Below are 72,089 nucleotides of genomic sequence, written 5' to 3'. Positions count from 1 at the left end.
CAGACAGAATTCAGAAAAGGCGATCCGATCAGGTCGGGTCAGGTCGGGTTCTGAAACCTCCGATGGGGGGGGGGGGGGGGGGAGATTTCAGAACCCGCTATAGCAGGCTCGAGGAGGTTCGACTGCAGTATAAATGCAAGGGGGGTTCGAGAAGCCGCATTTTGGCCGACCCGGAGGTAATTGCTGAAGGTCATCACCTGCTTACAAAAACAACCCAGCCATCTCGACCAATCCCTGCTGCAGAAAGCCTTTCAACTTGCACACTGTCACTCAAAAGCCAGCGCCATAAATCAGAGGGGAGGAGAAGGTTGGGCCTGCTAGGGCCTGCTAGGGTCTGCTTTTGGCGAGCAGTATAAACAGACAAGAGGCTGCTTTTTCAGAGTGGGCTTTCAAACCGCCTCAAGGAGGCTCTGAAACCCGCTAGCAGTATAAACGGGGTATATGATGAGTATGATACTTGATAGACCTAACCGCATGCAGCGCAGCGCGACCCCAATACATACGTAAAGTACACTACAGTGCCCCGCGCCGCACCGCGGTTATGATAGACCATAAGATGGCATGTAACTGCCACCAGCAGCCCCATACGCATACGCTATGGTTCTAACTCTCTGTTAGATCCCCAACTAGCCTGACCAGACCGCTAGTGTTTACATTGTATACGACCGTCGTGTAGTTAATCCCCTACGCAAGATTACCAGCGCAGCCTAACCGCACCACCAGCGACCCCAACCCGTACCGAGTTACATTGCCCCGCGCCGCCAGGATTATTGCCAGCCCAATGTATGTAAATGACATAAATGCAGGCATTTAGACCTCTAGACCTAGTCTTATTAAATGAATGTCCGAGTAAAAATAATATCAAAATTAATGTAGTGCTAGTGGACTTGCCAATTTGCTTGCGAATGTCTAAATTTAGTGATTACATCTGACATTAACTCTTAATGTGCCAGGCCCAAAACCCCTAACGTGCCAGAGGTTTTTACCTAACGCCAGAACGTTTGGAAACTGGACTGACAGCGAAATTTAAAACTGCCATATCTCTGAAACTATTGACTGTTTTGAATTGAGTTCTACACAACATATATCAAGAAATGTTTGCTCTTTCGTGTCATGCAGTCAGTTTGCCACAATATCTATCTGAATCTGAAATTTTGCAGAAATATTTGATACATCAAAAAAATCATTAGAAATTTTTGTGTAGTATGGAATAAAAAGTCAGTCGTGTTTTTTCTTCAATGGAACACTCCCTGGACTCTGTGAGAAAGTTTTAGAGCAACATCTCCTCTTTCAAATGATAACAAACTTGCCTTCTAGAATTGTATGATTCCAAAGATACTAGCTGTTTATTTTGTCCTAGCAATTTCTCTTTCTGCCTCAGTAATCCATTCCCAAATCTGAGTCCTTTAGTCCCAGATCCTGTATTTGAAACTAAAGTAATTGTCCCGGGCCCTGGAATAGTGTCTTTTGTCCACCTGAGAAGGAAGAACCTGCTAATCCTCCTTTTGTCTAAGCGGACCGCAGGCGGGCGTACTCTATTGAAATCGGTAGGCCTTTGTCCGCGCGCAATTCCTATGCTAGCGTGGGGACTATTAGTGACGTTCACTTGACCGACGAACGAAAGCTGACCCTCTTTGAGGGACAAAATCAAAGCAGCTTCCCGCAGGACAGCGTCCAAGCGGAACAATGCGAATAGAACCGCATAGACAATACACGCAGAGTCAATAGCATACACACGCGTGGTTTATCTATGAGAGTTTCGATCCATACACATCTCGCAGAGGGTGCGCCCGCTGCGGATTTTCCCGATGTGAAAAAAATACATCTAGCTGAAAAATTGTGTATTTACTCAAAATTTTCCAATGTAAGCATGCTCATATTTTTAGAGGAAAGGATGGCTATGCTAATCAGCTACCAGTACATATCATTGGCAGTTGCTTGGTGTAACACATTACGGTACCACAAGAACCTAAATGATCAATGCTTTTCTCGCTGTTCTTAGTCGCCGATCGGCGACCATGGCACGTCAGGACTAAGGTCGCCGTTCGGCGACCATGGCACGTTAAGAGATAATTTGTGGCAATGCAGTGAATATTGATTGTGACAGTGATGATGCTACTGAACATGATATCAAATCTCAGACCATGGCATGTTTTACTTGATTAGAGAGCACTTGACCCAATCGGTGTCCCACCCATCTGGCATTGCCATTCAGTCCTGTAGCCATTCACCACATTGGGTTTTCTTTCTTCATCTATCAAAAGGGAAAAGAGATTGACCCACTACCTATCTTGTATTTGTATTGTGATGTAGACCATATGTAATATAGTCTTATCCCTACCTGTAATTGTAACACACATAAAGCCATAGAACCGTTCAGTGTTACTGTGTTTATTGAAGGGATGGTAAATTTACAGTACTGGTAGAGGTGAGAATTGGGCTTTGAACTTTTTACAATATACAACAAACAAAAAATGTTTGTAAAATAGTACGGAGCGTACCCTTCTAAGAGGAATTCAAAGTCTATTTGATGAAAATCGGTTTTGGAATGGCTGAGACATCCAAAAATACAGTAAAACAAAGCAATCGTAATAAAAGCTGGGTCCCTCATTTTATTAGAATTGTTCTGTTTTGGGTATCTCAGCCATTTCAAAACCAGTTTTCATCAAATAAATGTTGAATTCCTTTTGGAATTACATGCTCTGCCATATTTCATAAGAGATTTCTCATAATCTCACCCCAAAATGTTAAGAAACCAGGGGTTAGGTCTCAACCAAAACTATACGATCCCTACAGATTGTATGTAAACTTTAACCATTCTTTGTACTTATTGTAATGAATAAAAACCAAATGTGACTAGAGATGTAGAGTTTTGTTTCTATTGGCAATAGTTCCTTTTTGGGTCTGAATACCCCACCTCGTGCCAAATGTGTGTGCAAGCATGCATCCATGCATAAGCCAACAAGAGTAGGATTGACTAGTGTAGAGTGACCAGTAAAATTGTGATGACAGTCCCAAAGGAACTTTTTCCGAGTTTTGTGAGTTGTATCAATTTTGGAGTGCCTCGGGATTATATCAACTTAAGATTTTGTTATTCACCAGTTTCCATTGGTCATGGAAACTTAATGTTGCACAATAAGATTCTTGTTGGTTCAAAAGCACACAAGATTAAATGTGATGACTAGATGAGGAAGTGTAGCTTTGACAGAGCACTGCGTATTAAAGTCATGACTGAGTGTCTAGCTCATTTTCATGATTTGTTTAATGAGTTAAAAAATGTAAGTGCTTGCATGTTCTTGTTTCCTCTCGATGTTTAAAAGTTATTGTCTGTTTTTATTTAGTTTACTTTCTTTTGCCTTTTTTTTTTAATTATTCAGTGCTTGCCACAGATCCATTCCATGTCTTCCAGATCACCGTCTCAGCTGAGGAGGATGAGACGGGGGAGGAAAATGAGGAGGAAAAAGGTGAGGATGCTGAGTTTCTCAAATTCAAAAGAACACCAATGACATAGAAAAATGACCTGATACTGCAATGGTGTCTATTGCTCTCTGAAAAGACTGTGTGTTTGTGCATTTGTGATGAACTTCAATTTATTGATCATTGATGTAACAGCAATGTTGTTAATTGTTGTGAGCAAGTTACTGTACATTGACATTCAGTCTATGTCATTTCTCTTGTTTTATAATGCTGTCTTCTCAGAAATAATCAGTTTTCTGAATGTATGATCTAGCTATATGAGTGACACTGTGCCACAAAACCAACAAAAAGTCGCCAGATATGGGTTCTGAAATATACTTACGCAGACTTTAGGCTTTAAAATTATATTGTATGTACATGCACATGTGTATAACTCAATTCAAATGGACTCTCCTAACCTATCTAAATTTTGGAAAGAAGATACACACTCTGGAAAAGTGTGAACTGAGGAAAAAGGGCTCTGGAGTATAGGGTCTATTCAACACTTGATCTGAAATACCAAGCTGTGCTCTGTGGAATGAATGGGACGAAAAAGGATGTAAAACTCCACAGCAGCCGTACAACAATGAAGGGAATATTAGACTATTAAAGCTGAAATTGAGCAGGTTGTAAACCAACTTTCAAAGCAATAGTAATATTCTTTCAAAAGTTACTGGAGTTGAAAGTACAAAAATGAAAAAGGGGTCTTTTTAAAGACATACCTTATTACACTATTCCACATTAAAAGTGTTCTAGAAAAACTGTGCACTATAAACACAATTTTCCAGTTGTTTTATGATCCCAAACTTCAAAATAATGTAAAAGAAGAATTGCTCTTTCAATATGAAAAAACTTGAGATCGACTAGGTTGACCTTTTCACCTATTTTGAGTCCTTGCATATAATCAGGGTACATGTTTGTCACTTTTGGTGTGTGTTTTTTTCATGCAGGGTCACGTATAGTCTAGATATATCCAGGAAATTTAAGGTGATTTGCTTTTTTCCTGTTTACAGGAAAAGTCTTTCTATTGTTCTGGATATCTGCTTGTGTGAGAGTTGCTTAAGATTCCTGTGTGATCAGAAGATTAAATCATCAAACTTGTTGGTAGAGTTTGGTCATTGTCGAGTCAGGCACCTCTGGAGCAAGCAGCTAGAAGCTCATAAATTGCAAATTTACTGGTTCTAAAGGGAACTCTCCACCAGTTTCTTGAAAAAGTTTGTTTGTTTTTCTGTACACCAGCCAATGCTTACCATACAATGTATGCAGAGCATTCAACATTTTATGATATATTGGATCTCCATGCTGTCTGCTGGATTCGGGGACACAAGGCAGACAGAATACAAAGCAAAATTTATGTCATAACTAGACAGATAGTAGCATAGTTACATACCAACATTTTTCCCTTGATCTGCTATTTTCTCCACTAGAGAACTCTCGATTCATTAAATTTAGATTCTGATTTGAAGAATTTTAATGTTAAAACTCAACACTAGGAATGTTGAATGTTTGTCCTTCCAGGCCAACTGTCCGTCACGCTGTGCTTCACATACACACCAACATACCCCGAGGAGGCACCCGTCTTTGAGGTGACCTTCAACGATGATGTTGCACAGGAGTATGAAGACAAAATCAGGGAGCTGGTTGAAGCCCAGGTGATGACAACAATGAAGTTTTCATCAGTTTTCAGCTTTCTGGAATTGTTGTTAAGGCATTGAGCTCTTTAAGATTTTTGGGGTGGGGCGGGGTTAGAATAGAAGGGAACAAAATCTGCCCAAACCCTAGTTGTATGCTTTATGCTGGAAGTCACTCTGTATTTGTTCCAGATGAATTTCACAAATTTCATATTTGATTTCAGTGTATCATCTGTCTCCAGTTTAAGTTGCATTTCCACTGTATATAACCCAGTCTTCATGGGAACTGTGTTTCATGTGCATGGTACATGTATACTCTTTTGACAGGAGAAGTATATTAATTTTCAGGAAGATAGGGTTTTCTTCATCAGTAATACAGCATAGTGATTATAATTCCCCTCTGTCAATGCATGTAATGATTCAAGGATATTTGAAGAATGAACAATATTTTGTATATGTTGTAAACTAAGACAGATAGATTAAAAAAATTGTGATTATGTGAAATATGAATAATTGTTTTGCATGTGTCACAAAAGACTGATCAAAGAAAATATAAATAGTGTATAATGATAATAAGCTGCATCTACTATTAATAGTACTAATGAATATGTATTGTAAATGTTGTTATTTTCATGTGATTATTAGTTCTTTTTACGCTTAGTGGCTCAAAATCATATCTGTAGGTTCTTGAACTCTTGCTGCTCAATATTGCCAAAACATTCAAAGATTAAAAATGTGCAGAGAAAATTTGAAGATATTTTTTGCGGATATTAGAATTTGCACTAGCTAGAAGTGGCGCAAAATATGTGAAAATTAATACATGTATACTGCAAAAATTTCAGAATTTATAGTAATCAAGACATATATTGCACATTGATATAATCTAAATATATATTCGGCATAGATGCAATCAAAGCATAATATTCCACATACGTTGTAGATGTAATCAGAACATACAGTATATCACACAAACATATGTGTAATCAAAACATATATCGTATTCTCCGTGTCATTGACTTGAGGCAGATCGAGGAGAATCTGGGAATGGCCATGATCTTTGCCATCGTGTCAGCAGCCCAAGAGTTCCTGAACGAAAGGATAGATGACCTCAAGGCTGCCCGGGAGGACCGGAGGAAGAGACTGGAAGAGGAGAAGAGGAAAGAGGAGGAAGAAGCAGTGAGTAGATTCACAGTCTGAAAGTACATCTTAACCCTGTCAGGACCTATTTTTTCAAGTGGTACAGTGCACTCCTGTTATAACAAACACGGTTATAACGAAATTCTGTTACAACGAAGTAAAAATTCAGGCCGCAACATTATTCACTCTTTGTATCTTTACTGTTTATTTGTTCGGTCATAACGAAATTTCGATATAGCGAAAGAAAACTGTGGGTCCAGAAGACTTCTTTATATCGGGAGTCCACTGTATTGACATTTGATGCACTAAAGTTGTCAATGGTGATGACTGATTTAAATGCAAAGAGTCACACCGCCCTCAGTGTTCACCTATCTGCAGCAGCAGCCACTTGCATCCATTCACCAGTCAAAAACCACACTCGGATTTTCCCCATGCACATAAACTCCACTGTACTTCTGATTCTTCGAATTGCTTTTACTTGTAGTTTGCAGGTAGCGGAATCTGTTGCTGAAACAAACAAGTTTGCCCTAGAGAAAAAGAAATGGAAAAAAAAAATAAAATTGTGTTAGCAAGATTCTTTATCCTGACAGAATTTCTGTGTTCATGCAATACAACATGGTGCAAGTCCTAAAAATGCCTCAAAATCATTCTTTCACAAAGCACTTTTGTGTTTCTGTTGCTTCATTACTAGTGAATGATTATTTCTTTAAATCTAGAAGAGACAAAGAGGTTATTCATGAAGCCTGCTGTAGTGAAGTTTGCTCATAAAATACTTGAACATTTTGCACGCATGAAATGAATACACTTGTATTATGAGTTGACTTTGTTGATTTTGTGGGTAGAGTGTGTACATTGATTCCTTGCCCCGTGTATAATGTACAACATTCACAGTGACATATGCTTACATGCACATGTGTATGCGTGCACATGCACACAGAATTATGAGAGGGGATCGTATTATGTAACAGTTGTATATATGTTTTTTCATATGTTTTTGATTTTATATTCCATTTGTATAATGTGTTACGTGATATTCTAACTTTTGTACCTAATGCAGGGCTCCCTTGTAAAGCAGGCCTTTGTGGCTCTTAACCCTAACCAGGCCGGGCTTTTTTGGGTGTTCTGTGGCCGGGGAGGGGTTGATTCAACCCCCCCCCCCCCCCCCCCCCCCCCGAGATCTTTTTGCCGTCGCTCGCGCAATCACCATGAAAATTGGCACATACATTACCTGTGGCGTAATCTACCAAACTATTTTTTAAAAAAAAATGGAAATTTTCATCATAATAATTAATTATGTTAATATATGCATAAAATCATACTTTTTGCTCTAAATCAAGAATTAAAGCTCCTAGAATCCTAATTTTTGGTGATAACACTCTTTGTAGCATTCCTAACAATGTACATGAAAAAAAAATCTGGTATCAAAATCAATTTCTTATGTATTTTATTCTATGAATTTCTTATGTATTTCTATGTTTTTTCGACCTTTTGTTTTATCTTTTTTTTTTCTCAAAATTTATGACAGAACCTATTTCAAGCATGATTAAGCTAAAATCAATTAGTTTCAGCCTATGAAAGTGAAAATAATAATATCTTTATGAATAAGAAGAGAAAACTCCATTTGCAAAGACTTTATACACAAAATCACGTTTTTGAGCCATTTTCGGTCTGACAGGCATGTATAAAAGGTCGCGCAGTGTCGTAACGGTATGCGCGATTTTTGCGAAAATGGTGTCAAAAGATGCGCAAGACTTGAAAGTAAAAAGTCAGTGAACGGCGCGGTCAAAAAAATTTCGCGCGGCGGAGAAGTCGCGAAAAATGTCGAGGGGGGGTTGATTCAACCCCCCCCCCCCCCGGCCTTTTTAGGGTTAATAGGACAATCCTGCTTTGAAAGAAGAAGACATGAATATATAAAGAAATAAAGAAATATTCAACTCCTGCCGTGAATATCTCTTGCAGGAGAAGATACTGAAAGGAACTCTGGTGACGATTGAAAGCTTCCTGGCGTGGAAGGAAAAGTTCGACCAGGAACAGATGGAAAAGAAAGCAAAACATCAGTCCAGTGCAGAAAGCCAAGGAGGCAAACTCACAGGTGGGTTGGATGTGATGATCCAGACAAACATTTTTCCTTTTCCTAGATATTTATCGATTTCATTCAGATCATGCATAAATTAACCCATTATTGGTATAAAAAAATTAAAATAGACAAAACACAATTAAAAAACAAAACATAAATCAATTTTCAATATAAGCTGCAATAATCTTCAACATCGATAACAGTCAACTCAAATCAATTATAAGTCAGCCCCACTGGTCAATGTTAACGAGAATTTACTACTGCAATCATACATGTATTCTCGTATGTTGGGTCATATAAATCATAGTCCACTTGTAAAGAAATGTGCACATATAAAAAGATACGTCGTACATGTACTAGTCAAGAATGGAATCGTTCATACAAGGTGCAAAATTTCCTGAGGTTATGAAGAAATTTTGATCTGACAGAAAACTGCTACTGTAAAAGTGGAAATTTTTGCAGTCTTGAAATTTATGCGCATTTCGCGCAACCAGAAGCTAGCGCGAAAATAAAAGCACACAAATATTTTTGCATGCCATATGTTCTAGTAGTTGATGTCTTGATTCAGTGGAAGTAAAAACACGCGAAACTCTTCTTACCCGACCGAGTGTGAAAAAGTAGTCATGCGACAATATCCACTTTTACAGTAGTCCTCAGGATGTCATTGTAGTGGGAGTCGCCTGTACAAATGTTTTACTCGTGAATAGTCAATATTCTTGATCGTGATCATCACTCCATGTCGATTTACGACAATGTCGATTTACGACATTCATCACTTCATCACATCTTTATTTGTTTGTCTTTTACTCCTGTTTCTCATTTGCAGGAAGAGAACTATTCTTCCAGAATGCAAACCTAGATACATCAGATATGGACCTTCTAGATGAGAGTAAGTTGACAGAACATCTCATTCAAGATTAAATACTGGATGCCAAAAGGAAACAGTTCTTTGAGCAGTCTTGTATTGGTTTGTGTAATTTCAATCTTGAAAACATGTTCAAAATGCTGATTTGACTGTATTCGAGAATTAGAAATGAGAATGTAACAGTGTGAGTGTGTAAGGGTAATTTTTGCCATTGCAGCATTCATTATATTACTACTTTTGCTGCAAGTATTGCTGTTTTGTCATGTTTCATGGTACTGTATTTCTATGCAAAGACCTTTTTATAGACGTCCTCTCAAATGCCATTTCTGTTTTGACCACTAGGTGACCGGGTGGAGGTGGACGAGTCACTTTTCCAGGACATGGATGACCTGGAATTAGAAGACGATGAAGACTGACCATATGTAAAGGGACAGTATTATTGTTAATATCACTATGACCTTTGGACTCTGAAGAAAAGAAGAGAATGGTATGCATGCATGCATATCTTATTGAATGCAATACCAGTATGATTAGCCGATGTGCCGTCAGAAGTTCGGAAGAGGAGACGATTGTTTCATCCGTGAAAGCACTTTACTGTATCCTGACTTGCTGGAATCAAGGAAACACATCAGATTTTTTGCTTTTGTTTCATTTTAGCTTTGATCGTTTATCATGCAGTCACATGTTATGCATACTCCTACTACACAACATTTTCTCATTGCCGATGGCAGAACTTTTGAGAAGTTTGCTAGAGGTTTGCCCTAAATGATGCATGTAATTTTTAGTGCAGAAATGCCATTTTGAACACATCTGGTTTGTTCATTATAATCCCATGCAAGGAGGGATAAGAAATGTAATGAATGAAACAAACTGAAGTCTTAAGAGCGAAACCTCTTTGTTCAAGAAAACAATCTGCCCCAAAATCATATAGGTATGATGTTGCTTTATTAGGAGAAACTTTCATTTTGAAAAAAAAAGAAAGAAGAAAAGAATATCTTTTCAATATATCATCCCACATATCTAACACTTCAAAAGTTCTTTTGCATCTTCAAAATTGCCCTTGCAGAATTCATAAAGGAACATACATTGTAACAATGTATGTTCCTTTATGAATTCTGCTAGGGCAATAAGTAGTTCTTGAAGTACATAAACAGCCTGGACAAGCCAATGAATGAATATTATCATAAATCTCAGTTTCTTATCATCATCATGAAGGCAAGCCAGGTATGTTTTGTTTTGTTTTATTTTTTGTATTTTGTATGTGAAGCTCTGGCAATGACATAATAATATTACAAGTGCCAAGCTAAGCATGGAAAGGAGTTTCTCTTGCTTTTCTATGAAAGCACAGCTGTTCTATGTGAATATATCTTGACATAAAAGACATGAAAGCTATGTGTGATCTCCAATGTCATTTCACAGTCAAAATGAAGGAAGATACATCTTTATTGAAGAGCCTACAATAATGTATTCTTTATAGATATAACACCAGCTTTTAGCAGTAGGCACCCAGTAATCATGACCTTTGGACCATCCGCTGGGATGTAAAGATACATGTATGACAGACTGCAGTTCAACTGCCATGTCAGTGACAATAACATAATAATGAGTTTGTTACAGATTTGTCTCAATTCTGTGATGTTTTTGTTCTCTGAAAATCTGTTCTTTGCAGAGTGTGCTTACACTCTAATATGTCGACAATAAGACAAAAGTGTGAATGTTGCAGAGTGTTCATATATTATTTATTTTTTGTTCATTTATTCATTTTAAACGATTTCTTCTGGTGCTGAATTGGTACAAGTGAGGCCTAGATCTGAGTTATATTACAAGTACAGTACATTTGTATTAGGTACATTTGACCAGACATCACATTTTCACTTGAGAACTTTCAGACATCAAAGCCGAGGAGACTGTGGAAAATAAAGTAATGTAGATGAAGCCTTAGAAATTTAGTATTCCTTCAGATATCAGAAGTTTGCTATCTTAACCAATGTTCTGTCAGATTTTGTCAGTTGATGAATATCCTGTGTTAATTTCAGATTCTTAGAATGTTTTGGTGTGGTGAAATGTAAAACTTTATGAATCATGTCACAACTATGTTTTAAAATTTACCTATTATGCTCTATCAGAACACAGAGTCGGAAGAATGTAAAAGTTGATGTAAAACGTTGATCAGCAACTGAATGTTTCATGACTTTGCCTGGCTTTTGTGTAGATGGGTCACAAACGAGAATTTGCATTGCCAACTTGGATTACTGTATAAAGGAGCAAGAAAGGTGTTTTTTTTTTTTTTTGGGGGGGGGGGGGTCTCACTACCATCCTAAAAATATTCTGTCTCACATGTCCGTATGAAACAAAACACATCAAAAATACTGTAACAAAGTTTCAAAGACAAGGTACAATAAAATGATGTAGAGTGTCACAAGTTTACTTGCTGCATTAATGCATACTATTACTAGATATGGCTTTGTAAAGACTGGAATTCAGCATTGAAGTGAATGAATGTTATGCATCTCAAAATCATGTGAAGTACTCTTTTAACTTGAGGTTTTCTCTACATGTAATGTGACCATGATAGCGGTACTGGCCAGATTAAGTCCTGACTCCAGTCCAGCTATCACTGAGGTCTCTTCCCCTTATGTGTATTATCAGTGTAAAGTGAGAAAAATGTTCATGCAAGGAAAGGTTTTAGTGCCATTTTGCTTCTCAAACATCATTGTGGAGAGAGAGAGAAAACTGTACAGCAAATATATGACAAGGAGGTTGCTAGTCTGAGCATTTTTTGAACTGTCAGAACGTCTTCTTGTTCACCAAGTAAATGTGCTGCTTTACAGAAGTTTGCAAGGGTTACTAGATTCCCCCCACCCCTTTTTTATACCCCCGCCAAACGAAGTTTGAAGGGGGTATATAGGAATCATCGGACGGTCGGGCGGTCGGGCGGTCGGGCGGTCGGGCGGTCGGGCGGTCGGTCCGTTGCAAATCTTGCGTCGCGAACTACTTCCTCAGTTTTCAACCGATTCCCATAAAACTTGGCACAGATGTGTGCCTTGGGTTGTAGATGTGCAAGACGTATTTTTTGACAGTACCCAAAAGTATGTTGCCATGGTAACGGCATATTATGGGCAAAAATGGGTACAAATCTTGCGTCGCGAACTCCTCCCACAGTTTTTGATCAATTTTTATGAAATTAGGTACAGATGTTCATCTGAATATGTTAATGTGCAAGACACATATTTCCGCAGTGGCAAAAAGTGCGTTGCCATGGTAACGGCATGTTATTGGTAAGATATAGGGCAAAATGCTTCATGGCAAAACTGCTTCATCAGTGTTCTTCCAATTCTCATGGAATTCATATTGAATGTTTGTCTTAGGATATAGGTCAGCATGACACATTTCTTGACAGTGACAAAAAGTATGTTGCCATGGTAACAGCTCACATATTATGAGCCAAAATGATGGAAAATTTTGTGTTGCAAACTACTTCCTCAGTTTTTGCCCAATTTCCATGAAACTTGGTACAGATGTGTGCCTTTGGTTGTAGATGTGCAAGACGCATTTTTTGACAGTACCCAAAAGTACGTTGCCATGGTAACGGCATATTAATGGCAGAAGATCAAGGAAAGATCTTGCGAATTTAACTACTTCCTCAGTTTTGTGACCAAAGCTTATGAAATGTGGCACACACCTTGATCTTGGTGGGAAGATGTGGAAGACATATTTTTCGGACGTGTTGGAAGCTGCGTTGCCATGGTAACGGCATATAAATGGCAGAAGATCAAGGAAAGATCTTGCGGATTGAACTACTTCCTCTGTATTCGACTGAAGCTCATGAAATGTGGCACACACATTGGTCTTGGTGGGAAGATGTGCAAGACATATTTTTTGGACATGTCGGAAGCTGCGTTGCCATGGTAACGGCATATTAATGGCGGAAGATCAAGGAAAGATCTTGTGGATTGAACTACTTCCTCAGTTTTTGACAAAAGCTTATGAAATGTGGCACACACAATAGTCTTGGTGGGAAGATGTGCAAGACATATTTTTCGGACGTGTCGGAAGCTGCGTTGCCATGGTAACGGCATTTAAATGGCAGAAGATCAAGGAAAGATCATTCCTTGGGTAAGTCTGTCGTCACGGGGCGGGGGTATTAATGACCTTCAGTAATATTTTTTTTCTTGCAAATGACCCAGAAATGGTATTTCCCTCAGATCTGTTGCACTTTCAGAGTGTGTTCCTGTCATTGGTCATTGAGATACAGCTACCATGATGTGGCCCTGCATCACAAAAACCCATAAAATGTCCAGTTGGCCACAAAATACATGTCTCTCTCACACCTCCCTGCTTTGATCAAACTCTGCTGATTTGGGGTTTGGGATATTTTTTGACTGAGTTACCTTTGCTTCTGCAATGTACATTCATCAAAAACTCAGAATTAAGTGCAAGAATTAAGTATTTGTGGGTTTGTTTTTCTTGTTTAGCATTTTCTTTTTTTTCTGTTGTAAGTTACTTTTCTCCATTTTCATCAAATACAATGGGTGAATATATGCATGGAAAGCAGTGAGAAACTAAAATTAACTGTGAGAACAGTCAGCAATTCTGTTAATACTGTGATATGATCATGAATGAAATGTTGCTAATATGTGTTCTGAATTAAGGTCAATTTTATACTCCTTCACAGCAGTTACCATAGAGCTTAAATCCCCTCCTTATTCCACACACCATAATGGGAGACTTGATTGACTAGACCTTTAACATTCAAAGTTCTTTTCTCTGTAGCTTTCCTGTGATGCAGGGTCACATGTGGATAGGCCAACACATACTTTGGAGGTTGCTACATTTGAACAATTTGATGGTGAGCAGTCCTTTGGGGTTAAGTGAACCATGTCATACTATTAATCATATAATATACAGGTACCTACATTTCATAATTCTTGATGCTGTATAAGTCACATATAATACTCCATGGGGAGGTGTAATGTGGATATTTGTTTTCAGTACAAATACAACAGTTATATTTACCAATGAAATCAGCTGGATTCAGAGTTGCATTATAATCAAGTCTTGTTGTTGTTGTTGTTGTTGTTGTTGTTGTTGTTGTTGTTGTTGTTAATATTCAGATAACCTTGTTGAACAAGCACTTGTAAATGAAGGTCTTTGAAAGCTAGCCAAACATTCATTAAACAAAAGTTATTAAGTTACTGAGTTTCTGCATTATGGATTCTGATATGCCACGATGTGACCAATGTTTGCATCTGTTCAATGCACAGAAGAAAAAAAATAATGAACTTCCTACACCAAAGGAAGCAGATCAATACTTTGGAGTTAGTGTAGTATGCATAAAAGAAAAGGAGACTTACGTGGCAGAAAGAAAGAAAGAATTAAGAAAGAAAAAAAAAGAAAGAAAGAAAGAAAGAATGAATGTTGAATTCATTCATTCATTCATTCATTCATTCATTCATTCATTCATTCATTCATTCATTAAGCAATCAATCAATTAATTAATCAAGTATTCAATGAAAGAAAGAAAGAAATAGAGAGAGGGGGAAGAGGGAGAGAATAAACAGATCGGAAGAACAAAGAAAAATGAAAATTGCACAGATATTTCGTGAGAAGGCCAGTTTGATGGACACTGTGACCAGCCAGTAACCAGCGGGTATGTAGCGCCACCTCGTGATGACATTATTACAGGCACACCCACACACCTGTTGTGGGGTACTGGTATCACTGGTATACTGCACAGAGTTTTACCCCATGTCTTGGAGTGAACGGTGCAGACAGCTACAGGCGGAGGTAGGCTTTTCGCCAACAGCTGTAAATCGAGTGACCTTCGCCGTAATTTTTTTCGTAACGTGCAAGAAAAAGACGCTGAAGGCATGAAATGATAGAAGATAAAGTCGAAATAATTGTGTTGCAGTGCTGATAGTCTTGTCGGGGTCCTGGTAAGCATGAAATCGAGTTTTCATGGCATGTCTGTTAATGCGTGCAGTACGCCTTTGGCTTTTTGGTATTAAACGTCAATTTACTGCCATTCGTTATGTTCTGAATTCACTCGAATTTACACTGCATAACTGCACTGCTGTATTAAATACTGACACTGAAGTCTCGATGCATATTGTGCAATATGTAAAGTGTTTGTTTGCAAAAACCGATGAGTCCATATTTGCCAAATAGAGATATTTGCGATTAAAGGTCAAGAAAAAAAAGAGGATAATAAGAAAATTTTTGCTTCTTTTGACCATAACTTCAAAAATCTACCTTTATATGTAAGTGACCAATATATCATTTAAAAGGTATTATTTTGTACTTTATGACAGAGACCGTACTTCAAAATCTTCAAAAATGGACATCGGTTTTTGCGAACAAACTCTTCATATGTTTGTTAATAAAAAAATGTGCAATGTGTGTGTGTGTTTTAATCACTGACAACTATACTAAGTGTCTAATTTATAGAGAGGTGAGAGACTGTGCGAGGGCGAAGAGAAATGGCAAAAGCTCACAAAGGAAGTCTTCCCCTTATCCCAAGAGGTACGGTACCCCAAGATGCAAGATGTTGGCCAAGGCAAAAGACTGCAATGGATTAACGATACACAGCCCAGTCACTGTAAAAATAAAATAGCGACAGGGCTGTACCAGGGTGGTGCACAAAAGCGAACATGGGGATCGCGTTGAGTTTTGATACTTGACATAATTTTTGTCTCCTCAAACTTATTTAATACAATCTTCATTAATTTGACTTATTTCTATGTTAGCGATATTGACATGCACAATTCACAACTTACCGAAAATGAAGATTATATGCAGCACGTGCAAATGGTACATCGTCATTCACTGATGGCCATTTTGAATAATTAATCGGGAGTTCACGCGATCAGAGCTGCACTTGCACCACAAAGTGCAGCTCCAATTACTGGGTATTATGGTCACATATCATGTCTCATATTTTAGGAAAACAGCAGAACCCGGATTGACTTTTCATTCTTGTCTAACAAACATTCAAATTCATTCATTCATTCACATTCATCACAAAACCAACAAAAAATGGCACGCACTGATTTTGTGTGAGGACTGAAAATACATGTACCGGTAGGTGAAATGGGTCAACCTAGCCGATCTTGACTTTTTCATATTTTCTGAAAGAGTGAGTCTTCTACATAATGCTAAAATTTGGGATCATAAAATAAAGAGGAAAATGATAGCAAATTTACTTGAAACTTTTTTTTTTCAGTAGTGTGATTAGGTGTGTCTTTAGAGTCCTCTTTTTATTTCTTGAAACACCTGTGCACACTCCTCACTTTCAACTCTAATAATTTTTGAAATGATGATGCTACTGCTTTGAAAGTTTTCATTAATCATTGCTGGCCATGCATAAAGCCTGCTCAGTTTCAGCTTAATTTGATAATCCCTTCATTGTTGTTGCTCCGGTGGTTTACATCCTATCTTTTTCCCATTTATTGCACAGCTAGCACAGCTTGTCTATGTACTTCAGAGCCTCTTTTCTCAGTTCACACTTTTCCAGAGTGTGGTCTTTCTTTCCAATATTTAGATAGTTTAGGGGAGTCCATTTGAATGGAGTTTACACATCATTTTAACACTTAGAGTCTGCTCTTTAGTTTTAGCATCTGCCCTTAACTAAAAATCCATACTAGTCTGGCGACTTTTTGTTGGGTTTGTGATGCAGGGTCACATATAAGACCATATTCATATACAGGGTTTCCAATGCGATAAATAAAGCCCACGCACAAAGGCCAATCTAGACACTTCAAAATGCATCGATCAGATACAGTGTGACATACAGTGCAAACATTGTTGCACATAAAATGTCATCTGACAACTCTTTCCTTATACCTCTTCACCCTTGTTTTTGGTTTGGTCGATAAGCGGACTTTACCTATAATTGCATGGGTTTCCAAATTACCCTGTACAGCTTCGCCCTTGTGCATTTGATTTTATAAGCATGATAAAAGAAAATAGCTAGGCCTATCTACATTGTATACCCCATACTTGTACCATGGTTTTCATGCATAGTATTAAAAAACAGAACTTTGTGTGATATAGTGTCCATTGTACATGTATGACACAGTACACTGTATGTCTACACTTTTACTTTATTCAAGTGTGTATGTGCATGATGCAGATTTTCATACATTTTCATTTGTTTTGATCGCTCGCTATTGACCGATTCTGTGACATTATGTGTATTTTTGGCATGGGCAGCGCCATTACTCGGTGTCTCGCCGACCCCCCCCCCCCCCCCCTCTTCCCACCCCCCACCCCTCTCCCTACATTAGCACGCTCGCAGAATGAAAAACTGCTTTAGCCAATGGGCGTCTCGTACTGAGTGCGCGAGTGCGCGAGTGCGCGAACCTTTGTTACAAGTGCGTGATAAACATGTTGCCCGGGATGGGGGAGAGCAGGGGGGGTCGGCTGAGACACCCACTATGGCTGCGCCCAGTGCCATGAAATGTCTGCTGCCCTCAACGAACCCGAATCGGTCAATACAAAGTAGTTTCTCTTAGGTCCTTTTAGTAATGCTAGATTGAAAACATATTCTTCTAAACTAGTGTACATACACAGGTCTGTACACATGTTTTTATGAGGGATTTACAGTCACCGTGGGCCCGTATGAAAGTTTATCTAGATCTACAATGTTTAAATATTAAAGGATGTTGTTCCTTGTCAGATTACAGTCCCATTCTGTGGTGTGTACACATGATTATGCAAATCTTTTGCCCACAATTTTGGTGATCCCATGAAAAGATCAAATGGTTTATAAAAGATGAAAAGTGAAGCCATGCTCCCTCCAGTTCATGCCTGGACACTAAACACCTCCCATCTCATTCCTCTCCAGGCTCCTGAAGACAGGTGCAATATGTTGTCATGGCGACTCCTCCCACTGCTGCTTGCCCTGGGTGTGGTCGGTGTGTGTGGGAGGGCTGAGGAGAGACCAGTGTATGTCAATGAGTGGGCCGTGGAGATTGGAGGAGGGGAGCGGGTTGCTAGGGAGGTTGCAGCTGAACATGGATTCGACTTTGATGGTCAGGTGAGGATAGTTCTGTCAACATCAAGTTTAGAAAAAACAGATCTTTCTTTTTTTGTGTGTGTTACAGTGTAATGTAGTATCTTCGCTGCTACCCCCAGAAGCAGGGGACGTAAAATCTGTTTTAGTCTAGTATTTGATAATCTTTTGAGCTATAGTGCAATTATTTTTTGTAGTATGCTTGTTAATTATGTGGAAAAAACTACCCAAAATAGGACAAGTTGTAGGCAACGAACATAAGCCCATTGAAGACGGACTGATTTTCCTATCTAGTATGCATTTCCCATTCACCCCAGCCTGAGAATGCTCGGGACTAGTCTTCAATGGCGTAACCTCCGTTCTAAAGATTTTTGTTTTTGTTTTTATTTCAGATATCCACTGTTTAGTGTGACACAATGATAAATGGCCCAGAAAAAAAAAGAAAGAAGTTCACCCAATATTTCCTTTTTGATGAATGTGAAATAGAAGATAGTATTATTTCAAAAATTTAATACTGTGATATCAGAAGTACCGGTACCACTGAGATGAGAACCAACACTACAAAATGATTTAAGTCATGCACATGCAGTTAAGTGTAGGCAATCTGCTTCCTGGGAATAGCAGGCACTTCGCGTATCTCATTATCACTCTATTCTGCCAGATTGGGGCCATCCCAGACACCTTTGCCTTTCTGAGGAAGACGATGGCATCAAGGTCACGGAGGGCAGCCGAGAGTGTGAACGATCTTCTGGCCAAAGATGACAGGGTGAGACAATCTGTCCAACATCATATCATCTTCCATTTAAGGACTTAAAGAAAATACACATTAATAGAGAAAGCCATGTCTGAAATTTGAAAGAGAAGGAACCAAGAGACATTGTTAAAGGCATAATACCATTTGCAGATGAAACAAAACCCCAGCATTAGAGCTTTAAAACAGTTCTAAAATATGAGTTAGGGATAGAAACAACCACTGTAATAATCTGGAAAAAGTGAAATCAATAACGAGTATTGTTAAATAAAACAAAGTGTGAACAACTTTATGATTAAAATGTTGCCAGACTAAACCGTCTACAGTTATGGTTTATTGAGAAAAATACTGATGTCTCCTTTATTATATATTAGGCTTTATTGCAAAAATGTTATATGGTAGGATGTTTTGTCGTACAACAAACCTACGCATATATGCATCAAATGTGATATTTTGAATATTTTTAAAATCACTGCTTCCAAAGGCAAAGAGGACCTTTAACACCACAAGCCAAAGCTTGATGCAATGTAGCATACATCATCAGTATCTGTGAAGTGTAACCCAAAGTTCTTTGAACTTATTCTTTTGGGTGCATGATTTACTTCAGTTTGCTTCTTCCAAGACTTATCTGAGGATCATGCGATTCTAAAATAACAGATGTAAATATAAAAAGTTTTCCCCTCTTTTTCATTTTTTTTTCTTTTTATGATGTGGTACTCTTTCGTCCTTTCTGCATATAAGGTGACCCATATTGCTCACATACACTATAGAACTCTCCTACTTACTTTTTTTCCCATGGCTTGTTAGCTCACCTGAGCCAAAGGCTCAAGTGAGCTATTGCGATCGCCCTTCGTCCGGCGTCCGTCGTGCGTCGTGCGTCGTCCGTCGTCCGTCGTCCGTCGTCCGTCGTCCGTCGTGCGTCGTCCGTCGTGCGTCGTGCATAAACTTTTTACATTTTCATCTTCTTCTTGAAAACCCCAAGACCGATTTTCATCAAACTTGGCAGGTAGCATCCCTAGGGGGTTAGGAACTCAATTTGTTAAAATGGGCACCATGCCCCACCCAGGGGGCCCCCAGGGGGGGCCCAAACCCCCCAAAATTAAGGAATCTGTAAAAATCTTCTTCTCTAGAACCAGAAGTGATAGAGCTAAGTTAATAATATGAGTTAGTACATTGATGACTGTAGTTTCAAGTTTGTTCATGGCAGAGTCAGGGGTGCCCCCCTTGGGACCCAGGGGAGGGGGGTGGGGAAGGGTTCTAATGGGGCCTAAATTGTACATTTTCATCTTCTTCTTGAGAACTCCATGACCCATTTTCACCAAACTTGGCAAGTAGCATCCCTAGGGGGTTAGGAACTCCATTTGTTAAAATGGGCACCATGACCCACCCAGGGGGCCCCCAGGGGGCCCAAACCCCCCAAAATTAAGGAATCCGCAAAAATCTTCTTCTCTAGAACCAGAAGTGATAGAGCTAGGTTAATACTATGAGTTAGCACATTGATGACTGTAGTTTCAAGTTTGTTCATGGCAGAATCAGGGGTGCCCCCCTTTGGACCCAGGGGGGGGGGGGGGGGTGAGGAGGGGTCCTAATGGGGCCTAAATTGTACATTTTTATCTTCTTCTTGAGAACCCCAAGACCGATTTTCATCAAACTTGGCAGGTAGCATCCCTAGGGGGTTAGGAACTCAATTTGTTAAAATGGGCACCATGCCCCACCCAGGGGGCCCCCAGGGGGGGCCCAAACCCCCAAAAATTAAGGAATCTGTAAAAATCTTCTTCTCTAGAACCAGAAGTGATAGAGCTAAGTTAATAATATGAGTTAGTACATTGATGACTGTAGTTTCAAGTTTGTTCATGGCAGAATCAGGGGTGCCCCCCTTGGGACCCAGGGGAGGGGGGTGGGGAAGGGTTCTAATGGGGCCTAAATTGTACATTTTCATCTTCTTCTTGAGAACTCCATGACCCATTTTCACCAAACTTGGCAGGTAGCATCCCTAGGGGGTTAGGAACTCCATTTGTTAAAATGGGCACCATGACCCACCCAGGGGGCCCCCAGGGGGCCCAAACCCCCCAAAATTAAGGAATCCGCAAAAATCTTCTTCTCTAGAACCAGAAGTGATAGAGCTAGGTTAATACTATGAGTTAGCACATTGATGACTGTAGTTTCAAGTTTGTTCATGGCAGAATCAGGGGTGCCCCCCTTTGGACCCGGGGGGGGGGGGGGGGGGGGGGTGGGGGTGAGGAGGGGTCCTAATGGGGCCTAAATTGTACATTTTTATCTTCTTCTTGAGAACCCCATGACCCATTTTCACCAAACTTGGCAGGTAGCATCCCTAGGGGGTTAGGATCTCAATTTGTTAAAATGGGCACCATGCCCCGCCCAGGGGGCCCCCAGGGGGCCCAAACCCCCCAAATGAAGGAATCTTTAAAAATCTTCTCTAGAATCAGAAGTTATAGAGCTGAGATAATACTATGAGTGAGTACAGTAATGACTGTAGTTTCAAGTTTGTTCATAGGAGATCCAGGGGTGCCCCTCTTGGGGGTGGGGGGGGGGGGGTGGTTGGAAGGGTCCAAATGGAGGCCTGAATTGTACATTTTCATCTTCTTCCTGAAAACCTCATGATGGATTTTTGTCAAACTTGGCAGGTAGCATCCCTAGGTGGTCAGGATCTCAATTTATCAAACTGGGCACCATGCCCCACCCAGAGGGCCCCAGGGGGCCCCAATTCCCCCAAATTAAGGAATCTTGAAAAAAATTGGGCCCTTATTGTACATTTTCATCTTCCACTTGAGAATGCCTCGTCAAATTTTGGTAGAGCTGTGAATAATTTAGATTAGTGACTGCGTGAAAGGTGAACTTGCGATACTCAGGTGAGCGCTAGACCCGCGGGTCTCTTGTTAATGTTGGCAGCAAATAGAAAGGGGAAAAAAATGAAGTCAGGACGAGAGCTCTATGAAATGGTGTTTTTTTTTAAAGCTGTGCAGGAGCATGCTACCACTGACACATTCTACACTGTAATTCTACACCACTACAATCTTTGAATTTGAAATGCTGGTGGTGTGAAATAAAAGCAAGTATAACAATCCAGTATAACAAGTATAACAATTCTTAATCTTAGGTTCCCAATCAGGCCACCAAAAGGTATAATTTGGTGGCCTAACACCAACTTATAACGCCCCTGGCCATCGAGTCTCTGCTAATGCCAAGCCCTGTATAATAATAATGATAACAATGGAACAACAAATTTTAATGCAGTATGTATGCCATGCAGGGCCAATTTAGTTGGGATTAACTGGGAATTGCCCATGATACGTGTAGTATGTGATAGATCGCAGTGCATATTGCTGCCATTCTGCGCTGTTGATAATAATTATCATCATTCTCCCACTTTTTTTCTGTTTGAAATGTTGTGAATGATACATGTATGTGTGGGATGGAAAACCTTGTGCAAGGTCTTATTTTTATGACTTAGATATCTCTCTATCAACACACACATTCCTTTAGCCAATTCATGAACAACAAATCACAGAACTTTGTATGAAATAAATGGGGAAAAAGAAAATATCTTTGAAGGACATGATTTTTTTTTTTTTTTAATAGAGGTTGTGGGTTCCAGTCAAGTATCAATGAGTCGACTAAATAACAGTGTTAACCCTGAAATTAAGACCCTGCAAATATCCAATATTCATAGTCCTCTGTTCATATCCATAGTCTTTCTTTGCATTTTATTGATTCATTTATTTATTTTTTTTTTTTTTTAGTATACAAAGGACCTAAAGAAAAACTTTCCTGGGGAGGGGGGAGATATGTTTAGATAGAATCAGGATAACCAAGCTGTACATCAACAAAGTAATCTAGAGTTATGATCACTTTATAATGTTGGTAATGCTGGTAGCATGACATGCTGATATGGCTGTTATGATCTTTTGACTATGTATGATATTGTTGGTATACTATTTCTCATTCCCCACAAGATTAATTATGATAGTTTTATGATAAAATTTCATGAAAGAAAAAAAAAAGGATTTTGTGTATAACTATTGTAAAATTCCATCCACTATCATGAAGTGTTTTGTTTATCCATAAGGAAGTCTGTCAAGAGACTTTATCACACTCCTAATTTTCTGTGCTCAAAGTTGCTTTGACTTGTAGTTCTTTTTAAGCTTTCTTGGTACCACGGAAATCTTTCAATATTGATATATTTTCCAGAGTTGCCAAGCAGTATATTTTCTTCATTCAAGCTTTAGAAGAAAATATGTACAAGGACATTTTGGAATTGTCTTGCTTTTTTATTTTGTGGTGGGGAGAGGGGTAAAAAATTTATTTGGTATATCTTTGTGTATGCAACTTCCTTGATATCTATGCTTTTTAGAAATATGAAATTTTACCTTCAAGAGGTATGTTGTGCTGTTCATTGGGTTTTTTCTTCAGTCTGTAGAGGCTAGCAGCCTGTATCCCTTATTTTCCCTTACTATGAAAAGTGTGATTTTCACTCTTTCTCCCAAGGGTGGGATTAAGGGCATAAAATCTCTGGTGTGGATACCTGCTAGATAACAGACTTATGGTGTTGATGCTGTGAGAGATGGCCATACTAAGTCTTTTGATATTCTTCAAAACTTCCCCTTTTCTTTCCACAAATGGATTCTCCTGCAGGTATCATGGTATGAACAGCAGCAGAAAATAGTCCACATGAAGAAGGGGGCGGATGTAGTACCCCCTGATGAGACCGGTGACAATCGGCCGATCCCTTTCAATGACCCTCTCTGGTCAAAGCAGTGGTATCTGGTAAGTCTTGTCATTTCTCATCAAGGGGGCATAGAGAAATACCGGTAAACCAGAGGCTATTCATCCCTTCCCCTAGATATTTCATATCTAAGGGTTGAACTACTGTATAACCTCAATACCATGATCTTGACAGTATACCTACATAAACTTACCGACAAGGATTAGTGCATGTCGTCCTTCTATACTGACATCTGTTATTTACCACCAGCTTTTTAAAGTGACAATGGGTAGAGAATATTTTCACTTCACATTTCATCTTGTGGACTCCAAGATTGCATCTCGTAACCAGGAAATTTTGTACTACAATCATGTCATTGCATGTCATTCTCTGTGTTTTCTTTAGTAGCATTGGTTTGAGTGTTTGAGAGGAGAGCAAAAAACATGACAGCCAAAGCAATCTATCAAATGGGGTAGACTTTCCTTTGACGTGCCATGGTGGTTTCATTTGTGGGGTAAGAAGTCTAGGAATTTTACAGGACATCACTTAACTGATTATCTTACCTTTAATCAAAAAAGTCATTTTCACCAAAATTTGAGATACAAGGTCTTGTCACCCCAGCGAAGTTATCTGTCTATTTATCTATCTTTTTATCTATGAATTTCTCTTTTATCAGTTCTCCATTCATTCCCTCACTTTGCTACTGTGCAATCCCTCGATGATACACGCATATCATTCACCTTACTCTAAATTCATTTTCTTCCAGTACAACAATGGTCAAAAAGGAGCGACACCTGGAATGGACATGAATCTGATGCCAGCCTGGAAACTGGGTTATACGGGCAAGGGTGTTGTTGTCACAATCGTCGATGATGGTAGGTCCTTTTTATGCTGTTATTATCAATGAAAGAAATGTACTCTCAAAAGTTTTCCTCTCATACTGTGTGAATGTCATGTTGTATCATACTACATGTAGTAATTCAATGCCAGTGCAAAATTAACAATCATGTCATTCTCGTAAGATTGTTCTTCCACGCACAATACAACATAATAGTCATAATCATACACATACAATGTACACCATGTAGGTCTTGGGTGATGAAGAGGGTAATAAAACAAACAAACAAACAAACAAACAAACAAACAAGGGCTGCAACAACCTTGGTTAACTGGTGGTATCAACAACCTGCATCTACAATATTGATCTTGACTTTTTCTAATCTCACTACCATCAGAGATTCTAGATGGTGCTCATGACATACAATGGCATGAGAGCAAGAGAGAGAAAGACAGCACCAAATTTTGCTAGAAAATATCTATACCACATCTATGTTACTTCAGTATCATATTAGCCCTGCATTAGGCTTATGTTGCTACTTTTTTCAAAGAAGTATTAAAAGATCTCTTGAAGTCACAATACAAAATGAGATTGCAGCTTACAGTTTGGCATATTTAGAATTCTTGTTTGTACAGTTTTGTTTGCATATATGTCATGAAGAGAGCTTTCCAATGGCGTGGGCATATGGCTTTAGAAGTGTTTGGGTTTAGGGTTTAACTATAGTTTGTTTGTTTGTTTGTTTTTCATGTGGGGGAGGGACAGTGTTTGTTTGTTTGTTGTTGTTGTTTTTTTTAGAGGTTTATACAATATGTTGAGGATATCTGATAATATGTGGTATTGAAAAGTCTCCTGCTGGGCACATGGAAGGTCAAACTGAAATGAAGATTGGTCAGACAAAAGAGATTTCTCTCAACTGGTCAATTGCTCCAGTGGTCAGTCAGACAAATATCTCTTTCACAGCCATCTAGCTAAAAACCTTGAGTTGATGCTACACTGTACATGCAATGCTCTTTGTAGACAGTTATGAAAGATATCTAGCACTTTACTAGTATTCTATTCTCATCAACTATTTAGTATAATCTATGGCAGGTACTAATATCATTTTGAATACATCTAGTATGGTCTATTTCATGATAAAGCTATGCCAATGAATTTACATTTGTAACTATACTCTTTCTTTGTATTAAAAGGTAATGGTTTAGTCTTTCTTCAGGGATCTTCCTGAAATCCTTTGGTGAAAAAGTGATACTGGATTCTTGTGTCATTGATTGCTCTATAGCGAACTGTTAACAGACACATCAACGAAAGAGGAAAAAACACAAATAAATACAAACACATTAAAAAACACTACAACATATCATCTTGTGTGTCTTGTGTCCAGACAATGAAGAATTAAAGGCCAGATAACTGTCTCAGATAAAAGTTTTGTTTGTCAAAGAAATTTAGATGATTAGAAAAGTAAGCATGAAATGAAAGGCCTGTTTCAGAAATTTTATCTACAGTTGACCGTTAATAGTCATTCTTTTTCTACTCTACAAATCGTGGCTGTTCATCGGTAAACTAACTTGCACGTACACAGTGGACTGTAGAGTACTCCGTAAATAACCCCCATCTGTACATGACATTACGTTTATTTTCATCATCTCTTCTATATTTCCCTTTAATGGGCTTCCTTTCTGCAGTGAAATGGTGAGTATGTAATATTAAAGATTGCTTCTAATGTCTGACGACTCGGCTTTCAACTCTTCTACTAACTGCTTTTATTGTTTCCTTTGACTCAACTTCATATTTTTGGCATGCAGTGCATCATTATGTTCTGTATCTAGGCTGCATGCATGAAGCACGTCTAAAGGCTTGTTTGTGACTTTTCTTTTGTTCATGATAAATGAAGCGCAGGAGATCCTTTTGTTAGAGGACTCTTTACTAGTATCTCCACATAATTGGTATTGAAATGCCAATAATGCAATTGTGTGTGACTGATGAAAGGCATTTTTATTTGTTTTTTGTTTTTTTTCCTTTTGCTGTAAGTGGTGCTATTAAAGATAATATTTTCATTTGAAGAGGACTAAAGAACAGCAAAGCCAGTTGGGTTTTAGCTACACGTACACTACAATAGACAGTGGTTTCTCTGTGTAGTTACTTAACAGTTGTACAGCCACACACTGTTCACCTATGTACATGTGTACAGAACGTCAGTCATTCTGAATTGTGCTATAGTCATATGGTATTTATTAGACTGCATGAATATCCGCAATGAATTCTAAGAGACTGTGTCCCCATGGAAAAGTGGTAGACCTTAACTCTTTGAGGACGAGTCCAGAGTATACTCGGGCAAGCATCTATGGAAAATGCGTGCTGTAGCAAAATCAGACCATCCTCAATGGGTCAATGGGACTGTACAGTACTGGTTGAGGTGAGGACTGGGCTTGTAACGTTTTGCAAGATATTTAGAAACCACTCTATGAAATGTTAAAGAGCATACAATTCTAAGAGGAATCAAAAGTTTATTTGATGAAAATCGCTTTTGAAATGACTGAGATATCTAAAGGAGAAACAAAGAGATCCTAATAAAAGTCATGGCCTGTCAATTTTATTAGGATCGATTTTTTGGATATCTCAACCATTTCAAGGCCAATTTAAATCAAATAAACGTTGAGTCCATCTTGAAATTACATGTTCTTTCATTTTTCATAGGAGGTTTCTCATTATCTCACTGAAGAATGTTATAAACCTGAATCCTCACCTCAACCAATACTGTACAGTCCCTTTAAACATTTCAGACGTTTTGCAAACTGTTATGGATACTGTCTATTAAAGCAATGTAACACAAAATGACCATCTGTAAGGTTAATTCTGGTTTGATCTGAAAAAAAAAGGAGTAAAAGATAGAGTATGTTGATATACAAAAAACACATTATATGTAGTTTATATTGATAGAACAGTAAGGGTTGGGGAGATGTTTGGCCCCGATAGGGTAGATGTACATTATAGCTATTTTCCTTGACTGTTTTTACATTCGTGTAGAAGCAGATGCATAAAAGTTCCTTTGAGGTAGAAGATACATTAATGTACAATGTAAAACTCTGTTGATAATTGTGTATATTATATAGGATCTGCAACTGTTAGGTTCACATGGCCTTTTGATTTGTTTGAGCGTTTCATAGCACTCAGCCCTTTGCTTCACAATCACAATGCTTCTCTTTGTAAGTGCAAAAAAGAGAAAATTGGCCAAAAGTGCAAAGTATATAAATGAAGAATGACTTTAATGCCTTTAATTGATCTGTATGTTGGTATTGGAAAATATTTTGGATTTTATTCCATTCCTAGCATATTTTCATGTCACATGCTGTGTATTTTGCCTTTTATTTTTATCTAAATATCAGATTCAGGTAACTATTCCAGAATTTGATTTGTTATTTCCTTGAGGTGTACCTCATTTTAAATAATGAAATGAACATGCATACAATCAAAAAAAAAAAAAAAGAAAATAATTGATGAAGGTGTTTGTATGTGTATGGCTGTATTTGTACTGCAAATTGCCTAGTTTTTGCAATTTCCTACTTTGTTTTATTTGTGTGTGTGTGTGTGTGTGTTACGAGCTAATTAAAAAATGTCAGGTACAATGTACATTTGTATTTATAACTGCCTAGATACAGTCCAGACTTTATGTCTAAAGTTTGCTGTGCATGCTGTGAGGAGAAATGATTTCTAATGCTTTGTAAAGTTTCGTGCAAACGTGTACAAATAATTATTTGAACCAAGATTTTGTTTTATGCAATGGTGAAATGGAAGAATGATCACCTTCGTATTTGTGTGGATTAAGTGAATACAGTAATTAGTAAAACACATCAGTTGAATTGGAGGAAATTTGAACAATTGGTTTAAAAGTTATGAATTTTTGATATGGCCATGCCAACATCACTGGATGAGAATGCTTAACTATAGTGTGTGATGTCTAGACCGAATATAAAGAGAATTCCACATTTTTTTTTTAAGGTACTGTAGACATTCCCTCAACTTGTTACTGACATATGCCAAGATTATGTTATTCCCCTACCACCCGAAAAAGGCAAGTCATGTCCTCTTTTTCTCTTGTGAGAAAATGATCATATGTTGAATTTTCTTTATTAATATTCTCTTTATATAGTTCCAGACATCGTAAACTGTAGTAGTCTTCTCATCCAGCAATGGCAGCACTGAAACTTCAAAACTTATAAATTTTTGATTGGATTTTCTGATTTTCCCCAAACTTCCACTGATGTGTACAACTAATATTGCTGCATTCACTCTTAATAATCCACACATACATGAAGGTGAACTTGTCCTTTAAGTTTTTAAAACACAAATTTGTCCCATCAACCCTTGATAAGCTACATTCCGGCTCCATGCACTGCTATGATTCGTTTTGTTGCCTATTGCTGCTTCATACACATGAATGATTCTTTTTTCTGTTTGTTCACGCGTGGTTGACCTTTATAGCAGACAAGCAGTGGGAGGACACGTTAGTATTTGTGATTGATCATTCAGATGTTTGTTTCGACTCTGAACAAACATGACATGGAGATGTATGGTACTGGCATTGCCATTGTCAGAACATTTAAAGGCTTGATTGACAGATGACATTACAAAACAAGAATATTATTGTACCCTGTCCCATAGAACCATGTGTCAATGTTAATGTGAATAATCTGAGCAGGTTGATTATGGAGCTTTGCCTTTTTTCTCTCTCTTGTCTTTTTTCCGGATTTTTTTTTTTTAGCTGAAAACGACAAGTAAAATTCAGTGATGCCACATGTACTGACCATAATTTTGGGTTTTCATGGAAGTACACGTGTACAAGTTTGAATGTATACTTCAAAACAATAAAGCTTTGTTATGATGTAGCATATCTCAGGCATGTTCAAATGTGATCTTTTACCACTGAAGTCGAGTGAAGTTGCTGAACATTGATCTTCTGATTTTAAGGCGTTACATTTTCAACGATCTCTGACTCTTCCGATGAGATAATGCTTTTTACTGTTCCTTCTTTTTTTTTTTGCAAACGTATTTCAGAAATGGTAAAACAGCTGAAAACTAGATAAAAACAGTTTCTAAGTTTGATGAAGTTATTAAAGTGTGCAAGAAATGAGGCATACATGTATAACACAATGGATGAAAATCAAAACATTCTAGTAATACATTTCTTGAAAATTGAAGGTTTTAGAATTGTAACATTTTTGTACTGTGAAAGCTGAAAGAGATGTAGTTTGTGTGTAAAACATTCAATGTTTTGGCAAAGGATATTTTCATTTTTCAGCCAAATAACCTGTTTGCAGTTTTGAATAGTTTTATTTTGTTTTGTTTTGTTTTTTTTTGTGGGGGGGGGGCTTTTCTATCTGAGACCCCTCTGTCACAAAGATGGCAAGCTTAGGAGAAGAGAATTAGCAGTACTTTAATATATTGCATGACTTATTAACCCGTTGAAGACGGTTTGATTTTGCTACAACACGCATTTCCCATAGACACCTGCCCGAGTATACTCGGGACTCGTCCTCAACGGGTTAAACTGAACTTGTTTCTTGTATGAAAGTGAGACTTGACTCTCTGCATGTATTTGCTGCCAACAAGTGTCACGTTTACACTTGAAATGTCACGAACCTTGGGTTGAAGCTCAGTTACCAGTAAAGTGTTCAAGTGTGTGCACAGTCCTTGCATGAGCAGCTACAAATTACAACTCCTTGGCATTAGAATGAATAGATGTGCAAATAGCAGTAAAGGCTACCAGATGAAACTCTAACTGTAGCTGGAATTTGCATGTTTGTAAATGCAGGTTGCTCTCAAAAGCCAATTCAGGGTCCAGGATATGTTTTATATGCTGTTTGCACTTAGGGTTTCAATGTCTTCTCACCTTGCTAACAACCAATATAGCTTTCTGCTTGAGATTATCATATGACTTCTGTAGAACCCATTGACATGCATTTTAATCGTGTTTATACCTGACTGCATATAATTTGTAATGATCACTATACAATGTACCAGTTTATGTTTGAGTGTCCCATAAAAATGAATTATCCCCCTAACGGTAAAACTGTCTTTCATGTTTCCTGGCAATTATCAGCCCACTATTGTTGTTCCAAATGTATTATATCAAAACCTTATGAAAGTCATTAAAAGATACGCTCAGAATACCACATGATTAAGAGGATATGTATTTTGATCAGATAATGTATGTTTTTCCCCAAAATTAATGGAATGATTCCAGTAATATTTGCCAGTGTTGATTTGTTTGATACATTTTGTAATTTGTCTATATCCTTTCTGTGCATGCAATTTCTGTACAGCTGAAATATCAAACTTTAAACAATTTTTCATTACCAGAATTTTCTGTTTGTAACATACATCGTATATATTGCATGAAGCATGTTAAATGTAACGATTTGTTACAGTGTTTTATTCCTTTATCCTTCTGTGCAATATGTTATGAATTTATGTGCTTGGTTTGCTTTAAATTTTTGCGTCTACTACCAACAGCTGAAAAATATATTACAGTAAACATTCATATTCCATCATACTGTACTATTGCATGTCACATTTTACCCAATCCCCTCACTTATTTGTCCTGTGTTACAACTCTGGGGACATTGTATTATTCATTGCTATGTGATACCCCAAGAGTATATTTGATTAAGATATTTTGTCATTAGAATCTGTTAAAGATTTGAAAGTGAAAGGAGGGGTCATGAAAAGGAGAAATTACAGTTTTGCATGACTGCAATATAGTGACTAACCAAGCCAGGCTCCCTGTGCGTGAGAAATTGGATTTTGCACCATGTTAATCAAGAAGAAGAAGAAGAAGAAGAAAAAGAAGTAAAAAGAAACAATAGGCATGTATGCTTTATTTCTAAACGAGGCTTACTATCAGAAATCCTGTTCATAAAAAAAGAAAAGAGAAAAATGATTAAGTAACTGGCATTTGCCCAAAACAATGAAACCAGCTGTCACTCACGACATGAGGATCATATTTTCATCTTGTTTGAAAATGCTTGTGGACAGTTTTGTCGCGTTTAAAGTTTGGTTGCAGTCATAGTAGATTTCTGTCATTTGCCAATCGCAAAATTATTGGTGACAAGTAGTGAACTCTGAAAGAATATGGACATTGCTTTTTACAGCAGAGTCAGTTGCCATCATGGACAAACTGCTGTAATTAAAAGTTGTTCAAACATTCAGTCATAGGTTTTATAGAGCATAACATACAGGAGCAGATCTTGTGAGAATAAGAATGCAGAGTATAGTGTGATATCAGGGTTCCCAGAACATCAGGGAAATCGGGGAAAATTATTTTACTTTTTTCCTGTCAGGGAAAAGTCAGGGAATGTTGATTGGCCCCAAATCAAAAGTAGTCAGTCAGACTCTGTTATATTTTGTTGCATATAAAAAGAACATCAATTGGATGACTGGCTATGTGAAACTTGAGTTGGAAATATTAAATCGTCATGGAATTTGGAGACTTTGTCATCGGAAAATCAGGGAGAAATCAACAAATTTTGTTTTCTTGAAATGTTTGGAACCCTGGATATTGAAGCTCACATGTAATTGCAGAATGTTGGTGAAGAGTTTAATTATGACTGAAGTGTTTTCTTGTTGTAATAATTGTTTACACTTTTTTTTTGTATACAGGTGTTGACCAGTATCACCCTGATCTGAAAGACAATTTTGTAAGTTTGAAATAATGACATCTAAAATCATAAAATTCATGTAAACTTTACTGATGAGTAACATACTACACTTAATGCTTGCTTCCTACACATCACACGCTGTGAGTAAACATGCCACCACAAAAACCCAATTTCTAAAGTCACTGAATATCCATATTCAGATTTGATATGTTTTAAGATTTTCACTTTCGAGGCTTTCCAGTGATGTACATTTTATCAAATTTTATTTCCAAAACCCAAATAGTGACAAAGCTTGATACCATAGAATCATAGTTTTCTTAGAAAAGTGTTTCTGAAGTTAATATGCAATCAGGTATGCCAGACACAGGGTTGTCAAAGTATACGTGGTTAATTCAAATCCCCATAGCAAGATACTTCTTGATGATGGAGTTTCAGATTTACCAAGATAGAATTACATTGTATATAGACAGTTAGCATTTGGACAAGTGAGTGTTTTTAGGGCTGAAGCTTTTTATTTCTTAACAAATACATAAATAACGTTTCTTACTTTTCATCCAAATCAAAGTATTGTGCATTTACCTGGTTGTAGTGTTGGAACCTGTAAGTTTTTCAGCTTTTTTGTTTTGTGGGGAAGTTTCACCAAAGACTCACAAGTAAGGTTTGTAATGTCACGGACCATTAAACTCTTTCAGGAAAAAGTCTTCGCAGGAATAGACTTTATGCATCCAAGTGTGTCGTAAGTCTTCATTTTTAACTAATTTAGCCAAGTCTTCTGGTACAACCAGCTGTCAGTGGGTAGTCTCTCGCGTGGGACAAACAAAGAACAAAAACATAAAAACAAAACAAGATTGTGAAAAAGATCTGTATTAATGATATCACTTATTGTGGTATTAAATATTCAGTGAAATCTAGTAACCATATTCTTGCATTCTTTCCAAACTTGTTTGTATTTAAGGTATGATTAGTAAAAATAGTGAGGTGCACCAGTTGAAATGCATCATTTTCTGAATAAGAAATGGAAAGTAAAGCTAATGAGGTGCACTGGTCGTAATGCATTTCCCAAAATATCTCAGTTTTTAAGGGTAGCACAGTCTGTTCACAATGACACCAGTTATTCCTGTACAGATTGCCATATTATAAATGGTTATTCCATGTATGCAACTTGCACTAGCACTGGTCATGCATGTTGCATTGTTCAAATCTAGAGTGCAGAAAAGGTTCCTAATTTGATTTTCATTTCTGTCAACACCCACCAGGATAAGTATGCAAGTTATGACTTCAACAACAAGAGCAGGAAGAACAATCCATATCCAGACTACTCCAGACCAGCTCAAGTGAGGTAGGTAGAATCAAATCAACATCATAATCAAGATCAAAGTCACAAGTAGCCCTTGTTGTGCTTTTGCTTCCACATGCTTCCCCCTCCTCCCCTCCCCCCTAAATTCTTCATATGTGGGAGCTACTGTATCTGTCCATGATGAAGGGAGTACATAATCCTAATCTCATTATGAAGTCTTCATAATGTAGTGATTACATAATCCTAATCCCATGATGTGGGGATTTCATTATCCTAATTTCATTATGAAGGCTCCTGTATAATCCATATCTCATGATGAAGGGATTGTATAATCCTTATCTTGTGATGAAAGGATAACATAATCCTGATCACGAGTGAATCTCATCGGCCGTCATGTTTACATGTTCACTGTTGGCATGTAACTTCATTACACAATGACTGTTTCTTAGTTTGTTTGTTTGTTTGTTTGTTTGTTTGTTTTGTTTTGTTTTTTTATTGGGGGGTATCTGCATCAGTACAGACACATTTAAATACCAGGTACATCGACATACAAAAGGATACTTCTTCAAGTTTGTATGCAAATGTTTTTCTTAAAGTCATGTATCTTCAAAACTGTAAAAGAAAATTGTTTTGATTACGTTTTCTTTCTTTCCCTTTCCTATCCCCTGTAGACATGGCACCCGCTGTGCCGGTGAAGTAGCTGCAGCAGCCAATAATAGCATCTGTGGAGTGGGAGTGGCATATGAGGCAGGCATTGGTGGTGAGACTACACCCTTTAACCCTTTCTATACTGAATTCTGAAATGTCTATAGATTTAATACACTGGCCAACAGGTTCCTGTACAGAATAGGTTAATACTCCAATTAAAGTGGACTTGGAGTACTTATTTGCACAGAAAACCCCTTAGCATTGAACACATTGTACAAATTATGTCCCTGACACAGGTAAGGTTGATCAAATTCATCTCATTTTATTAAATCTGTTAGTTCACCATGTGACGTGACACTGACATTTGTCAGGAAGGAAAGATAGATCAAAACAGTGAATTTTTAATACCAACAATCAAACATCTAATAATTCTTTCTTCTATTTATCCCGTTGAAGATGAGTCCCCAGTATGCTTGGGCAGATGTCTATGGGAAATATGTGTTATAGTAAAATCAGCCTGTCCTCAACGGGTTAAAAGGCATACTGATACAGAATGTTACCTAAAGTTTTAGCTAAGTTTTAGTTAATTTTGTGTAGTGTACAGAGTGAACAACAAACCTCAATCTAACAAATACACCTGTTATCTCTGCCTTTGTCATTTGCAATCTCCCATTTTCTGATGTAGGCTATTCCATGTATATTAATGTTCACAATGATGTGATAGAGGCACAATCTGGGAGTGGGCATCCCTTGCATGGGTATAATTTCAGCTTGGATTATAAGTGATCACTGTGCAAATACATTTGTAGCAGTAAGAACACTTTTTTGATAGAACACTACTTGATAATTTGCCTGCAAATGAGGGAACTTTGGCTAGAATAATACAAGCCATATTCATTGATTGCTTTTCATGTTATGTTGTTTTGCAGTGAGAAAGTTACTGTGTGAAACATGCTGCCATCATTCTCTGCTTTGAATCCCCCCTCCCCCCAACAGGAATCCGACTCCTTGACGGCGATACCACTGACCGGCTGACCGCTGAGGCCCTCCACTTCAACAGCAGCCACATTGATATCTACAGCTGCTGCTGGGGTCCAGCGGACGATGGCAAACACTTCGCCATGCCTCACTACCTCACCCGCAAAGCGTTCAGTGAGGGCGCCAAACAGGTTAGACATACAGTGTACCCCTTGTTAATTGAACGTTAAAAATTGAACTGAAGTAACCCAGAGTAGATTATTCCAAACCATACCATGCCAGATTTCAAGCGTTCGTACACTCTGTTGAGATAGCGTACCTCCCGAGTTATTTTTGGACTCGAGTCAAACTGGCCATACATTTTGTCGCAGTGGGGTCATGCACCTGTCATGCCTGCGCTGCTTACAGGTGTCCCTAACAAAGAGAATCAACTATTTGCATTATCATGTAGTGTATGTTATGTACATTCTTCTCATGAGAATTTCTGGCACAGTACGATGCGCTTTTGGAGCACATCATAAAGTAGTCCGCTTTTGGCTCGGTATTGTATGGTACGGTAGACATTAGGAGCATTTGAACACTCCTCTGGCGCAGGTATTGTACAGTACAGATGCTTTAGGAGAGTGCTCAAACACACCCCAAGAGCCTGACCAGAAATATAATAAAACAGAGTACCAATAGTCATAATCCGGTTTGTCCCTGCCAGTGTATAAGGTCACCACCATTTTAGAGCTCTTTGGCTGTCCTTAAGTATTAGGTAATCCCATCTTGAAGGTTGTGGGCTGTGTGTGCGCGCATCTATGTCCCATGCCTGGTAATTTCCTGAAAATGTATGGCTTCTATTATGAATGAAATGAAGAAAATGTAGAAAAAATAAAATAAAATAGACAAATATATGTGCAAAGATTGTAGTGCTATTTAAGCCCAAAATCCCACTGAGAGCTGCAATGTCTGTTTGATTTGCCAGAAAACTCTATAACAAGACCTCAATATTCTTTACCAACGAAAAGAGAAATAATTTGTAATGCAGTGTTATCTGGAATTTATCTGTTGTCTTTTTTTTAATAGAGTGTCATGATATCAAAAGTAGAAAAGAGAGGGGTTTTGTTTTTTCATTTGCACTGGAACAGAGAAAAGTGTGTGTGTATAATATGAAATGCAGAATATGCAGTGAACAAATACAGATCATATGTTACTTGGATTGTGACCTTGGATTATCTGTGAAGTCACATGATTCACATGTATTTTTCTTTAGTTGCACTGATAGGTCAGAATGAAGATTCAACAACAAAGGGATAATAGAAATGATCAGACAGAACAATTTTAAAGTGACCTCTGTAAAGTCATCTATGCTGAAATGCGCAATCATTGATGTGCTGTTCACTATATTGCTGACAAAATATTCCAAACACAATGTATTCTGACACCAAGGGGCGAAATGGGAAAGGCTCGATCTTTGTCTGGGCCTCGGGCAACGGGGGCAACAAACAGGACCACTGCGGAGCGGACGGTTACGTGGGCAACATCCACACCATCGCTATCAGCTCCATCAATGACCACGGCCGCCTCAGCTACTTTGTAGAATCCTGCCCAGCCATCATGGCGGTGACGCTGTCTGGAGGTCCACAGAGCACAATGGAGATCAGAGATGGGCGCTTCCACTGGAACCTTGTGGTAGGCTCCCCTCCTGCATTCCTACATCACCTGGGGTGTAGTAGCTATAAACCCTTGGGGCCCAGTGGCTTAAAAGTTGAGCTCTAACATAAGTCATAAAATCAAACATAAATCTCTAACTAGTCAATCCTGATTGGCTGATACCTGACTTATGTTTGGTTTTCTAACTTACATTTGGTTGCATCTTCAATGGCATGATTTACCGTTTGCAGATGAAACAAAAACCCTGTTAGTACTTTGAAATATCAGTTAGGGATGGAAACAACCACTGTAAAAATTTGAATCGGTATAATCAATGTTAAGTGTTGTTAAATACACAAAATGTGAATAAAAGTTATAATAAAAATGTTTCCAGACTAAACTGTCTACAGTTATGGTTTAATGAGAAAAAAAGTGATATCTCCTTCTATTTAAGGCTTTATTGCAAAAATTTTATATAGTAGGATGTTTTGTGATACAACAGACCTACACATTATGCATCAAATGTGATATCTTCAACATTTTTTAAATCACTGCTCCCAAAGGCAAACAGGACCTTTAAGTGCAACAGGGTGCTAGCCTCCTAGTAGTGGATACTATGGGCACAAATGTAACCGCCCAGCTCAAAACCCTCAAAAAGTTGCAGATTCGGATTCTCTGTAATTGACCAAAATGTGTCATCTGGGTTGACCAATTCAAATCTTTAAAGTTCGTCTAGGACGGAAGAGCAATCCTTTCTCTCCCTATTGTCTAAATTTGGCAGCTTAAAGGGATAGTACAGTTTTGGTTGAGATGAGAATTTGGGCTTTTTAAGTTTTGCAAGATACCAGAAAACACTTATGATATAGCACAGAGCATACCATTTTAAGAGCATTTCAAAGTTTATTTGATGAAAATCGGGTTTGGAATAACTGAAACATCCAAAAACAAAATAAAACAAAGCGATCGTTCCAAAGTGTGGGTCCCACACTTTATTAGAATCGCTCTTTTTGGATATCTCAGCCATTTCAAAACCAATTTTTATCAAATAAACTTTGAATTTCTCATAGAATTGCATGCTCTTTCATATTTCGTATGAGATTTCTTATTATCTCTCCTTAAAATGTTAGAAACCTGAAATTAGGTCTCAACCAGTACTGTACAGTCCCTTTAATACAAAACAGAAACTGAGATATTAGCAGTCTTTCTGAACCATTTTTTAAAAGATAGGAGCAGCTTTTAATGTGAAATAGAACATGTTTTCATTGATACCCCTGCTAGATGCAGCTGAGTGACCCTAATCTTTAAATACCAGTACTCTTTACATCTTTTTCTGTGAAACTGCAATTCCATTTTCCCTCTCTCTCTCTCTCTCTCTCTCTCTTATTTTTAGTCATTTTTTGATAGTTTAGGATGTTCCAATTAAATAAGTTATATATCATGGCAAGGTTTGGAGCTATTACACTTTAGATACAGAGAAGCTGAAGTTCATTGTAGGCCTACTTTCTTTGGGTTTTGAGCTGGACAGTCACTAATCCCCCAGTGCCTACATTCTTTAACCCGTTGCGGACAAGTCCCGAATATACTCGAGCAGGTGTCTATGGAAAATGTGCGTTGTAGCAAAATCAGCTTGTCCTCAGTGGGTTAATAGAAAGACCATTTCACCTACAGCATCTCCTTGACCAAGATATGATAATGGGTACATTACAATGTTCAGATGAAGAAAGGAGCAGATCCCTCCTGGAGAGGAGTGCTACCACTCAAATAAGTTTCCTATGTGAAAGTCTCTTTTTGTTTTCATTTATAATGACAATTTAAGCAGGTGCATGGCAGTGGAGAGATACAATGCTCAGTGACCTGATAATATGCTTAGCACTTATAACCAACTCTCTCAAAGTTTGATGAGATGTAATTCTAATTTACAAGAAATAGGGGTTGCTTTTTGGCAACATCTTAAAAACCCAAGCAAAAGACCACTTCGAGTTCCTCCAGGGGTGTTTTTGATTTTCACTCCAGACTTCAAAGCATAGTATCTTAGCAATTTGCCTGAGTTTTGCATCTATTGTCAATATTTGTGCCTCATACACTGAAGGAATTTAGCCCTCTGAAGAAGGGTATAGTAACTACAGTGGACTCCCGTTTTAATGCAGTCCTTGCAACCGGCAGTTTTCTTTCGTTATATCGAAATTTTGTTACAACTGAATGAATAAACAATAAAAAAGCACAGATTTGATAATGTTGCAGTCCAAATTTTTCGTTGTAACCAGAATTTTGTTATTACCGTACACTGTACTATGACTCCTATCTCACAGACTACAACGGATCTTTATGGAAACTGCACAACGGGATTTGTGGGGACATCCAGCGCTGCCCCACTAGCTTCAGGAATGTTTGCCATCATTCTTCAGGCTAAGTAAGTTGAGTTACTTTGCCTTTAGGCGCATCTGGTTACTAGGGACTGCTAGCGACTGAGAGCGACACCCAGCGACGGGGACTTATAGCAAGAACGATGCAGCATGTTTTCACGCCGTCGCTAAGAGTCTGTCAAAGTATTACGTGCCATCATTTGGATAATACCACAATGCTTATCAATGCTTTGCCAACACTTGCTGACACCTCCCCCCCCCCCCCAAAAAAAGAAGCTGTTGATTATTTCTATGTTGCGTGACCTCCGCTCACACAAGTGTTCATTAGTGCCGACGTTTTGGGACACAGCGTTTTAATTCCTATAAAAGCGGGAGATGTAGCGAGATTTCTGAATGGTCACGGTCAATGCTCAAATTAAATAGCGAGCGACGTGTCCAGACACACCTCTCCTGATGAATGAAAGAAGTAACATGCATTACAAATGATGCTCGTAATAGCCCGACGATGAGCGACGTGTCCCAATGCTTTTCTTGTCTCAACATTGGTTATGAATTGATTTGCTTTACATGTACGTTTTGATATCGGATGGTGACTATACGAAAAAGAAAATGTAATTATGGGGTGCAGTAATTCACCGAACGGGGAACACTTTGAAAGTAGTGGTCGAAGAGAGCTTATGCCTTTTAGTGTCCAACAGTGTAAACCCCTGTATGCCACATTATTATGAGTGCATTTGGAAAACATTCTTGCTTTATTCAAAGCCTTGTAACTTTCTATAGGAGCATTTGTGCTGAAAATGGAATACATTTGTACAGCAAACTAGTCAATTGCCAGCTCTGCTGTGATGTAAATGCATGTATAAGTCTGAGAAATGGAATCAAGGGTGATGTTTTGAACTGTGGTATATACTGTAGCAACATATTGATATTGACCTGAACTGTGAAGGAGAGTCTAAAGGTATCTGAACACCATTTGGAGATGAAACAAAAACCCAAATTTAATGCTTCAAAATAGTTCTAAAATGTCAGGGATAGAAGCAGCCAATGTTAAATATGAATTAGTATGATTAGTCTCGAGTATTGTTAGATAAACAAAATGTGAACAATATTCGTATTAAAAATATTTGTAGACTAAACCATCTGCTGTTTATGTTTAGCGAGAAAAATAGTGATATCTCCCTATATTTTAGGCTTTATTGCAAAATTTTTACATGGTAGGATGTTTTGTGATGCAACTGACCTCCACATAAATGCATCTAATGTGATATCGTAAACATTCTTTAAATTACTGCTCCCAGTGGTAAACAATACCTTTAATTCCTCTTTTCACCCCAAGTCCACAGTTAACATGGAGAGACCTGCAGTACATCATCACAGAGGGGTCTCGCATCCCACAGCCCTATGACAGTGGTTGGCGCATCAATGGGGCGGGGCTTCATGTCCACCACCAGTTTGGCTTTGGGATGTTGGATGCGGGCAGCTTGGTGGAGCTGGCACTGACGTGGGAGCTGGTTGGCCCCCAGTTGGTCTGTGAAGTGAATCCCGACTGGCCAGACAGGTAACTCCTCTATCTTACCAAATTTTTAAGTGTCTTACTGTTACTTAACAGTACCCATTACATATGGAAACCTGGTATACCAGGTTCCTTAAATGTAGACAAGAGCACCTGCATTTGTGGCCTAAATTCATGTTTATTTGTGTTATACGGCCCAGAATAATGGCTTGATAGAAAGTTTAGAGTTTCTTCTATCAGCATTTGTCCTCTTTCTGTAGCAAAATTACATATATCACAGTATTATTTACCCTTTTATCCCATGTAGTTTGTACTTGTTTTGCTGTAAAACTCGTATGAAGATGTACATAGCAATCAAGACTGAGCTCAGCAGATTTCAGTGTTCCCTGACCCCATTCAGGTGTCTCATTTTGTGTATAACAAAAGAGTCTCTAAGCCCATCAGGGCAGACTCTATTGATACCTCGCACCCAATTGATACTTTCATTTTTCGATGACACATGTCTTTGTAGTTGACCATGGGAAGGGGATACATGTACCGCTTAACTGCTTTCGCACGGGATAATTAGCAATAGGTAAGTCCACCCAAAAAAGAAAAAAAAAAATCAAACCCCAAACAAGCTATAAAAGTGCATATACACAGGCCTTATGAAAAGTCCAAACCACTTTTTTTACTTTTTCTTTAATGTGTTGTGAGGTAGGGTCTCATAATGTTCGGTCTAAAGCTGGTCAGCTTGCTAGTGATGATCTGGAATTGTCAGCTTCTAACTCACATAATACTTCAGTGCCATGTCTGTGAAATCTTAATAAAAAAGAACAAAAGTCTCCATCATGCTAGGTATTCTATGGGATGTGAATTCATAAAGAAATGATAGAAGCTTGAGAATCTCACTTTTTAATGTTTGTATTCCCTTTCAAACAAGCTTCTATCAAATATTGCATCTTACTTGTTTCTTCTGTAAAGTTTCAATTTTGTTCTCACTCTTTCCCCCACCTCCCCCCCCCCTCCTCTTTCCAGTTCGCTCTCTCAGGGTTCCCACCATAACTTCACCCTAGATGTAGCCTGCCCCAACGTCTATAGCATGGAGCACACCGTGGCTACCGTCAGCTTCAGGTCACCTCGCCGGGGAGACATTAGTCTCACCCTCTTCTCCCCGTTTGGCACCCCGTCTGAGCTCCTGGCCCCTCGCCGGCTGGACAGCAGTGACGAGGGAGTGGTTGAGTGGCCATTCATGTCCGTCCATAACTGGGGGGAGGACCCCAACGGGCAATGGACCCTCCAGTTCAGGTAGGGTGTGGCATGCTGGGCTGGTGTCTGTTTTTCACCTTTGCCATGTATTGGTGGTAGACATATTGGCCCGAATTCATGAAGGGGGTACAATTGAAACCATGGTTTAAAACATGGTTTATGCAAATTTCTTCTGTGCATTAAGATACGATTGACAGATTGCATACAGCAACAGACGTCCAGTAGCATACGCGCATTGATACAGGCATGCCCAATGTACGCCTATTTCACGCTTATTTTAGACCATGGTCTAAAATTTGGACCATCATCTCAGTTTAAAGGGGAAGGCTAGTAACTGATCAGTGGGAATCAGTGGAAATGCTGGGAGATGATTGTTCCAATCCTTATGGGCATCATTCAAGAGTTCATTGTATATCTATTGTTGTGTGAAAATGATTTGCTTCAGAATGGTCTCATATTCAAGTAATGTGCAGTTTAATGCTTCCAGGTTAGCGTCCCTGGTCAGTGACGGAGCATTAATCTGCACATTACTTGAATATGAGACCGTTCTGAAGCAAATCATTTTCACACAACAATAGATATACAATGAACTCTTGAATGAATCCCATAAGGATTGGAACAATCATCTCCCAGCATTTCCACTGATTCCCACTGATCAGTTACTAGCCTTCCCCTTTAAACCACCTTCATGAATTTGGGTCATTATGTTTTTTGTTATCATTTTTTTTTTGTTCAAAGGTTTTTTATTGTGCGTTGTGAGAAGATACAAAATTTAATCAAGTTATGATTGATTGGTTGTATGACTTAGAGATGATTAGAGTATTGTACATGTACATGAAAAAGACAAAGATAGACTGAGACTGCTCATTTATACTAATCTCCTTTCACTACTTTTTGTGTAGATCCTACAAATAACCAAACACAAAAAAGCATGACCTTTTTTTCAAATATATGAATGGTTGAAACTTTTTACTTGTTATTGTTGTTGCCAGCCAAGGAAAACCGCTTGTTTTAGTAGAATTCTGAAAGGATCATTTTTTTATGCCTCCGCCCAAAGGGTGCAGGAGGCATTAGTTTTTGGGTTGTCCGTCCGTCCGTCCAGCCATCCGTCCCTCCGTCAGTCCCCATTTGTTTATACGATAACTTGAGTAATATTGAGTGGAATTTTGCCAAGCTTGTTTTTTCATGCACAAAACTCCACTTGCAGTTCTTTAAAGATTGATTTCAGAGTTATCCATTATAACAGAATGTATGATATTATGTAAAACTGTGCAGAAGCAGAGTCCCTTTAGATTCAAAGGAAAGCATGTCCAGATCATTTATGGGTTTTGCCATTGCCTGCAAGTTGTGGAAGAAAGAAAGACTGACTACGATGAAGTGACAGGTGCTTTTATAGAAGTCCACTAATTCTGGAGGGATATTCTCCACCCACAGTTACAACCCAACACCCCCTGGTGCTGCTCTTCCCGAAGATGAGACTCTTGACTTGGATCCACGCTTCCAAGAAAGCGTGGCCGTGCTGACGTCATGGGGACTGACCATCTATGGTGTGCAGGAGTCTCGACGGAGTGGGGAGGAGGAGGTGAAAGAGGAGGACAAAACGGACGAAGACACCCCAGCCATCTACCCTGACGATGCAGGTCAGATTTCAAGAGAGGATCCACTGTTTATTCAGCTTCACTTTTGATAATTAAAATAAAATCATGCCAACAGAATACTGAGAACAAATGAGAAGATATGGAAACTAGACAAGTTGCCCTGGTAACAATCATTAGTGATAAAACAGGCAGAAAAAAAGACATGTATGGACATGATTTAGAGGGAGATAGAACAATTAAAAGGAAGAGAATTTAAGTAAAACAGAAAAATAGGGTGCAGACTTCTCCTGAAAAGAAAAAGGAAAGAGTAAAAAAGACTAGGAAGGTTGTATGTGTTCAGTCACATTTACACTGATGATATTGATGGTGAATGGAGCTGAAATGTAGGAATATAGATATGTATTGAAGTGTCACACATTTGAATCTTTTGCCACTATTTCTAGTATATTCATTCCTTGTCCTTTTCATAGAGTTTGTAGTTTCTGTATGCACGTAGAATCTCCTCAATCTTTATAACATGTTTTATGTTTGTATTATGGTGAATAGCCAAATAACTAATATTGATAATAATATAGTACCTGGTTGGTTTCAAAGTTTTGCTGTCTTAACAATTCTGTTCTTCTCAGGTAAGAGTGACCAGAACACTATTAAAAAGATCTACAACAATGAACAGAAGGAGCCAGAGGAGATCAACCTTCAACCGGACGACATCGGTGAGGGCGTCCCGATGCCACCAAACTTGAAGCATAACATCAACGCCGCCTCGGGTGCCATCGACACCACGAAATTTGACGGCTACCTGCGCACCCGTTACGGAATCACTTTCCTGACGGGATTCGCCAAGCGGCTGCTGGAAGGCGACCCCATCGCAACCTACCTGGCATCCCTGGACGAGAGGTCGCTGGAGATGCTCGGCAGAGAGCTTCCTCTGGATGACCTTTTTGAACGAATGGCGGAAGAACAAGATGAGGAGCAGAAGAGAGATGAGCAGATTAATCAAGGTTTGCGTTGGGGACGCGAGTGGGATCCAGACGAGGAGCTCAACTTTGAAAAAAAGGCGGATGAGGAGATGGACTTACTCGAAGAGCTTGAGAGAGGAAATGAAGAGATGGGAGGCAGGAATTATGGTGGTTTTGATGGTCTCTTGAAGGACCATGAAAGAAATATTGAAAGGTCGGGAGAAGATCTCTACCATCCAGCAAATTTGGGTATGGCTAAAAAGTCATCAGATTCTCGTGATTCTAGTAGACAGAGGGGAGGATACCTATGGGATGATGGTGGCAGTTCTGAAGAAAAGAAGGATTGGGAAGGTAATACAAAGGCTAGAGATTTTAAAGCAAATTTCCAGGCAAAGAATGCAGCGTATAATGATGTAGAGAAAAAAGAAAGTAATAGAAATGAGGAAGAAACAGAGCAGGAGAGATTATACGATCTCCTTGCTGCTTTGCAGGAATTGTTAGAGGAATCTTGAGTTTGTTTTAAAGACCATTCATTCATGGCATTGTGCTTTCAGATATATGTGCTGGGTGCTGAATTTCATTTTGTAGAAATACCCACTTATTGATACAGAAATCTTTAAAAAATCTTTTATATTTTTGTAGTTGACGTTCAAGAAAGAGTAGTTACATCAGAATTCCTATATACATTGTAGGTCTTGAAGTCTCTGTTTATGTAATGTTCTTTATAGTCATTAAGGTTATGTATTGAGAATGGTGAGACAGTAGTATTAGTTTACTATGGGAGAAGAGGGGAAATACTTGTCTTCTTCATGTCATATTTCAGCAGATTTCCAGCATTCCTTTCTTTTGTGTTGGTCTTTCTCTCCTCCTTTTGTGTTACATACTTTTAGTCCCACAGGGTCATGTAGCCTTGATTGTGATTTCAATTTCACAGAGCAGGGGAGGAAATAGTTGTACTGCGAGAACATGTTACAGTTTGATAGAATACTATATTATCCAGGGAACTAGGCTTACTCTGTTAATATGTATTTGATTAGTTTTTTTGTATCTTTTATTTATATATTTTTTTGAGATTGTAATTTTGAATCCTCATGCACAGTATTTCAAGGTTTTAATAGGTGAAAGTCTTTAATGCCTGAATACATAGATCTATCATGGATATGGTCTATCACAATGGCATCAGAACAGAATGATGTACAATCTTAGGTAAAAAAAAGATCAGGAATGTATGTTCCCAAATTTACTTGGTATCTTTGTTAAGAAACATTGTAGACTTCACCAGAAACTTTACATTTGTTTTGTCATTTCTCTAAACTGAGCCTGAGCTAGAAGATATGTGTACTTACTGGGTGAAACCTTCTAGTCTAATTTATTTCTTTCTGAAGCATCTTTTTATTTTATTTTTTTCAATACAATGTGCTCTATAGTCAATGAATTATTAGACGTTTTTGAGATGAAATTTTCACATGAATGTTAGAACTGACTGCCAGCCAGTAAAGTAATTTGTGTGTGATCGTGTGTATCACAAGAATGTAGAATGAAATTGATGTGTTGTGAAGTAACTAGGAATTAACAAATGTGAAATGTTTTCAGACTGCAAGGAATCCGATTTTACAAAATGATGTCTCCTCAAGATAGAGCTAATTGGTTCAAGGTGGTTAGTCAGGTCATGATGACATTGAAGAAATCATTGTTGCAACTGATTGACAAATTGCCTTTCAGCAACATAATCCTTGTTGTTGTTTTGTGTGTGATACTATTACACATCAAACGAAGGCATCATGTTAAAAAGTAGCCATTCATGTTTTCAGGTTGTTGCATTACACACCATTCTTTGTTCTTCATGAATGTCACTGTTTTATCTTCAGTAAAAGTGTTTTCTTCATTTTTGTGCTGAAGGTGGATCTTGAGCCCTCTCCTGTGTTACACAGGGTCAATCAGTCTATTTCATAGTATACAAATGATACAAAGGTCTGAGTGCGTCAGGCGGAATTGTTTGCATAAGGTAACTATGGAATGCTTAACCAGGGTTAAGCATTCCATAGTTACCGCATGCTCACTGTTCCTACTGATGCACGAAAAGACATGCATCATCTGTTTTATAGAATGGGGGACAACTTTCTTGCCAGAAATCCATTTTTTGATCATGTAGCCTGATGGCAAATTTACTGGATGCATTTCATTTCGCCTTGCCAGAGACGAAAACCATGCATTAGTTGATGCTTTGCAAAAGTACTGGATGCATGGTCGCTGGCCCGTAGGCGTCTCTTACTGAGAGCGCAAATGCTTGCTTTGTGCGTGAACCTTTGCTACAAGTGCGCGATAACATGTTTACAGTGGCTATCCTCTGTGAGGCAGCATGTGGCCAGTAAAAAGCAACACACAGCTCTCGACCAATGAGATCATAGGGTTTTCGTTACCTGTCCTATAGTATGTGCATATCGCTGGAGGGAAAAAACGACAAAAACATGACTTCCAAACAGCACAAATGATATAACACAGAGAGTTCCCCAGACACAAATGAAAAACAACATTAAATTGTGTCCATTATACAAGTGAATGCATTTTGGGTTTTTGTTCCAATAATATCACAAGGAATCAGAGGATTTTCTTATGCATTTTCTGTTCAGGTTCATTTTGGAAAGATAGCAAATGATTGTCTGAACACCCAGTGAAAGGAATAACCAGTGAATGTTTGTGCTGTGTGAGGGATCAGACCAACACAAAAAAGAAATAATGAAACTGTATAATATTTGTAGACTGACTTATTTTTGGCCGGAGCATTACATTCCACTCTTTCCTCAGCTTTGAAAAGTTTATGACGAGTGTGTACCCTTATGTAGAAACTTTATCATAACTTGCCGTAAACTATTTTAGCAGCACTGCAGATCATTAGCTGTTGAGTTCGTATGTCCTCAGTTGTAGAATTGTTGCTGTTTGTGGGTTAATTTTGCTCATTGTGGGAGAAAAAGAGAATTTTGGAGTGATTAATTTGTCAAGGAAACCTACACTGTATAAACATGTACCCGTATCTTTTTTTGTGTACAGCTGAGTGCATGAGTAGGCTTCCATTGAAAACATTAACATGCTTGTGGCGTGGGAGGTATTGTTATTTATGTGTTTATCGGTAAACTGACAATAAATATATGCAACAATAGTATTCAGTGGACACACTTTTGCTTTTTATTGTGTGTTTTTTTTTTCATTTGTCTTGTGCATCAGATTTGATAGCTTTGATGTTATAAACAACCGTGGATGTGAGCACTTTTTGCAAGACAGGAGTGTACAGTGTACGTGTAGATCTTGCTTGAGCCATCAGACCCTTTCTTTGCTTGCAATGTGTGCATGTATTTTACTTGCCTTTATTTGTAATGTGAGATGTTCACTTTACCGCATAGAAGTTGCTTTTTTAATGGTCATTCATTCATCCCCATATCACAGTTGATGTAGTTTGCTGACTGTTGCTAGTCACCTGGGATGAACCACCAAGGGGTCTGTAGCCTCTTTCCGCGATCTTTCTGCTTTATGTCTGAGGGTCTTTGTGTGTGTGTTGGGGGGGGGGGGGGGGAGGGCGCGTTACAAAGCATGCACCCTACTCCATGCAAGGAGAAGTGAAGTGGGGTCCCTCATGTACCTGAGTAGTGACTTGTTCTCTAGGAGCTTTTTTTTTTCAGCATTTTTATGTCTCTTCGAGATAGCTCAGCTTGACTGACTATTAGGCATCAAACCCAAGCTTTGTTTTCTAGTAGAAACACGATGCTTAGACTGGTGATGATTGAAATGTTGTAGTTGTGCTGCAGTTGATGATGGTGTTAGTGAGTAAGTAAGTGAGTAAGGTCATGGCAAGCATTAATGGCGGCAATGATTATTCACTGATGGTCTGCATGCTGGTGGATGCAATGATGTTCTTTGCAGGAGGAGGCGTCATGTCTGATACAGTGTATTAAGGATTTATTTGTGATGATAAAACTGAACAATCATGGTGATGATTGACTGGTTGTATGGTGGTGATGACAGTGACAATGTTGATGGTGATGGTTTGTTGCTATGGTGATTGATGATGCTGTTGCAGGTAGTCATAGTAGTTGTAGATGTTGCTGGTTGTAGTCTTACTTGCCAATTGCTGTAATCATAGATTCGCAAGGCGATAGTTGCACAATTTTGTAAATGCATGTAATTGTTGCTGATTTTTATTACAGTCCTGGTTGCAGATTATCAGTTTAGATGGTGGCAGTCACTGCTGCTTCTTGTAGAAGTGGTTTCAAGAGGTTATTGTAGACGTTCCTGGTAGATAGTGACAAGTGGTAGGTACCTATGCTTCCTCTTCGCCAAAATGGCATCGAGTGCGATTCTCACATCGTGAATATCATAATAATTATGGAACAATACATAATAACGACATACACATATGTATAACAAAATCGATGATGGCAGTCATATATTTTTATTAAAGCGCAAGTCACACTTTGTCCAACTTAACTTTATAAGTCTATTAATATCATGCCCAAAAAGATGATTAAATGAAGTTTTGTGTTTGTTTGTTTGTTTGTTTGTTTGTTTGTTTGTTTGTTTGTTTTTTGCATTTTAGTGGGGGACCTTGTGAGGTGATGACATCATCACTTCTGCCAATTTGAATAATTATTTGATTTTGACAGCAATAGACCTTGTTGGTAATATATTCAAATTCTATGTCTGCTTCGTTCACAAAAGTTGCCTTCAGGCACCACAAGGCTTGCCAGTGCCTTGCCCAACCTAGCAACAACTAAGTCAATTCCTGCCTTAGAAACTTGATTGGAGGGAGTAGGTAAATGAAATGGTTCGTTAATGGGCTGTATAAAAAAGACACTCGCGATTTGTAATACATTACAGAAGAGGGTTTTTTAATAAAAAACAACAACCATAAACGTTAAAATGTTACAGCTCTGTATTATTCAGGTCCACATTTGGTGAAACCTCAATAAGTGTAAGCTTGACCGATTTAATTCTTATCTTGTAAAATCATCTTCAACATGACGTGAAAGAGTACTTTCATGAAGGTGAATACCGGTACACATGTAGGAATAGTTACTGCCTGTGAGTGGGAGGGTAGTGCGTTGGCGAACAATGACTGGTACCACAGCCGTGATGTCACAATCACACGTCACTTAACTCACATTCAATGCGTGTTCATTCAATGTGGATAAATTATGGTAATGAAGATGATGATGATGATGATGATGATGATGATGATGATGATGATGATGATGATGATGATGATGATGATGGTGATGATGGTGATGATGATGACGATGATGATGATGACTACGACGATGACCCATGAGTGTCAGTTATTGCAAATGTCCTTAATTTTTTTTTCAAAGATGATCAGTGGCAATCAATGATTCGCGATACCGAGGCAGGGAAACAGCGCCATACGGAAGTGGTGGCGAAACTTTCATGCGGCTGAAATGACGTCATTGAGAAAAAAAATTAAACCCAATTGTGATAAAAATAACTTTGCGTGTTCATTTCCATCTACCTTGTCCATATCGATATGTTAGGAAAATCTAATGAGACATAGATTATAGTGTAGGCTATCTGACATTTTGAAGAATGAACATTGGATTTTCTAATCGCCTAATCCGCCATTCGATAAATTTCATCGACAGTCGTGTACTGCTGTGAAAGAAAACTAAACTTGAGAATGACACAGTCATAGCTTCACCTGTAAAACTTGCACAATATCCTGTGCTCACTCCTAAAGTCAATCTCGTTACAGCTTTCCCATTATTTCTCCTTCAGTTCAGCCAGTGAGCGTTGTCACGGAAATTCATGAATACCAACTAAGGTCAGGTAAGCGTGGACTCTCGCCTCTGCAACCACAAACAACATCACACTTATCATGATTGTGATCCAAGAAAAGACTTAGGTAAAGCTTGTATTCTCCATTCCACGCCTGCCGAACACCTCTTTAATTTATTTATTGCCTCTTGTTCATTACCTCGCGCGAGAGCGGCGGCGAAAAAAGCAGGTTTAATCATGCGATATGTTTCCCCACAATCTCCCCCTGTATCTCCGTCCCTCCATCACTACATTTACATCCTTTCCTCCATATATTTTAGTCCACCATCCATATTTTCCCCGTCTGTTCGACCCTCAGCCTTTCCCAATATTTCCATCTCGTCATTACTCCATCCCTCGCTCAATCCATGCATCTTTTCACCTCATCCTTACATCTCCATCACTCCATCATTCCGTCACTCCATCCCTCCAGCACCCATCCCTACATCTCCTTTTATTCATCCCAACATCTTTAGCTCTCCATCCTTGAATTTTAATCGCTCAATCCTTCCATCCTATAACGTCCAGCCTTCGATGGACATAATATATCTCCATCTTCCCATTCCTATATATTCATAGCTCATCATTACAGCTCCATCGTTCCTCACTTTCACAGATTTCCACAGATCTGTCCCTTCTTTTCTGTAACTCCATCCCTCCATGCCTGCCCCATGTAATCCATCAACTGCTCATCACTTTGTATATTATAGCTCCAGCTCTCCATACCTTACTCTTACCTTCTATTTATACCTTACTATTTTGATCCTTATCATCTTCATCTCTCCATTCCTAAATCTTCATCCCTTGACCCTCCATCCACCCATCCCTCTATCAGTCCATCCGCCAATCGCTGAACCAAATCACCTAGGGTGATTTGGCTCAAGCGCGTCGCTGCCTTTAGCTCCAACTGGGGTCCGTTTCATGAAGCTATCACATAAAAGCTATCACATAAATCTTAGAATGGCCAAGCCGCTCCTAAGCTAGGAGAGACTTTCAAGGAGAAGTGAAAACCATTTCACGAAGTCTCTCCTAGGCTAGGAGAGACTTTAATCATTTCAATCATCATGTTCGAGGGTAATACTAATTAACATATCATTAGCATATCATCTCCCTATTGTGTTAGATACGGTGAGCACTCGCTACATAGACATAGCACGTATACACACAGGGTATACACACTATACAGCGCAGAGGCAACAAATCTACGATGGAGGCAAGATCCCAAAGGCCAAGTTGCATTATACACCGCTACTAGTACATATTTCAATTAGTGAGTATGTTTAAAGCTGTCTGCAATAGAAAAGTAATGCATGAGGATTCATAATGTTATATTATGTGGATATATTTTTGTTCGAATCTTCTACAATTCTCCAAGGGCTAGCTAGATGTAGATCTAGTCTTACCGGTAGTAGCGTTATCACAATAGTCCCACGTAGGCACATCGCCGTTTGTTTGAAAGACTAAATAGCCAGCTGAGTTTATGGAGCTAAATAGGTAAAACGTTAGTAATTAGCATGGTAAATTAGTAATAGTGAAATGTTTGTGGGTTGATTTTTATGATATATTTAGCGTGCAGATATTTCATGAGAGCAATTGCCCGATTTGTTCATGTATGGCTGAATTGCAGGTAACTTAAGGCCTGAATAGTGTAGGGGATCGAAGAAGAAACCGGAAATTTCATAAGAATTGGTTTGCATTTATTTTTAATTTTTATTGTTATTATATTTTTGAAGACGTGTCTAACAAATAACATTAAATAATTACACTGTCACTAGCTGTTTTGCCTGTGTGGATAGTATTCAGAAGTGATACAAATTTTCCGTTTTGTGTCAAATCGACAGGAAAGATCTGTTTGTTTTTTTTCAGTCTAGAAAATCTAGGTTATTTTGTCCCACAGAATTATGGGCCTAGCCTAGGCCTAATGTTTTTAAGTCCTAACGTGAACTGTATAGCAGTAGCGTTAGCATTTACGGAGAACCGGCTGTAGGACCTAGTGTAACATTACCTGTGTCATCGTTACGTTTACAAGTCCTAATGTTATTGTCTAATGTTACTATAGGCTATAGTATAGGTCTACAACCAAAATTTGTAAAGTACCGTACTGGGGTTTCAGGGGTTATAACTGCAACCAGCCCGAACACGAAGCACTGTGTACAACTGACAGGGAGTGCCCCGGGGTTCTATCTAGAGAGTCAGACAGTGGTTAGACTAACTAGATCTAGTAGTAGTAGGAGGGCCTAGTAGTAGTACGTAGATCCAGGTCTACACAGAATATAAATTGGAAACCATGGTTTGATCAGATCTTGGTTCAGACTTGAAAGCTATCTTCAACAATTCTAAGTGCATACAGCACTGTAATCGCAATGCATAGGCCTATGTCACAATAAGATAGAGAATGATGTTTACCTAAATTCATTGGCATGGAACCTCTAGAATTCTACTGCTATACTATCAGATGTCTATAGATCTAGAATCCGGAGGTATAGTGATCCTGAGTAGCACCTACTGACCTAGATACTACTTAACCAGTGTATACCAAAAGGTATAACCAGACTAGACCCTTAGCCTTGGTATTCCTAGATCTAATTAAACACATTATCACTAACATAAGTAGGCCTATCACTCATCAGTAAGGAAGTTAATGGGTCTTCTAAATAGTGCTATCTATCAAGGCAATTAGTAGATTCTATAGGTCCATACTCCGATGCAAGTACCACTTATGCAACTTCTTTTAAATAGCAATTTAATTCATGATGACATGACAACAGTTGATGATCAGAGTCAGACTGTGGCTGCATCTCAGGCTGTAACTGCGACCAACCCTAAATGTGAAACCACAGTACAGCTGGTCCTACCAAATCTTAGGTAGATGTAGACCTTGCCACATGGATGCCTATTGACAAGATCTAGAACCTCAAGTCATAATACCCAAACTATAGGCTTGCACATGTTGAATTGAGACAACTCAAATACTAGAAGTGTGTCTTTTAATAATCCCCCCCCCCAAAAAAAAAATAATAATAATATAAGGTCCTTTACATATTTAAACTGCAAAAACATGTGAACTGATTTCAAATTTCATGCATATTCAAGATATTGTGTGTAAAATCTTGTATAATCAAACAACAGTTGGAAAACACACTTTCTATTTTGTATTCACATTTTCAATTATAGTGTTAGATATGGAACATCAGTCAGACTGCTACAATCAGACTACTGCATCTCACAAAGCCCAGAGTCTGTTGCTGAACTTCACTGAACACAGAACCAAGCTGCTGAACTTCCATCTTCTCCACAGCTATACTGCTACTGAACTTTGTTGAGACTTAGCTACCGGCATTGTCACCTTCAACAGAATGCAAGTATTTTAGCTAATACTATTTTAGCAGACAACATATCTGTATAATATATTTTCAAATACTACAATTGCAACATTATTTTCATTTGGACATCAAATTGTCTCTGGATTTTTAGTTGAATAGTGTTAGACAGGAAATATTGAAACGATGTTTGCTGTACTGTCCAACCTGGTAATTGAAAACACACATTCTTATCCAATGAATAGTGACCCTTCTAGAAACAACTGTTCTGTGCGTTTTTTATTTATTTCACTATCTGTAGAATATGACATACTGATCCAATTGAAAAGAGATAATTCATGGAAAGGGGGAGGGGTACCTGCATGTCTACATGTATCAAGCTCCTGGAACAAACTTTAGCAGTCACGTTATCTTAATCATGTAGGTCCTACTATGATTGTTTAATATTACCCTCTCCCTTTTCTAGTATCAAAACAACCTCATGTTCTTGCAATGTTTGAAACAAGAATATTCGACATAGCTTATCATTTTAAACTGTGAAAAGTCCTATTTACAGCTTATCAGTAGATACTAGTGAATTCAGTCTTTCAAAATCAATGGTAGGGCTTTACAATTTGATTGCTATAGCCTGTTATAGCAACGGCTAAGCACCCATCTCTAACATACTTTCTAATGTCCCATGTCCTGCACTCTTGTTTGTAAGATATTAACTGTTCTTGTATATTGAATAAACTCCAAACAGCCAAGGACCAGACAACAGGTGAACTTCATCCAGTTCAGAGTTAAGGACTGGGGGCAAGATGCAAATGGAAAAGTCAAGTGACAGTGTCATGGATATTCCACCATCTTCATTTGGTATGTTAAATAATTATTTTTAGCCATTGAAGCAAGTTGAGAAATCATATGTTATCTTGATCATCTACAGTTGGCTGCAAAATTATTCAACCCCTCTCTTGCATTTTGGACACTCTGGCATAATGAATTACATTATAACTGAGAATATTTCTAAATCATACAAGTGATGATCAGATAGTTTGCTACAAGTAAATAACAGATCAATAGCCTTTGATTTGCATATAGTTACAAACTTTAATCATTCATGGATAAAGAGATATGGTCCAGTGATCACATTTATGGTCATTTTTAGTCCTTTGAGTGATCACTGAAATACTTCGTTGAATATGGTTTGTTCACTCAATGTTTTGATAGGTGACACAATATGATGGAATTTGATGTAGGATTCGTAATATTTCAGTTGGCAGTTTTCATTGCACAAAAATATCTAAATGAACTAATTTCTAGTGAAAGTTGCCACCATAGAGTTTGTACAGAGGTTTAGCCATGATATCAATAATTCAAAGTTTAAGTCATGTCAAAATGAATATAACCCATTGAAATGCTGAGAGTTGTGTATAGAATGGCAAGATACTACAAAAATTCCATAAAAACAAAAGAAATTAATTGTTATCATCAGACCATAACACGTCACACTTCAGTGATCACAGAAAGGTCTGAAATGACCACAATGTGCTCACAGGACCTTATCTCTTCATGCATGAATGATCAAAGTTTCTAACTTTATGCAAATCAAAGACTATTGATCAGGTAAGCATTTGTCATAAACTATCTGTTCACCACTTGTATATGATTTAGTAATTGTAATGTTATTTCATTTGCCATAGTGTCCATAATGCAATGGGGTTGAATAATTCTGCTGCCAACTGAATAAAGTGAATGCTTGTTATTAATTTCCCCTCTCATTTATTACTAAAAATTCTTACAATTTCCTAACAGGGGCTCATTACATAGTGATTCAAACTTTGAAAACTGGCAATTACAACTTGTTGTTCACATAATATATCTGACAAAATTGATAATAATTAATGAACATTTTGTTGTTATTGCTTGTTATAATAAAGATGTACACTCATCTTAAACATTTTACAAATATCCCATTTGTGCATCCGATGTTTCTGTTTGTATGGCATTTAACTGTTCTTATATTTGCAAACCCAAAGGCCTGAAGAGAGCTGAACCTCACCAAGCCTTGGGACAGACAGCTGCAGCTTAACTTCACCCAGGTCAGAGTCAGACTGCAATTGGACTACGAACTGTATAGCAGCATCTTATCTACGACAGAACACAGGTATGCTTTCTCAAATTAAACCTGAAAGTATAAAGATTTTACAAAATAAACAACTTGAATAACAGTTGAAAAAAGGCAACCTCTGTTGATGACATATCAGTTACAGGTAATTTGGTCTTTCTTATTTTAGCAATTATTGTAGACTTGTCGGACAAACAATGTCACCTCTGTATGAACTGTTCCACACGAGAAATTAAGAAATTAGTGCATTTATATACCCCAGTTGGGAGTTGATTCAATGTTTATGTCTATATCAGCCACAATAGTTGATTAATGCACTGACATGGCAATGCAGCTGACTTGTTGCATAACCCATTAATTCATCTTTCTGTTTATTTTTGAACTCCCAGCTTGCCTGATATGATTTGCGATCCTTTCTAAAAAAGTCAAATAAGTCTTAACTGACATGAATGAATAACATTATGTCAGATGAGTGATTTAAGTCACAGGCACATTTTCATTTTGAGTCTGTGTCACACCTTTTTTGTTATCAGGAAGAATCTGATACACTAATTCTTGTGTATGACAACCCAGACGATTTTTTTTTTTTTTTTTTTTGCCCTTGATGCTGTTAAACTGTCGCTAATATACATGTATTGTATATAAAATTGCTGACAAGCAGCTCTGTGTAATGATATGTGTGGTAGTCGTGTGTGTATTCATTCAACTGTACACCCACATGTTACCACTCTGTATAATGTCAGGGAGAGGGGATGTGATTTGCATGTCGCAAAATTTCAGTATGTAACCAGTATTGTTTATTTTTTCCATATTCTATTTCTTTTGTCCTTTCTTTCTTCTTTCTTTCATATAGATTCTCAAGGCATGGAGCTTGCCAAAGATGATGCAGACAGGTTGAATATAACATATGTTGGTTTTGACCGCTGTGGATTCAATCCTTCAAAATTTAATATACAATATTGGGGGGGGGGGGGAAGGGTGGCTGCATTAGATGTGAGGATCTGATGTGTACCTGCAGCACTGTGATGAAAGTCATGAATGCGAATTTCATGGTGATTTTGTAATAGATCCTTATGACAAAAGCTTCTAGCACAACAAAAATTCCTAAAATGGAGTGTGAATATTATGTCTTTCAGGACATCATTTGGAAAATAAGAATAGGTCTATTGTTGCTAGACCTACACACATGATAAATTTTCAAATTTCATGCACTTGCTGCAAATGACATGAGTAATATTACAGAACCTAACAACATCTGGACTGTTTTCTGTCTGCTTTTCTATTTTGTGTTCACATAATTGGCATGCTCAATTTCAACTTAATCTGATAATCCCTTCATTATTGTTGCTCTAGAGTTTTGTATCCTAGTTTTTGTCCCATTCATTGCCCCGAACATAGCTAGGTAAGATTAAGAGCTTAAGATAGACCGTATACTTCAGAACCTATTTGCTAGCTATGCTTTTGCAGAGTGTGTGCTTTCTTTCTAATATTCAAATAGGTTAGGAGAGTCCATCTGAATTCAGTTGTACATCATTTTAAAACTTAGAGTGTGCTCTTTCAGAAACAGGATTGGCCTTTTTTTTTTTGCAGGATACAGCTGTACTAAAAAACCACTATTGAAGTGCTACAGAGCATTAATTCAAAGAAGAGTTCAATGTTTATTTGACGAAAATGGGTTTTGAAATGGCTGAGATATCCAAAATAAAGGATTCTAATAAAAAATGGAACAAACCTTTTACTAGAATCGCTTTGTTTTACTCTGCTTTTGGATATCTCAATCATTTCAAAACTAATTTTTGTCAAATAAACATTGAATTCTTCTTTGAATTAATGGTCTTTCATATTTCACAAGAGGTTTCTTATTATATCACCCCCCCCCCCAAAAAAAAAAAAAAGAAAAAGAAGAAATGTTAAAAATCTGAAACCAGGTCTCAACCAAAACTTCACCAGCCCTTTAACCAGAAATCCATGTTTGGTGACTTTCTGTTGATTTTGTGATACAGAGTCACAATTGCAGTGTTAGATATGAAGCTACAATCAGACTATTGCAGTCTGACTGCTGAACTTCACTGAGTTTTGTCATAGACGAGTCCACATAGTCCACATGGCATAAGTGCTTTGCCAGGTACATGTATTAACCAAACCAGAAATGAGAGAAATCCCCCTTCAAAAGAAAAAGCAAAAAAATTACAATACAAAACAGAACAGAAAAATTAAGTGTGCAAACAATTCAATGAAAAGCAAATGGGTTAATTGAAGCACTCTGAAAAAAAAAAGATTTATATAAGTAAAGTGTAAGAAAGCATTTTAAAACAGATAAATGCAAATTCTGATTTCTGATCTTTGATGATTAAAAGCTGTTGTGCAGTAGACAAGGTCATTATTATTAGTACACCTGTATTAATATCATAAGTAATATTCTGATATAGGGAACCTTAGAGTGCAAAAAAGGTGGATTGCAACACATATTATCATATGCTTACAAAATATTTGCAATGATAGCATTGTGTGAAGTTCAGCTGTTTTCATATTTTGATTAATAAACCATGAAAACATTTCAAATGATTATGAAAGATCTGTTGATGTATAAGCGATCCAAACATAAATACATCAGTGAACGTTACAGTGCATTGTTTTTGCTATTATTTCCAGGCGTGTGACGGCAATATTTATGTAACCCAGTTAGAAATTATGTCTATGCGGGCAATTATTATTTGATTAGAAAGATAGAATTAGGCATAGCTTATAATGTAGAAATGAAGTAGAATGTAATACTAGAAAATACTGTGAGTGATAATATTTTCACAATGACTCTTACCAGTATCACGAATGTGGTTGTGATAATTGTGCTGTGATTATGGTGACATTGAATAATGAAATAATGTTTTTTAAGATCAGATTTTCTAATGAAATAATGTTTTTTAAGATCAGATTTTCTAATGAAACAGGCAACGAGAATAAAATGTATGAAATTTTGACAGCAACAGCTGTTCCAATAGTTTTTGCAATTACATAATCACTCACATGACATGTAGTCAAATTGTGAGGAATTGATATTAATGAGTATGAAATTGATAGCAGTGAATGAATTGAATAATTTAATCATTGTCGGCATATGTCCTCCTGCCTCTTTCAATGAAATGTGTTCCCATTATGGCAATTGATAAGTGAAATCAAATCCAAGTACGAAACAAAGAATACCTGCAGAAATTAGAACTATCATTGTGATTTTTACCCCCACCTACAACTGAGGGAGTTTGTTCAACCAGCGCTAACTTTATATGGTTTTATTAAAAAAAAAAAAAGCTGTACCATGGCAATGCGTTGTTCAACATTGAATAAAGTTGTGTTTCGTTAATTCAAAAAATCTGTTTGTCATGTGTGTCTATATGTATCGCAAGTCAAGTGCTCAAAAATTGAGTGAATTAGATGAATAAACTGGAAAGTCCTATGATTTTTCACAAATGATGTTACCATGGCAACACACTGTTCAGTACAGTAGTAACGAAAGATGAATATACACAAGTACATAGTATAAATTTCACATGTTTCAAATTTCTAGTCAAATGCTCAAAAGCTTAGGAAGTTAGCTGAATCCAAAATATTTTTGAATGATTTTCATTCAAAATAATCTGTTACCATGGCAACACGTGTGAAAAAGAACAAAGAAGAAATTTGCACATCAGTCTATGTACTTAAGCAGTCTTATGTGCCAGATTTCAAGTAGAATGCTCAAATACTGAAGGAGTAAACTGAATCTACACCTTTTTTTATTATATTCATTGAAAATGCTGTTACCATGGCAACACAATGTTCTATATCTGTGAAAGATGAAGTTTACACAACTTCATATCATGGTGGTCACATGTACCAAATTTCAAGCAAAATGCTCAAAAGCTGAGAGATTGTAGAATCCACAATATTTTTGTATGATTTTCATTCAAAGTCTGCTGTTACCATGGCAACGCATTGTTCAACAATGGCGAAAGATGAAGTTTCCACATCTACGCACTATGCTGGTCACATGTGTGCCAAATTTCAAGTCATATGCACAAAAATTAACAAATTTAGCGAATTCACAATTTTTGTATGCTTTTAAGTGAAAAAAATGTTGTTACCATGGCAACGTATTGTTCAACAACAACCAAAGATTAGTTTTGCACATCTACATACTGTAGTGGTCACTTGCCAAATTTTTGGTCAAATGTTAAAAGAAATTAAGGAAGTTAGGTCAATTCACATATTTCTTTGTGTGATTGGTATATAGAAAAACTTGTTGCCATGGCAACAGATTTTTTTTCACACCACACATGAAAAAAAGTGTTTTGCACAACTACACATTACATTTATCTAATTCTATGCTGAATTTCAACTGCATTGCTTTAAAACTGAGGGCAGTAGTTCAATCCACAACAATTTGTATTATTTTTGTGAAAATGTGCCTTTGCCATGACAACGTATTATGCGATATTAATGAAAAAGATATCTTGCACATCTATTTTTGACAGTGGTCACACATGCCAAATTTAGGGTCAATTACTCCAAAAATGAGACAAAATTTTGATACAATGGCTCTCTCAAAAAGCTATCACATAAACTTAGGAGTGCTCCTGACCACTCCTAGATTTATGTGATAGCTTTGCCAAGTTAGGAGAGACTTTATGTGCTAGCTTTGTTCATGAAATGGTTTCTAGAAAAAGTCTCTCCTAAGTCTGAGTTTATGTGATAGCTTTATGCGATAGCTTTTTCATGAAACGGTTTTTAGCAAAGTCTCTCCTAAGTAGGACTTAGGAGAGAGAAAGTCTCTCCTAAGACTTTCATGAAACGGACCCCTGGATCCCATGGAAGACCATCTCTCTTATCCACGACCATCTTCTCAGATGGAAAAATGAAACAACAAACTACAGCTCCAGTAACCATCCATACCTTGATCTCCATGCTTTCCCCCATTCTCCTTCATCATCATTTTCATTCCTATACCTTCACCCTCCCGTTCCTGAATCTCCATTCACTATATGACTATCTTTCTATCTATACATCCCCCACCAATCAGTCTCATTCTGTCATTCTCATATCTCTCTTTCTCCTAGCTTTTATCTTCTTCCCTTCCTCCCTATCAAACATTTCATTTTTCTACTCTTCCGTCAGCACGTCTGTCCCTGCATTTTCAAACCATCTTTTCTGGGTGTGTATGTGGCCCTGCAAAGGGCCTACCCAGTCCCGGCGTTTTAACAGCAAGCATGTTCTCAAGTGAATGCATGCCAAAACGTCGGGACTGCTCTATGGGTAGGCCCTTCTTCGGGCCACACACCCAAGATAGATTATGTGGCGCACCGTTAAGGCTTCTACCACCCAACGTTCTACCGCCACGGAAGCCTTCAAAGATTTTAAAACCATTTACTCTTAAACTCTCCATCTTTATACTTTCATGAATTACTCCTTTTATCATTTCATTCCTCGTCCCTATATCCAGTGCTCATCACTATAATATATCTACATCTCTGAATACTTACAGTATATTTCCAAGTCTTAATTCTTATATTATGTTCATCCCTCTCTTCTATCATACCGTCATACCTTTGGTGGTTAATCCTTCTCTTTCTCACTGTTTCTTATATATATTTTCATGTTATATGCCATCTCTTTCCTCGTCTTAGTTCTTCAAAGTTACAGCTTGAATTTGGGTTCTGTCGCTCAACATTGAGTATTATGTGTGTGTGTTTTTTTTTTTCTTTTTTTAAATTTATTTCCAGTACCAAATTTCACCACAGTCTAGGCGAATGAAGAGCCATGGGAAAGGGAGGGAAAGCCGATAAGAATCAAAGCAAAACAAGGAGAAAAGAAAGAAACAAATAGAAATGGCAGACGGCCTGAGCAGTAACAGGCGTGGAGATTAAATTGATACAAGTCTTTGCTGCAGCAGTTTGTGGTTTGACAAGAGCAAAACAAAATCAAGCAAAAAACTCATCCTATAGAAGTGTGGTAGATGCTTATTATTCGTTGGCTCTCTGCAGTTGCGTCGAATAAGTTTCTACTTCTTATTGTTATTATTGTTATTATCGTTATCATTATTATTATTATTGTTATTATTATTATTATTATTACGATTATTACTATTACTATTATTATTATTATTATTGTTATTATTATTATTATTATTATTATTATTATTATTATTATTATTATTATTATTATTATTATTATTGTTATCATTATTATAATTATTATCGTCATCATCATCATCATCATCATCATTATTCACCATCATCATCATCTTCTTCTTCTTCTTTTACACAAAGACAGATGTGCGGGGGGGGGGGGGGGGTTGAATAATTATTCCAGGCGCTTAACTTACAAAAGGAGTCATATTCCATGGAAGTTCATCCAATCGTATGATTTTGTCCACCTGAGATCAGCTGCATCATACTACAGCTGTATTTCAAGTTGGAAAGTGCTTTGTTGACAAACATCACCAGACTGAATCTCCGCATCTAACGAGAGGACCACTGTTTCACAGCGCGGAAGAATAATGGAAGAACAGAGGAGACTCATTGCTTTGTGTTTTCAAGTTTAATCATGTAACGGTTGACATGATATTAGTGTTGTTTTTGTTTTTGCTTTGTTTTTGTTTTGTTTCTTTTGCCAGAGGTATTCATGATGTATGACATCTTTCACGTCTTACTGTCTAATATTCCACATCGTGTCGTTAATCCAGTTTTTTGTGAGTTTGTTGTTTTTTGTTGTTGCAGTTTTCTAATTGCTCATTTTTTTTTTGTATCTCCATTGTCTTTCTGATCGGTCTTCGTTTCTTTACATTAATAACATTCTTCTTTAAAATGATACTTTTTCATTTTTTCTTCTATTCCCCCAAAACATGGAAATGAATCCAAAGTCACAATGTTTGTTGACCGTGTATTCCCAATTATATCTTTCTATGCTGTTTTCTTATTGCCTGATAAGTGGGACAATGACGATGATAGATTTTGTTGGATTAATCCCTCTCTCTCTCTCTCTCTCTCTCTCTCTCTCTCTCTCTCTCTCTCTCTCTCTCTCTCTTTGTAGACTGGAAAAAATGATGTAGAGGAACATGGTGCAGGGATGTAGGACAGTACTTGGTTACAAAGTCACAATAATGAGAAAAAATACTGTGGGCGAGATGGAACTGATGCATGATAATCAAACTATCAAGTAAGTCAGCTTTAGCGTCCCCTTAACTCCAGCTATACATCCCTCCTACGTGAAATCGAATTTTAGATTATTTTAAAGAAAAAATGAATCATTTGAGCCTCATCCGATATCAGTGTATGTATTGAATATTATCTCCACTCACTCAAAACATAGATTTTTTTTTCTCTGACGTGTTTCATCTTCTTCGAGTTTGTTTCTCGTGTCTCTTTACTCATGGCTCTTCTAGAAAAAAAAAATCTCTCATATCCGTCCTTGCTCTTTCTGAGAGCAGAGACAGACGGGATCTGTATGTAAAAGAAATATTAAGAGATTTAAAAAGATTGACGATCTGAACAAATACAATCTTGGCCTATTTCAACACTAATGCTTGCAAAGTACATACAGTAATTGAATTCTGTTGGTATGACGGCTATCGGCAAATCGTCTGAACCGTATAGTCTCTGATAGTCTCTGGGGGATGTTTCATAAAGCTGTTCTTAAGTTTCGAACGACTTAAGAACGACTGGTGATCAGTTCTTGTGCTGAATTATTGAAATTCTGATATGTATAGCACATCAAAAGTGTTGACCAGTCATTCTTAAATTGTTCGTATCTATATTAGAACAGTTTTATGAACACCCCCTGATCGCACATAAGCGAAGACCGATCGCGGATCATTCTACGACCTATGAAGTTATTGGTCAAGTGGTTGGTTTTCAGGGGTCGTAAGAAGCTTTTTCGAAAGTTTTTCAAGTTGGAAAGTGCTTTATTGATAAACGCCACTAGACTATTCTCCGCACCTCACGTCAGGACCACTTTTTCACAGCGGAGAGGAGAGGAGACTCATCTGTTGCTTTGTAATTTCAAGTCTAATAACGTAACCGCTGTCATGATTACAAGGGATTTTCTGTTTTTGTTTTGTTTTGTTTTGTTTTGTTTTGTTTTCAAGAGGTATGCATGACATTACGACACCTTCACGTTGAATTCGATTGCTCGCCGTTGGAATCAAATACCTTTTCGTACAGTCTAATATCCCATATCGTGTCGCTAATGCAGTTTTTCTGAGTTTGTTGTTATTTTGATTGTTGTCTTTTGCAAATTGCTTATTATATCTGCATTGTTTTCTGATCGGTCTTCTACTACGCTTCTTGATACAATAATAGCATTCTTCTTTATAATGATACTCTCTTTGCTTTCGTTTTCTTCTTTTCCCCAAAATATGAAAATGAATCCAAAGCCACAATGTTCATTGATCGTGTATTCCAAAGATATCTTTCTGTGCTGTTCTTTAAAGGGATCATACAGTTTTGGTTGAGACCGAATTTCAGGTTTCAACCATTTTTGGTGAAATAGTGAAAAACCTCTTATGAAGTATGAAAGAGCATGTAATTCTATGAGGAATTCAACGTTTATTTGATGAAAAATTGTTTTTAAATGCTTGAGATATCCGAAAAAGAGCGATTCTGGTAAAGTGTGGGACCCACACTTTATTACGATCGCTTTGTTTTATTTTGTTTTTGGATGTTTCAGTCATTCCAAACCCGATTTTCATCAAATAAACTTTGAATTCCTCTTAAAATGGTATGCTCTGTACTATATCATAAGTGTTTCCTTGGTATTTCGCAAAAAAAAGTTATAAGCCCAATTCTCATCTCCATTAATACTGTATAGTTCCTTTAATTGCCTGATAACAGTGACAATGACGATGATAGATTCTGCCAGATTAATCCCCCTCTCTCTCCCTTACTCTCTCTCTCTCTCTCTCTCTCTCTCTCTCTCTCTTCCTCTTTTTTTGTAGACTGGAAGACTTGATGTAGACGAACATGGTACAAGAATGTCGGTTACAAAGTCATTATAATGAGAAAAAATACTGTGGGCGGGATGGAGTTGATGCATGATAATCAAGCTGTCAGTAAGTGAGGTTTAGCATCCCCTTATATCCAGTTACATCCCTCCTACGTGAAATCAAATTTTAGATTATAGAGGAAAAATGAATCATTTGAGCCTCATCCTACATCAGTGTATGTATTGAATATTATCACAACTCACTCAATGCATTGTTGTTGTTGTTGTTTTGTTTCTTATGTGTTTCATGTTATTCGAGTTTGTTTTCTCGCTTCTCTTGTCTCGTACCTCTTCTAGAAAAATTCTCTCATATCCGTCCTTGCCCTTTCTGAGAGCAGCGACAGTAGTCACGGGATCTGTACGTCAAAATGTTAAGAGATTTCAAAAGATTGACGATCTGAGCAAACATAATCTTGGCATATTTTAACACTCAGCTTGCAAAGCATATACAGTGATCAAATTCTGTTAGTATGACGGCTACAAGGCGATGTATCGGCAAATCGTCTTTACCGTAGTCTCTGATGTTAGGCCCTGGGGGCGTTTCATTAAGCTGTTCTTAAAGTTTCGAACGACTTAAGAACGACTGGTGATCAGTTCTTGTGCTGAATTATTGATACACACTTGTATTCTGATAGGTGTAGCTCATCAAAAGTTATCACCAGTCGTTCTTGAATTGTTCGTAACTTTAAGAACAGCTTTATGAATATCCCCTGGTCGCACATAAGCGAAGACCGATCGCGGTTTATTCTACGACTTCTGAAGTCATTGGTCAACAGTTGGTTGTCAGAGGTCGTAAGAAGCTTTTTCGGAAGTCTACAACAAATACTGGTTGGCGGCTGTTGGCGGCCGGTAGACGACCAGTTTTAGTCGGCTACAGGATTTCGGTGCTGCATTAAAAGCCTTTAAAAACTTGTTTGTTTGTTTTGGTTGGTTTGTTTGCATAAATTGTTTGTTTATTTGTTTCTTTGTTATCTTTTATTGGTTGTGAAATTTTAGGTAACAGGTCGCCGACAGGTCGCCAACACTTTCGGAATGGTCTTCAGTTATTTCTAGCCTTGGTATAAACATTTTTCGTCGGCAACTAGATTCCGACCAATTGCCGACTAATTTCAGACAAATCAAACACCGATAGCCATTCTAGTGGTTACCAATCTTATCATAACACCGGTGTTTTGTAGAGTCCCCTCGTCGACGACATGAGAGGACACATGATAGGCCCGAATTCACAAAGGTTGTACAGTCTTTCTTGTCCATAGTTTAAACAATGGACGAAGACCATGGAGCGCCAAGTGCCGCATGGGATATTTCGTTATGACATCAGTCATTTCGTCGACGAAAAGAATATTTTCTCGACGTAATGACAACATTTCGTCAACGAAATGATAGCGACATGGTCATTTCGTCGACGAAATAACTGCTTTCGTCAGTCATGAAAAAGAGGAACATCATGAGGGCAGATTTATATACAATACAAAACTTGTAACAGCATCATTTTCTCTTTTTTTGGGGGGGGGGGGGATTGGAACAAAAGCCGAGTAGATAACAAATAAAGCAGAGAGGGCAAATTAAACATAGATTCTAAACTACTAAATATATCAACTATGATATCTAATTAGATTTATTCTAGCAGCTAAAATAACAACCGGCCATTGCCCTGAGGTGTAGCAATACCTTCCTAACCGACTCAAACACTCATTTTCGAGCTCATTACTAACACAGTCTCAAACTTGCGCGCTTGAATAAAGTCTTGTAAGATTTTTTTTTTCATTCATTCATTCATTTATTTTTCATTTCCAACAAAAACATATAAATATATTACAGAAAGTGATAAATTTCATCATGATACAAAATAAAGGATGATTTTACACAAAAAATGTAAGTATGCGAAAATGTTGGAAATGGGGAGGAATGCTAAAAAGCTGGGCTTGTAGGGTGCATTCCCCCACACGTAATACAAGAAATTATATGATCGATTGACTGATATACATTGAAAATGGATGAAACAAAGAAGCTGTCAAAAAGACCTATAACTAGCCTAACTAATCCGAAACAAAAACCCTGAACAAATTCCTACAGTAAGTCGCTGTCATGCCGGAAGAGAGAGGAGAGACAGAGAGACAGAGAGGGAGAGAGAGAGAGAGAGAGAGAGAGAGAGAGTGTGTGTGTGTGTGTATGTGTGTGTGTGTGTGTGTGTGTGTGTGTGTGTGTGTGAGTGAGGGGGGGGAGAGAGGGAAAGAAAAAAAGTTTTAGCCCCCTTCAAATATGTTTTGTTCCAAATTTCTTTACCACGTTCTTGTAAGGCCACGAAGGCAATATTCAAATTCTGAGACCTTTTCACTTGAAATGAAAGTAATGACTCTTTTCTGACATTAATTAAACAGGTTCCTTCATTTTCCATGTGTAACCGCTGGATCGTCTTTTTACCTGCAATTGATACGACTACATGAAGAATCTTGCAACCTGGTACCTCGCTGTTGCTGAGATAGAATCTACTGGATGGTTGTGTGTGTATGTATACTTATGTGTGCGTTCCATTTCTTGGTTTCTTAACTCTCTTCGCACTAAATGAAATCTCAACATGACAAAAAGAACTCGTATTACAGCTTTAATATTGATCATTTGCCCGTTTACGAAGTCATACAATGTGTTGGACATATTATTTGCTGATATCGTCCAATTTAAATGATTATTCCGATTATACATACAAAATTTCTTCAAACTAAATGGTATATTAAAAACTGAACGCAATAATGATAAGCTGTAGGCCTACTTTGTTTTTGGATACAGACAACGAAGTATGAGGGAATAGTCGACTGTAGACTATCGATATATTTTGACGACTATAAATGCAAATGACTATACTCTCCATCCAACATCTCAATGTAGCTTGCTCTAGGCTATACGAATCCTGACATGACGAAAGATATAGAGTAAGTTTTATAAATAATAGAGCATTTAGTCATTTTTTTTTCGTTATTCAAAAAAGTACTTTAAACAATCGTTTCTGAGTGAGGACAGTTCGTTGATATGATTCTTTTTTTACGGACTGTTGATAAAAGATTTAAAAAACCCAAAAAGATAGGATTTTAGAGAAAAAGGACAAATGGGTTTTCAGGGGATTAGCATGAGGTCTGAGTGTTCTCTCCCTTGTCTCGCGCATGAAGCCTTTTGTTCGTTTCACCTCTACCTTAATCCACCCTTAGTCCGCCCTTAATCCGTCAACAGACCTACGGAATGAACAGTGGATTAACGTCCGAGGTCTGCAGCTGCGCCACGCACAGACGAGAATAACTCAGGGTCTCTAGGAAGAGGGATAACCGTAACCAGGAGGATTTGTCAGGTAGCTGCGATGGTGCGCTGTGATAGAAGGATCCAGATCTTCAACCGGTATTCATCCCCCATTGAAGGCCGATAATGATGTTGGGATTTTAACATCCCTGTCACTTCATTTCATGGAAAACAAGGAGGAGCTCAAGTGAAGCTGTTGATAAAGGACACAAAGTTCTTTTTCCAGACATGTGCCCTGGAAGGTTGTGTTTTAATAATCATCTTCTCCATTAACTCTTTCACTCTTCTTTTAGGTCTTTTAAACACTCAATAATAGGTAACTGATATCATTACGATTGATGTCGAAAATGAAACTCACACATGATTTCTATCTTTTATTAGCCATCTGCATCAATACGACTTCTATCTTGATGATTCCCTTCGATAGGCCCTAATTGCCTTTATATTTTGGATCTCTATAGTACTTATTACTGATGTTACGCCTATCATAATTGTTTTGTTATAGTATAAGCACTATAATTATCCCTACTATCGTATCGCTATAATTGTCATGATTGCCCTGAATTTAATTGTATTCCAACATTTGGTGAGTTGGTATTCAAATTACAAATATTCGATCTAAGGTCATGCTTCTGACTCCCTGCTTTTGTTTTAAAAAAGGTAGCAGCAAATTTGTAGCAACCATTTAACAAATGTTGAAATTATTTTTTTAATAGAGTGTTTTAGAGCTTCACGAAGTTGGGAGAGGCAATAATGCAATTTTCTCAAAACTCTCACAAAGATGTGTATACGAAAATATCATCAAATCATGTTTTGGTAATTATTTAGCATCTGCAATCTCCTCTTCCCTCAAAGTCATTTTTTTGACTCATTTGATGTTTTAAAAAGATATATACTGAAAATGTGTGTTAATGGGAAATTTTGAGGTGATAGTTATCATCATGTCTACCACCTCTACCAAATTGTGCACATGTGTAACATGAGGGTGTGGCTAATGATTATGACTGAATGTGAAAATTCCAAATTTTTACAGCCTTCTTAGCTTACGTTCGATTTTAAACTCTTACCAAACTGTTCCACTGAATTTACTTGTTTCACTCTAAAGCTCACTTTAACACGGTGTGAAAAAAATACGTTTAGACGTTATGTGCCAGGTACTTTATAGGAATAAGAGGTTTTGGTAAAATATGAAAGATTTATGTATTGGTAATAATCCATCGCTTGCGGGCAACGGGAGTGACATGTATTTACGCTATTGCCGTAATTAGGAAGCAACCTGTTTTATGACAAAACTGTTATATGAAAACACGTTGCTAGTTTCAAGATTTGTACAGTCACTTTCAACGACTACTGGTCACCAAACGAGGTTTTGTCACCATTAAGATCTACTGCGTAATCTGTCATTTAGAACAGAATGTGAAAATTGCTAAAGACACACATGCTGAGTACTATGATCACACTTTACTATAGGACAATGTTTGCATCAGTCCCATGAACATTTTGCATTGCCGGAAAGAAAAAGGAAAAGAAGTAAGAAAGTTTAGCTCTTGCCCAAATTTTTACTTTTTACAATCGAAAAGATTACGAGTGATTGATAATCCTCGTTGGAAAAAAAAGAGCCAAAGGGAAAAACAGTTAACATATTTATCGCACTTTTGTGCAAATCGTTCGAGAGATGAAATTTATGTTTCTCTCGACGCACACCTATCATGCTTTATTGTTTTAAGCGTCGCGTGATTGAAAAACTGAGTGTAATCGTGGCAAACAGGGGCGACGAGTGTTCTCAAAACGACGTTACTTGACGACTCTTCGGAGGGACGCAGAAGTGATAATATTTATCGCGAAATTATTAATGAAATAGCCTGAATGAAAATTGTGGTTTTGTCGACAATAGATCTTTATCACTGCGCTGCCACGCATGATGTATAGTCATCCGTCAAATTTGACTGGCACAACGGCGAAAGTACATGCGTGGGACTGAGGGTGTTTTTTACTCTTGGGTGCGATTAGTCGACTAGGCAAGGGCTCCGAGCGCCGTTCGGGCTCACTACCCTCCGCTCTCCGATACAAACAAAGGCAAACAAAAAATCAATAACCCTTGATTTTCTGTCTGTGAAAGGAAAAAGATCGGGCATATTTGGGCCCCTTCTGATTGCATAGATCCCTTGTAACTAAACAGGAGGTAACTCGGCTGAACCTGTGATAAAGGACACGCATATCCGTTGCAAAGATGGAATCTCATAATAATAGAGATTATAATATCAATGAATAACACGCACCGAATAAACACGTATTTAAAGTGGGAGATTACATGATCTCTGAGGACAATAATAATTTAGTGGATATTACACAATTCCAATTGTTTTTGCTATCATTTCGCATAATCATAGTAAGAATATTATGTAATTACAAACCAAATTTTCCTGTAAAATTCCTTTTCCAACTAATATCAGTTTTTGTACGTACACGAATAGTATATGATTATTCAATGGATATTGCCCTAAATGTTGTGCCATTATTATCTTATATTACGTAGTCTAAGCGTCAGGGCAGTCCTTGGAGCTATCTACTTTCAGATAACATTACCATCGTGGTCTTCACGCTTTAATCTATGAATAAGCAAAGGTTAAGTGAACGAAAAAATATATCTGATAGTGTTTTATCTTTGAGCATACTATATGTGCCTTGTTTTGTACTCGCTCATTAGGTAGTAAAATCAACAAAACAATGACATGTGTATTTCGAACATACGTGTAAACCGAATATTATGTACGATTTCACATCGGGATAGTTTTGTACGTATTCAAGCAGTCACGAGAATGTTTCGCCAATGATTTATATTTCATAACTAACCCTTCTGTATCTGTATAATTGTGTTCCTCTTTTACGCAATTCTCTTGTGACATTTGTAAAAAGATTGAAATGCAATGAAATGAGATGTAACACCACTTTTTTTTTACTATTCACAAGAAGTATCTTGCCCTGTTTTTGTTGTAATTGTTGTTTTTAGTTGAACAAAAAGAAGGCGAGAAAATCCGCGGATATTACGAGATAGCAATGTGCGTCTTAAGTTGAACCCCTACTCTCTAATCCATAACCATGCTGACCCAATACCTGCAGTTTTACCGCCAAATCGTATTAAAGAAAATAAAAGTTAGCAGACTTAAGGAGAGTTACCATGGTTACTTCCAACCGTACACGTCACATCCGTCTACAAAGCCCACACGAGTATATGCCATCTAATTCTCACTGCTTAATTCGTAAGACTGAATTGGCTTAGGCGATAAACTTTAACATTTTTGAAATGTCGGATTTTCTTGAGGGGATGAGCATGGGAATTTCATATCCCTGATTTGATTGCAGATTTTATCTAAATTAACCACAAAAAAGACACTTATGAGAGAGCGAGAGTGTGTGTAGCACTTCCCTTCGGCATGCATTCTAACCTTTGGGAGCACTCGCTTATATATGAAACGGAGGTCTCTTTGTTTTTTTTTTTGTTGTTGTTGTTTTGGGGTTTTTTTTTCGTTCGTTTCTTTTGTTTTGTTTTGTCCTGTTTTTCAACCGGATGCAATATTCTTCTCATTTTCGGAAAAATTAAAGTGGGCATGCACCATTCCTCTTTTTTCAAATACAGACAGTTAAGTTTCTTTTCTGAATGAAAGATTTTGTTTGTTAAATATTTTTCTGATTGTTTGTTTGCATACATTCTGCTTCTCAAGACGAAACAGAATAAAAGTAAGTAGTTGTAAGGAATTAACCGAAATACTGTACAGCTAAATTACAAAAGAGCATAACAAAGGAACCTCATAAAATGCTACAGCATGATTATCATGAAACAAACAGTTTGTGGTTGTATTAGATCAAAAATGGAAGTGCATTCGAATCAACAAGGAAGCAGGACACCGTCAGCATAAGCATGACTTCACTGGGCTGATGGACTCATGGGGGTTTTGGTTGCCTCTCACAAAAAGATGATCTTTGCAAGAGTGTGGATGTCTCTTTCTTCTTTAACTGTTTTTTTTTTCTTTATAGATGTGGAACTTTGGTCTTGTAAACATGATTCTTGTCAAGTCTAGCCTGTACACTGTGAAATTGTAACATATTTCCTGCACCCTACGTCAAAGCAAAGGACATTAGATTCGTTTCCTGCACGC

At 37.8% G+C, this 72,089-nt stretch overlaps 2 protein-coding genes and 1 long non-coding RNA gene across 3 annotated transcripts in view; all 3 read left to right on the top strand.

Moving 5' to 3' along the window:
* Positions 1 to 10,070, top strand: part of LOC139740136 (RWD domain-containing protein 1-like) — a 10,619-nt gene extending 549 nt beyond the window's left edge. Inside the window, exons 2-7 of the mRNA XM_071650717.1 lie at positions 3,378 to 3,464; positions 4,975 to 5,108; positions 6,114 to 6,263; positions 8,184 to 8,316; positions 9,128 to 9,190; positions 9,509 to 10,070. Of these exons, the coding sequence (XP_071506818.1) occupies positions 3,378 to 3,464; positions 4,975 to 5,108; positions 6,114 to 6,263; positions 8,184 to 8,316; positions 9,128 to 9,190; positions 9,509 to 9,582 (641 nt within the window). The 3' untranslated portion in view covers positions 9,583 to 10,070. The remainder of the gene's footprint in view (positions 1 to 3,377; positions 3,465 to 4,974; positions 5,109 to 6,113; positions 6,264 to 8,183; positions 8,317 to 9,127; positions 9,191 to 9,508) is intronic.
* Positions 10,071 to 18,026: 7,956 nt separating this feature from the next.
* LOC139740112 (neuroendocrine convertase 2-like) lies at positions 18,027 to 45,037 on the top strand. Its single transcript, XM_071650695.1, has 14 exons — positions 18,027 to 18,203; positions 18,841 to 18,945; positions 23,584 to 23,715; positions 24,420 to 24,528; positions 32,148 to 32,185; positions 33,403 to 33,485; positions 34,115 to 34,203; positions 35,088 to 35,260; positions 36,501 to 36,743; positions 39,014 to 39,114; positions 40,404 to 40,625; positions 41,598 to 41,867; positions 43,263 to 43,468; positions 44,053 to 45,037. Exons 1-14 carry the CDS (start codon positions 18,033 to 18,035, stop codon positions 44,895 to 44,897), a joined length of 2,787 nt encoding a protein of 928 aa, XP_071506796.1. The 5' UTR covers positions 18,027 to 18,032; the 3' UTR covers positions 44,898 to 45,037.
* A 6,363-nt stretch (positions 45,038 to 51,400) lies between these two features.
* LOC139740135 (uncharacterized) lies at positions 51,401 to 56,599 on the top strand. The gene is made up of 5 exons (XR_011711546.1): positions 51,401 to 51,475; positions 53,380 to 53,563; positions 54,268 to 54,380; positions 55,544 to 55,671; positions 56,486 to 56,599. It is a non-coding gene; the product is annotated as an uncharacterized lncRNA (long non-coding RNA).
* The last annotated feature ends 15,490 nt before the right edge of the window (positions 56,600 to 72,089 follow it).

This window comes from Diadema antillarum, unplaced genomic scaffold (genome assembly GCF_040938485.1).
Source record: "Diadema antillarum isolate AM-2024a unplaced genomic scaffold, OU_Dant_1.0 seq00000836_RagTag, whole genome shotgun sequence".
NCBI lineage: Eukaryota > Metazoa > Echinodermata > Echinoidea > Diadematoida > Diadematidae > Diadema > Diadema antillarum.
Note: the sequence above shows the minus strand (reverse complement) of the source record. Positions and strands in the feature narration are given on the sequence as shown.

Coding starts and splice junctions, on each gene's coding strand:
- LOC139740112 (XM_071650695.1), top strand. CDS start 18,033: ATGTTGTCATGGCGACTCCTCCCACTGCTGCTTGCCCTGGGTGTGGTC. Junction 23,716..24,419: donor GGTCAAAGCAGTGGTATCTG/GTAAGTCTTGTC, acceptor ATTTTCTTCCAG/TACAACAATGGTCAAAAAGG. Junction 43,469..44,052: donor CATCTACCCTGACGATGCAG/GTCAGATTTCAA, acceptor TGTTCTTCTCAG/GTAAGAGTGACCAGAACACT.